This window comes from Ostrinia furnacalis, unplaced genomic scaffold (assembly GCF_004193835.3).
Source record: "Ostrinia furnacalis isolate ACB-3 unplaced genomic scaffold, ASM419383v2 OfSCF5051, whole genome shotgun sequence".
In the NCBI taxonomy this organism is placed as follows: Eukaryota; Metazoa; Arthropoda; class Insecta; order Lepidoptera; family Crambidae; genus Ostrinia; species Ostrinia furnacalis.
In genome coordinates this window covers 14,059-86,147 of record NW_021135290.1, presented here as the reverse complement: position 1 = coordinate 86,147, position 72,089 = coordinate 14,059, and the positions used below count along the sequence as shown (strand labels likewise).

Below are 72,089 nucleotides of genomic sequence, written 5' to 3'. Positions count from 1 at the left end.
TGAACAGATTGTCCTTACTACGGCCGACCTGCGTCTGAAGTCTATTTAAAGATTTCCATGTAGGCCAGGGGAGCTCATGTCCAGGTGGAGGATTCTCAGACATAGGGACAAAATATCAACGCTTTTATTTATTTTTTAAGTGTTAAGGTAAGTCCGTTTTAAGTCTCAATTAAACCAATCACAATATAACTGCGTACTTTTAAATGACAAAGGCATTTTATTGGCTGACCAAGTCGAGTCGCTCTCGCACACAGCACAGTGTTCAACACCATCATACAATATTGTACGTGAGAACACCTAATATTGCTAGCGAATACGTCAAAAAAATCTATGAAGATTTTATTTCTTGAAAGTAGCCGCTAGGGCGCTGCATAATATTATTATGTCATTTATTTAATGTCATTTTATTACGCAGTCGTTAGCGAGCACACCTAACGTAAACTCATGGTAAACACACGGTTTTTATTCTCTTTTAAGTTATTTTCCTTTGAAATAAAATTATTTAAACTTGAGTAAACTAAAAATAAAAAATTAAATAGGTAGGTATTTAATCATAAATTATTACTCAGGTCAAGAACCTATTTCTCGGAGCTACCTATAAATAACCAAAGTGACTATTAAACTTTATCATTCAGTTCCCGAAATTCAAGTTAATTTAGTAAAGTTGCGAACTATTATTAATTTCGCAGTTAAATCCTGGAATCGATGTCGGACGCTCGCCGCTGGTCAAACTTTGACCGGAGATAACTACAGACCAGGGCCGGTGCCACCGACGGTAGAGTAGTGGCGATTAATTAACCAAAGTTTAACTGTCACCCAAGTCTGTGGCTATAACGATATTTCAGGCGTTAGAGGTAAAATAGCTAGTTCCTCTGTGGTTGAGGATTCCGGGTTAAGATCACTTTCACCATCAGCATGATCACCAAATCCATCAGACATAGGCCATAAGAGCTTCCCCGTTATTACGAAATATTATTATATTTATTTATTTATTTATTTACTACCGGGTGCCCGCGATTTCGTAGGTTTATTTTACCCCCTTAGGGGTTGAATTTTGCAAAATCCCACCTTAGTGAGCACCTAAGTTCTAAAAGGAACCTCTGTGCAACATTTGAGACTTCTAACACTTGTAGTTTCTGAGTTTCGTAATGAATGAGTGAATGAGTGAGTGAATGAGTCATTGAACTTTCGCTTTTTTAGATATATATTAGGAAATACTAGTAAAGTCACATGATACTGCAAATTATTCTTCGAGAGCTTTCCACAATGATTACATTACAAAAGTCAAAGTCATAAGTCACCCTGATTCCTCATATTATTATGTATCATTAATTCTGCCATTTTATATTACGCCAGTAAAAATATAATCACCGATATTTAAATAAAGTTTAACATTGTTCAACCGGCCCTAGAGCTAACAAAGAGGCGAGTGCGGGTAGACTGCAAAACAAACAACTGGTAGTCACAACTTCTCCTAGATGTCTAAATTGGGATTCAAACCTGCGTCTTCAGACTTGCAGTGCTTCGACCGTGCAACTTTACACTTGGGAATGATTAGTAACCTGAGTACATTATGTTCAAGTGAATAGCTTTGTGTTAATTTAAGTGGTTAAATAAAAGTCCACTCTAAGCAAAGGACTCTATATTTTAACCAAATTATAAAAATAAGTCCAAACCTTGGTCACTTTGTATCAATAACATTTTTTAATTATTTCCTTTTAAATTGTATGCAAGTGAGCTTACAGATCGATCCAAAGCAGTCGCATTGTCAATTTGAAATTACATTTAATTTAGGCTAATTACTTAAACTTAACGTGTGGTGACGGCAGAGTAGAATACATTTGTCACCAACCCCTACTCTTCCCGCGGGTGTCGTAAGAGGCGACTTAGGGACTACACATCAAACAGAGAATGGGCAGCAGCGCTCTCTGAAAAACATCAATCTTTTAAACTGCGATCTCCAACCCGCCTGCCTAGCGTGGAGATTATGGCAAAACCCTCCACTATAGTGGAGGAGGCTCATAGTCCAGCAGTGGACTGTAAAGGGCTGTTGATGATGATGACTTAAACTTAAAAAATAGTCAAATATCTGTCAATATCCATACAAAAACACCGGTTATCGTTATAGTTATAGTTACGGTTAAAGTTAGGTGGTGCAACTCAGCATTAACTTGGCATTAATAACAAAATAACGGTGATTTTTTTACCACATGAGAAACGATTAAAACCATAGAAACCGCTTACACAGCCTCTTTCGAGATTTCCCAACAGTTTTTAATTTAATTTAGTGGCGGCAGGTAATATTTTAAGTAGGGAACTTCCCTCAAACTCCGATCCAATTACGGAAAGTTTTCAACTTACGTGATTTTTCATAGCGGTTGCGTTGGAAAATAATGCTGGTGCAGTTTAGTTACTAGTATAGAATACTTCAGTACAAAAATAAATTCAAAGAAAGGTAGATAAGTCCAAACATATACAAAATCAAATAATCTTCTTCACGTGGATCCTTAGCTATTCTCTGAAATATGTCTTAAATAACTCTTATAGGTACATACCAAGTATGAAAATTTCTAAGTTAGTCCAGCATTATTTAATAAGTACTAGCTTTCCGCCCGCGGCTTCGCGCGCGTGGACTACATTATCTACATATTTTACGGAACCCTATTTTTTTCCAAAATACAATTTAGCCTATGTTACTCGTGTATAATGTAGCTTTTGAATGGTGAAAGAATTTTTTAAAACGGTCCAGTAGTTTTTGAGCCTATTCATTACAACCAAACAAACAAAGTTTTCCTCTTTATAATATTAAGTGTAGATGAGGGAGCTTTAATCGAAAGCTAGTTAGTAACTTGCTTTTTAGTACTTTTAATCTTTCTTTACTGTGTACAAAATTATTTAGATTCCGCGTTAACGGGCAAGATACCATTTCACCCTCATTTGCAGTTGTCCAATTCCCATCCAGATACCCTGACAAGAAAAAGCTTATCTTACTAATGTCCTACCAACAGACAAGATATAAAATTTCTGAATTTCAACCCAATATCATATGCATCAGAGTCTAAACTTAAGTGAAGCCGTAGTTAGTAACAAATTCGCGACCAAATGGTTGGCTGGGTAATTCCTCATTTCGTTCGCACCTCGTCTTGGGTTATGAAAGAAGGCCTCCCTCTGCATTTGAATGCAAATGAGGGGTCGCTAGTGTTGTGAAGTCTTTCAGCAATGTAATAAATTTTATATTTTATTAATTACTAGCTTTCCGCCCGCGGCTTCGCCCGCGTGGAATTTTGTCTGTCACAGGAAAACAATATCGCGCGCTTATTTGCTCACCGTTTAGACCTACCCTGGACTACGACAAACATTTTAAAACCAAAACGAACATCAATTCATTTTTATTTATATAGACAGATTTACAATTATTTTACTTAGTAGGACATAATTTACTATAGAGAATACTTCCATAAGTACATAATTTAATTATTATGAACAAACATTAACTAGGTATAACGGGACTGTTCCCACCGCCGCAACTCCTGTATAGCCAGGATCTACAGCTTGACCGCCAATAAAAACTCAACCAGTGAAGGTCAAGTTTGTCCCAGGGGAAAGTTAAACTAGTTATACCTAACAAAACGAAATTGTTTTAATTTTTCGCTTGAGAAGATAGACTGCTTTGATTGAAGAGAACCCTTGACTTTGTGCTTGCCGGTACTTACTTGAGTTAATTATTACTGAGCATTAGATAAATTAAAACCCAATAACTAAAAATGGAGATTGTCAATGAGAGAAATAGAAAACCTATCGACGCCTCACATCGACATTTTAACATCACTAGAACTCCAAGCTATACCTCTCAGATAAAAACTGCTTTAGATTTTACCGCTAACAGGCCTTATAGTCATGTAGAGTCACGGAAACCCTATCGACATCCCACATCGACATTTTAACATCACTAGAGCTCCGAGCTCCACCTCTCGGATAAAAGCGGGATTAGATTTTTTCACTCAAGAACTTTGCCAATCCACGTAAACCAGCTTAAGTGTTAAGCAGCTTGGTATAAATAAGTTATTGTGCTGCGGATTATTTTGGAACATTATAATCAAAGCTTATTACATTTATAAATGGGAGAAAGTTGTTAAGGTTCTCTCGGATTATCTAACCCAAGCTTTTTTGTTTTATGAATATTTGGAAGTCTCCTTTTCGTTCAACGTTGAAAGTTTTTCACGAACCTATCTCTAATCTGGGAGCTCTATGTTCGATTTCCTTAGCTATGAGATGTACGTCTCTAGATTTTGTCCTATGATCGGATCCTACAACTCAACTGCAGGCGTCATACGGCATGCGATGTGAAAAATGTCTATTACGGAATCTTGTGACAGCTCAATATGCGTCAGGGTTAGTAGCAAATCATGCCATATTTTTTTTATGCAAGACAAGGCAGGTATTTGACCGCAATCGCACTTGATATTAAGTGAGATGCAGTCTAGGATGGTACATATCTGCCCTGTAAGTGCCTATTCACTCTTGCCTTGAAAAGGCCCGGATTATAGTGTTTAGGAAAGACAGTAGCAGGCAGCGAGTTCCAGTCCCTAGCTGTTGGCAATATAAAAGAGTCATTGAAGCGCTAAGTCATTTAAACGCTATTGCTTTGGAATATCTGTTTATTATATGTTTCAATCAAGAAACCAAAGCTAAAAGCTCGTGTTAGTTCTATAGATAAGCCCTAATTAAAGCCGTTTGGTGTAGTGGTTCAGAACGGACTACTATCCCAAGAGGTCCCGGGTTCGATTCCCGGCCGGGCAGAAATTGAAATGATGACTTTTAATTTCTGTGACGGGTCTGGGTGTGACTATGTATAATATGTATGTATTAAAAAAAAAGTATATAAGTAGTATATCCGTTAAGCTAGCACCCATAACACAAGCATTAAGTTGCTTACTTTGGGGCTAGTTAGCGCTGTGTGAAATTGTCCAAAGATTTATTTATTTATTATTTATTTAAAGCCTATTACAGCCCTTAAACACCATTTCATTCAGTCAATTCCAGCCCCTACAATCAACATTCAATTCAATAAGCATAAACTGTATAAGATCGCTATCCTAGATTTATAACTCACCTGCCACGCGATATAAATCGCTGCCCCAAATATAATTCTGATCACGGCCCGACAGGGCAATAATGCAGTAAGTATTTTAGCAGACAGACCACTTTGACCAATAGACTCCATAAAGAGCCTACCACTTTTAACAAAATAAAAAATCTAAATCAAAAATATTTTATTCAGTTTTGACCTGTGTTGTGGCACTTGAGACTTGTAAATAGCCACGTGAAATATGAACTCATCACCCACAAGGTGGACCGACGATGTCCTAATGGTAGCAGGAAGGTCCTGGACGCAGGCCGATACATACCGGGAAACATGGAAAACATTAGGGGAGGCCTATGTTCAGCAGTGGATATCCTGTAGCTGACATGATGATTGATGACCTATCGAAACTGAGTATGTCGAGTTAGTGTAGTTTTGTTCAGTAACTTAGTAGTATGGATCAATAATGCTAGGTAAAAACCAAGCAATCTAAGGTTCCGTAGTTGCCGATCAAAAATACGCACTAAGCGGAATTTTTATTTTATTTCAGCACATAAATTGTCTCTAGCAATTTGAGAGCGACAACATAAATAAATCTCTGTCAAACTGGATGTCTGTAAATAAAGGGTTCTCAGTTTCAAAGGTTCCAAAAGTAAAATCTTAGAAAATAATTTTTTATTTTATGTTTTAGTAATGTACGCAGGAAGTTGTACAACTGGCCAATCTGGAAGTATTTAAAGTACTCCCGTTTTTGCTCAGCAGTGGATGTTCTGTGGTTGAAATGATGATGATGAATACGAAATTGCACTATAGCTCTATGCGTCACCGAATATTGGATCTCCATAGAGCAGGGGTCTCCAAACTTCGAAGCCTTGGGGCCATAATATTTTTTTCGGTATGTTGCAAAGGCCATGACAATTTTAATTTTTCTGCCCACCTATGCAAACATAGGCTTAGACTTAAGCTGTCGTGGGCCGGATATGACCCGCGGGCCGTAGTTTGTGACCCCTGCCATAGAGCATAGAGTTTTGTGGTGGGAGTCTATGGTCAAAGTGGTCTCAATTAACGGCCACATTCGCAAGACGCGTCCGGTCTCGATAAAATTGGATGTGTCCATCCAAATATTTATGGTAGCGCGATCTGTTAAACCGGATTGGGTGGAGTGGACAGACGCAGAGGTTTAGTCTTCCTAGAAAGGCCTTAGAAACCTTACTGTCAGATATATTGGCCAAAAATTGTATAAGTAAGTAATACACTAAGGTAGTATGACAATGAAAACGAGTTAAGTAGAAACCGGGTTTTGATATAAAAAGGTTAGCAACAGCTGAAGAATAATACCCAACGAAGATGCTGGATATTGCCTCCTTACGTACCTGCCACTAGGCATTTTCAATGACAAACGTGACCTTATAAGCATTAATCCTACAAAAAGTAAATTAAATATCAAATGCCTATTTCGCTCTAACCTTGAAGGGCTAAGGCTTGAAGAACTCTTTGTGCTTTTAGAAGTCATTTTGTTTCGACTAAGAGCAATGCATAAGGTACCTATAGAAGTCTGTAAGTCACAAGCAAGTCATGAAATGATAGGGTGAAAAAAACATCTAAAAACTAGCATTTGAGACGTCTTAAGACCTGCCGGTATTTTTTATTACTAACAAAGCACTTACTTTTTTAAATTAAAAACTTAATTAAGTGTACATCAACAAGAACAGTTTGAACAGAAATACGACATCTAGCTACAGCTTCCAATCAAGTCTATTGTCTTTCCAATTTTACAAAGATGTCGCTTCCAGGCTCATTTCAATAAATCCTTCAGGACAGGGCAAAGGGAGTTAATTACATTCCTATAGCGACGCCCGAACTGAACAATGTCTTATTAACTGCTACTGGGCTACAAGGGATGGTATAGATTGTCCTATAGAACATGCGTGTTTTGTGAAGATCAAAATGGCGTTTGACTTGATATTTTCATAATATACCCTTATAGGATATCAGAAAACACCTACGAGTAAACTCCGAAATATTTCAATTTTTCTGATTTGCGAAAGTTAAACGCCCGTTGAACACTTGTTTAAACTGACGTTTAGTATGGAAATGTCAATTCAAACCAACGTTCTTGTAAACTTTTTTTGTAAATAACACCCGTATTTACAAACGATGCTTGCTAAAGTGAAGCAGCAAATCGAACGCACAGCGTTGAATAGAGCTCTTTTATTCTTAATCTAATACCTAAACTTCATTGACACGAAAGTCCTGTTTTCGATTCCCATTAGGAAATCACAAATTGAAAATCGCTTCGCGTAGGTACTAACATTTTCCCAGCATAAATGAATCTATATTGTCCAATAACTCATTATCATCATCATCATCATCATCTCAGCCATAGGACGTCCACTGCTGAACATAGGCCTCCCCCAATACTTTCCATGTTACCCGGTTGGAGCGCTTTCCTGATACCTTTAGGCCTCAGCCTCGAATTTAGCGGGTAGCGGGGCGGCGGCGGTAGCGGCACGGGAGCGGCAGGATCTTATGTGTAAAATCAAATAGACCGGTTCTCGAAAACAGCGGCGCGGGAGCGGGCAACGAGCGGGCAGCGCACTCCTTCTTTTGCCTACAAAAAATCGAGCGTTAGGAATAAATTTGAATGGTAATAAAATTGTCGCCGTGGTTCAGACATTTCGTTTGCGAATAAAAACAAATATCTCGACAACACAACCCCGAACACAACAATTCGCCGCTAAAGCGCCGCGCGAGCTGCCCGCTTGTTTCGAGAACGGGTTTGCGTTGCCCGCCCCGCTCCCGCGCCGCCGCCGCTCCCGCCCCGCTGCCCGCTAAACTCGAGGCTGAGGCCTTATGATGTCGTCGGTCCACCTTGTGGGTGGACGTCCCACGCTGTCCAATAACTCATTCTAAACCAAAAATAAATAACCACGAACCATTTTACAACGTTCTATCAACTCGATTAAAATCCAACTAAACCGCAGATAGCTGAAACTCATTTTAACATCTATCAAACCTTTTTCCGTAGCTAGAGCGGTTATGGTATAGCACTCAATTGAGTTAATGCCCGAGATATTTGAAGACCACACGGGAAAAACAAAGAATGTCAAAAAACTACAATTAAGAGAAAAACAGTTTTTAAAGATAGTTTGAAAATCTATATTTCTTTCATTTTAGACTCTTTTATGTGAGATATTGAAACAACTTATTACTGTGTTAACATATGCTTTGCCTGTACTTCTAAAACTCGATTTGTTTAAATAAGTTTTAAGTTATGGTCCATAATATAACCGTTTCTTACCATGGACAAACAAACACAAATTAAACTATTACAGTTGACCATGACTATTTTACCCAATTCTGATTTTTGAAATAGAATGTTTCCCTAAAAAGCTAACAAATGACATTAAAAAGTAAGTTTCACAAAAAAGGTGACATTCATTGTTTTTCCCGTGTGGTCTCCATTTGAGCGCCACGGGAGGAGAGACTTTGACATAATTATGACTCAGTACTCAATAAGTTGGATGGGGCAGTAAGGTTCTGAAATGGAGGCCACGTATCGGAAAACGCAGCGTGGGACGTCCACCTACAAGGTGGACCGACGACATCGTTGAGGTAGCAGGGAAGCGCTGGATGCGGGCCGCTACCAATCGATCAACATGGAAAGCATTAGGGGAGGCCTATGTTCAGCAGTGGACGTCCTATGGCTGAAATGATGATGATGATGATGATGAAGGAGCCTGTTGGGCGCCGCAAACTAAAAATCTATAGGAGAGGAGGCTTCTTTTTATAGATCGTGACAGAGGATACAAATCTGAAGGAGATCTAAAGTCTCGCTGACATTTGACTGTCACAAAAACACCATCCCGTTCCGCTGCCATATTTCAGGCACATCTGATTCAATGCCTGGTGTAAGTGAACAGCACGGGAGCGGTGACATTGACATATTATGACGTGACAGGGCATACGTAAATCCGAAGGAGATCAGCCCCCCTAGACAAAATGCACTTTTCAATCAAAATCAAAATCAAAATCCCACCGCGCTCGACTATTGTGGTGAGCCCACTCGTAACACAAGCTTATTTAGCTTAACACGAGGGGCTAATGGGACTATTAGTAATTTGGGCAATACAAATTGCTAATAATCTTTTTAAAAAAAAAAAAAAAATAAAAAAAAAACTCCATACAAAAAAGGGGCTTTTCGACCACTTTTCGACTGGTTTGCGATTATAATTTGCACTTTGTCTAGACCCACTGAAGTCTCGCTGACATTTTAACTGTCACAAAAACACTCTCCCGTGTTCTCACATACCTCTGGCATTGACACAGTTAAGCTGTAAACTTAAAGACCCAAAGGTATTGACTTTACAGCACAATATCCGTTGTGGGGCAATTAGAACGAAGGCCGCCGGCCGCGGATATGAAGCGACTTTGACAAAGTCTATGGATGAGTTTCGGTTCCAGTTTCACTATTCTGAACAAGTCTCTGATAGCCTATCAGGAACTTATCTGTCAGATAAACTATAACTTTTTGTTTCACAGATCTCATTAGAAATATCTGGCCGATAAAGGGTTGAGGACAAAAGCCCACTACATTTTCGTACTAAACTCGATGAGCATTGTCGATTTATTCATTGTGATTTATAGTATAAGCGCTATGAATTTGTTAGCGCTACTACTTAATTCAATAAGTCTATCACATCCTCTAACTGATCTGGAGTTATTTTAATGCCTAAAGAATATTGCACTCATTTGTAATTATATTCAAAACCATTAATGAAAAGCGATCATACGAAAACTAGGTACCTATTTCACCTTTTATTTAAAAGCGACTACACATTGGCCGCACAATGGTCCAATCCAGCCCATTATATGCGCCCAATTAGACCCGTTATAACTGATGGCCATGCAATAAACAGCAAATTGAAACGCATACATTACAAGCCAGACTTGCTAAGCCTAGAGCTTCCTATAAACTATAGAATATTAAAGTTATAATCAATTTTTAGCCACGAGGCTGTTAAGGCCTTCCAGGAAAGGCCTTCGGCACTCGCCATAGAGCAATGAGAAAAAACCTTAATGCCTGAATGCTAACGAAACGATGAAAAAATAATTAATTTATTCTACCTCTCTATGCTTGCGTGTATTGTAAGTGCAAATATTCACTCTTAGGCCCAGAACAGACGGTGAAACGCAACTGCAACGAATCTGCAACTTTCTGATGATTCTGATGAATGAAACTGAAACTGAAAGTTTCAAACTGGTCGCGTCATGTGTGGTCTCTCAACGGACGCTATGGCAGAAACTTAGATGCAACTCAAAAGTAAACTAGCAGTTGCAGTTTCGTTGCAGTTGCGTTTCACCGTCTGTTCTGGGCCTAACATGTCTTACTTATTTGTGTAAAATTCATTTTGAAACTAAGCAGGTATAAAACACTCTTAAATTCTCTGTTTTGTTTAATTTTCTGGTTAGCTGGAAGAGAATGCCACATGGCATTAAGCTCGCCTGTTGTACCACTGTATTTTTATGTGTGCAATAAAGATTTTAAATAAATAAATAAATAAATAAAACACATCTATTTTGTGTTTTTAACCAAAATGGGGAAGGTCTTGACCTACATCACAAAGTGATGATCAATTTGAGATTCACCCGAAAGCCTCAACCAAATAGTAGCTATCTTTCCCCCAATTATTGAAGCCATAATAAAGCTTCCAATCGGCCAATATGGAAAACATTGGGGAAAGCCTATGTTCAACAATGGAAGTCCTGTGGCTAAAATGATGGTAAATATAGTTATGATCTCAAATCCCATCTTTTGCCTTCGTATAAGTAAATCTCAAACCATTATTACTTTCTACTATCAATGTGCCCACAGCTCCAGTAAAATGAATCCTTTTCGGCGAGCGCTATAAAATAGCAAGCAAGCCGCCAGAGGACAGTGGGTCCAATATAAATTTTCACAGAACATTACCGTGGGTGATAAACCTCTGAAGACCGGAGAGCTCAGAGCAATGAAAATGTTTAGAACTTGCAAAAATTGCAGATAACTTTATAAAAAAAACATAACCCTCCTACTGGCGCAGTCAGGTAATTAAGCGTATTTGACAATTTTTAGGTCGTTTTTGACTGTACACTCTTTTTCTATCTGGATTAGCAACCAATCGATCAACATGGAAAGCATTGGGGGAGGCCTATGTTCAGCAGTGGACGTTCTATGGCTGAAATGATGATAATGATGATTAGCAACCAATGGCACTCCACTGATAGACATAAGAGTCCACCAAGAATCGCTATGAAATACAACCTAATATGCAACCATTGCCAAGTGAGGTCGTCGGTCTATCGAGTAGGAGACCATACGCTGTACCTTTGGTTCAATTCTGGACTTCTATTACCTATGACTCCAAAGCACTGTTACAGGCTGTCTAAACAAATTTCTCCAATTTCTTAATGCTGGTTAGATTTTGAATAGTTTGCGTTCTCTACAATTTTCCACCTACACCGAATAGTCAATCCAATATAAATATTTACGAGTCCCAAAACCGTTTTATAGGTGTAATAAAATCAGTTCAAACCCCTGTAAATTGCTGAAAAATTGACACTCGGTGAATACGGGCCACTAATGCGCTAGTAGCACTTAGCCGCGTTTATGTGGGACTAGCGATTTATTTAAACGTTCTAAAACGGTCGTATGTTTATTATACTATAACTTTGTACATTTGAAAGCCTGCAAACCTTTGAAAAAGAGGCTGACAATAGTGACTAAGTTTCTTGCGCTGCTTCTTCTCAGCACTGGCCCATTTATTGTCCTGAAGCAGTGGTAGGGTTAATACTAGGACGTGTAAAAGTGCTCTTTTTAAGCCTATTTAATTTACAGAAATAAAATAAAAAACAAAAAAAATACAGCCAACTGGCGTAGAGGTCCGCGTACATTACAACCAGTAGCGAGTTTAAAAGTTAATAATGCAAGTACCTAATATTGGATGTTTGAGGCGACAATAGCCCAAAGGTATCCAAACATTTTATTTATTAAAAAATACTAGTGTCCGACCGAATATGGATTTTCAGCCGAAAACGGAAACGAAAACGAAGCTTCGGCTGCGGTCTCATTTTCGGCCGAAAACGAAAACGAAAACGAATATGACCTTCAACTCTCAAATTTCAATCTGAAATTATGTAAAAACTTTGAAAACCGTTAATGTTTTGACCAAAAAAACATAATGAAGTTTGACAGTTGATTTTGATAAGGATTGACTAAAACACAAAAAAAAAATATGAATTCTTAAACTGAAACCGGCATTAAAACACAAAAAAAATAATTATGAATTCTTAGTAGAATATTATTTCCGGTGTATAATGAAATATTGGGAAGTGAAGAAGAAATAAAGGGTGTCCAGTGGGAATTTTTCAACTTCAAAAATGAATACAAATAAATTAATGATTTTTTATTATTTATTACTAATGCAAACTGGAGTTTAACAATGCGGATTTAATTTTTATAGGCAATTTCTTTTAAATGATGCCCGTTTTACTATAGACACTCTCACAGCCGGACCCTTACATTCGCAACTATGCGAGAGCAAATCGCGCTAATAATTTTCCTGCAACTTCACGGCGGATATTTTCTTACAGAACCTGAATTATTTAAGGATTGTTTGCTGTAAACTTTTGACTTGAGATATCCCCACAAGAAAAAGTCGCATGGTGTGAGATCTGGTGACCGAGGCAGCTAGGGTATGTCCCTGTATTTGCTGATCATTTATTAAAAAAAAATAGTCCTCAGTGTCTCCATCGAGGTACTCTCCGTGTGTGGTGAGACACCTTCTTGCTGAAATAGAGTTACGTAGTTGACCGGGATGCAGTTGCAGTGGTATCAGACATTCATCGATCATTCGACAATACATTTCAAATACTGCGAACGCTCTGTAGGCTCCCGACCAGTGACTCATGGCGTATTTCAAATCCGCATTAGACTCTATTTTGAAACAATTAAACTTAATGATAACTCTTTGGTTTTATTTGTATTCAATTTTAAACTTGGAAAACTCTCGCTGGACACCCTTTACAACGTAACCTCACTTCACAACTTCAAAAGAGTGTGACAATACCGCGTCCATTTAAGTCTGATTGGAATCATGAGTGCACCAGATTCACTCCCGAAGATATCGGAACGATAAACGTCACCATCTTATACGTATTTCTGATATTCGGTTTGGCCGAAGCTTCGGCTGGTTTTTGGCCGAAAACGAAAATATGGCCGAATGTCCATTTTTTGGCCGAAAATGGCCGAAAACGAAAACGAAAACGAATATGGTCGGTCACTAAAAAATACATATCAAAGGTTTTGATATGTATTTTTTAATAAATAAAATATTTTTTAAAAATATTTTTTTTTTAAAACATACTTTGAGGGGTTAGCGAAAATATTAGTCATTTGCAAAAAATACTAGATGCCTAAATGCGGATAGCGTAGTGGAAAATGGAAATCCTTATGGTAGGCCTTTGTCTAGCAGTGAACATCAGCGCTAGTAGGACCCAAAAAATAAGGAGACATGTAAATTGCAACTTAATGACTTTTTTTGATATTCATAAGTTCCAAAATACTGGTTTAAATTGAACAAAATAATTTTTATTTTGATAATTGCTGAATTAATTTATCCAAGCTTTGCGTAACGCGCAATAAAGAGTCCTACCTACCAATCAAACCTCTTAAACAATCAGCCTGCTTCCTGCATGTCTCACTAACCTTCTAATACAACCCTGGAATTCTTTTCCAGCGTATCCGGGACAAAGTTCACAAGTTCCGAATTAACCCCAAAGAGCGGGGCGTGCTGACAGCGCACGGGACGGGACACTCCCATCCCTTGTACCCACCTCATTTACATTCCCTTTCGTTCCTTTTGGGGACTTTTTCAATAAACATTTACAAATGATAAGATGGTGGTTTATTTGACAATAATAGAGGAAAGATAGGATCTGTGACAAATAGGCGTAACTGAGTTCATATTCTCAGCTGACAGAATGTAAACTAAATAAAAAATCTCTAATCAACTCCACCTAAAGATGACATGCACTGTGCATGACAAAATTTCTACAAACTACACGTTTGTAATATTATGAAACTGACACTTTTTTGTAACCAAAAAGCATTTACTTTCAGGAGTATTATTTAAGACATATTCTAACACCGAATAGGCATCTCATATATTGATTATTTATGTTGAAAACAAAGTAAAACAATATCCCTAAAATACTTATATCCCCTATAAAAAACCGTTTTAAACTTCTTTTATTTGTCACACATGGTAGGATGTAGGTACGCTCAATGCCTTAAAAATCTTTTAAAAATAAAACAACGGGAATATTTCTAATATTTCTAGCCAGAACGTTTGGGATTGCACTAGGAATGCTGAAATGAACGAATTCCTGCCTGAAGTTGACCTACGTCTATGAACGCTGGACGTTGAAGTATTTTTTACCTGAAATTTCATTTGAGAATAAAAATCCAAGGTTTACTTAACATTAATAAACATATAGTAATTTAATAAAACTTACCGTTTTGTAGAATCAAATAAAATCAAATAAAAAAATACCCTGAAGGGTACTCAAAGACAATACAAATTAGGCCAATGATTTCTAACCTAAAGTCTGAGGGACTGGTAAATGAAATAGATTTCAAAAGGAAACCTGTAGGAAGGATACAGAACATATACATAAATCTTTATGTTTACAAATTGAAATCTAGAACATCTTATTATGAAGCAAAATTAATAGTCATAATTGTGTCCATAGTTTTTTTATGAAAACTAATTAAAAATCCAACCGATTTCGTTGATAATCAAGATTTAGCCGATAACATAAACATAAAATCTAGTTGAATTACGAATATGCAGTACCTCTAGTACGAAAAACTTTCGAGTTCGTTTCGTTGCGTATTCAAAGTGTCATCGAAAAATTTTGTATGAAAAATTAAACAGCGCCCCCTAGATTATAGCCGCCCTAGGGGGCGCTGTTTAATTTTTCATACAAAATTTTTCGATGACACTTTGAATACGCAACGAATCGAACTCGAAAGTTTTTCGTACTAGAGGTACAGATCAAATCTAAATTACGAGTATATTTTCAATCATTTTAGTAATCTTGTTCCGGTAGCATTCAAGATAAAATCTTGCGGTATGCATGGTGCAGTGTGTGATGGATCATTGTTTAAATTACATAATGTTTTAGCTTTCCTTCAGTAGGATATTTAAATTCATAATGGTTGTCACTCGAGAAGTTATGTAGAAATGTTTAATGTTGGATAGTCATAATTGGCCTACAAAATCTACTAAAAAACATTGTTATTACAGATTGATATTGTGCTGTGTACTATCCATAAATGAATAAATAAATAAATAAGAATTATGTAATTACAATGATTTCAGTCTAACAGTCATAATAGGTAATTTTTTTGATAAGCCACTAAATTACAGGCGTAAAGTTATGCAAATTATCTAGAATGTATTATAAAGAAAGAAACAGTGGAGGGTTGAAGAGGAGGCCTATGTTCGAAGGCGAACCCAAAGGCTGACATAGATAGATAGATAGTATTATAAAGAGGAAAGATTTTGTTTGTTTACATTGAAGTTGTTCATACAGTCAGCGTCAAATCGTTCGTGACACCCATAGTGTCCAAAAAGTTGTCAACGCAACCTTAATCCAATTGTAACAAAGACGTGTTGCGGACTTTTTGGCTACTTTGGGTGTCACAAACTATTTGACGCTGACTGTTATTTATGATGCTGCGTTCACTTTATCCTAGCCACATACCGCAGAAGCAGAACGCACCCAGTGTGGCATAATATATCTTTAACTCTTGAGGGATGTGTCACAGTATTTTTAGACCAAGAAAGCACTACATTTAGATAAATAACTATGTATTTTATTCCGTGCCGCCTACGCTGCAAAGGCTTGTAACTCACAAAAGACATTTTCTCCAAACACGTAGGCTTAAGGAGTTGGTCTTAAGCCTCACGCACACTGGGTGTGCCGGTGTGAGAGCATGATATTGCATCAGTGTGTTTCTTGTGTTGGATCACTTCTTAAAATCGAGAGAATTTGAAAATAATGTGATATGATGTCATTTGGGGTATGCAAGAATCTTAGAGCTATGATGCATGATATTTTTAACTGCGAATTTCAACCCTAATAATGAAATAATGTATGTACTCTTTCATTTTCTACTTTACCTAGACTAACCGGTTTTTTATTAAACACAGAAGCCACTGAGTCACGTCAACAAGCGACTGAGTTGGCAATTCTGAATATTTTCATGAATGAAAAGAAGAGTTGGTAAAAAGTCACACTACTGCGTCCCACTTTTATTTATGTGTAGCGCAATTTTTATTCACACTATAAGTCGACGCCAGAGTTACTAAGTTCTCGCTCAAAATTTAGCTGATTTACTCGTATCTCTAAACACACGCACATTTAATTTGTGACCATTGAATCACAACACGGACATGTCACGTTGCGTTCATGTCGCGTCACGTCACGCGGTGTGTCGGGGGCTTTAGTGACACTAAATGCGCGCCGCTCTCGTTATTCGGAGCCAGCGGAGCGTGGATCGCGCCATAAAAGCAGGGGTTGTAAATCTGGATTCCGTTTTTCATTAAAAAAAGGCGTTCAAAATCCAGTATCCTTCTCATTATACTACCCCATCTGACAGTATTTGTTACATAATTATGGTTACATATAAAAATACTGAGTAATAAAACAATAAAAATCTTTCCACGAAAAAAGCTCGGGCACGACTACGAGTATACGACATGTCTTCACGCATTGACACCTGTCATTCTTAATTTGACAGCCTTAAACCAGAGCTTTTCTTCGGAGCGGTCACTTCCAGAGTACCTATCATTAAAGCTCATATTATTATGTATCATGCAAGAGCAATGAATAAACTCATCAGTAGTTGCTATCAGCTCTAAGGGCTGATTTTTCCAACGTTATAATATCTTTTAACTGAAAAATAAACTTGTCAATCTGACATTATTTCCCATGCTGAAACTGTGTCAAACATGTTCTTCAGCTAAGTTATCCGACGATTGAAAAATCCAGAAAATCAGCCGTTAAGGTTCAGTCAAACTGACACCATCTGGTCGCCATCGCCATCGCCCATCGAGCACGCGTTGGTTTGGCCGAACCTTTAATATGTGTGCGCTAGTTTTCGTCCAATTATCGGAGTTGCCAACTTTGTGATGCGAAATGAATATCTTAAAATACCCTTACTCATATGTATCATATGTCATTTTAATCCTTATATAGTCTACTTTACGTTAATATTATATGACAATAAGTAAATATCACGGGTTTTATTATAAAAAATATTTTATGCAAGAGGCGATTTCACTAGTTTTCGTCCAAAAAAATCAGTTTTCGTCCTAGTGTACGCTAGTTTTCGACCACTGTGTAGAAAAAAGGGTGCAGTTGAATTATTAACTTAAAACCAATTCTACAATACAGTAACTATGGATTGTGGTATATCATTTGAAAGGTAATTTTTTTAGCTTTCAAATGATATCAAAAAAATTTAAATAAGTTTCTTACCTAAATTTAGGAAAATATTGCAATAGGTCGAAGGACAAATGGACGAAAACTAATCTACAGGAATAGCTAATTTTGGTTTTCGTCCACCCCAGTGCTTGCTCATGACGTCATGGACGAAAACACAACAACGTTTAAAGCTGTTTTTTGTTTTCGTCCACATCTTTTTAACGGTTTTTATGGGTTTATCACTGTTAAAAAGTGGACGTAAACTAAAATGTTTAATGTAATAGCAATAAAGATCATATTGGAAGAAAAAACATTGTATTTTGTAGGTCCATTGAAGTAAAATGATTATTAAAAATATTAACTAGGTGTCAGGGTTTCCGTCCACGTGGACGAAAACCAAAATCTTGCAAAATTGTTATGCTAGTATTAGTCCACTTAATTATCTAAGATTTCTATACAAAAACTTTAATAAACCCTTAAAATAGTGTTTATTATGCTAATAATTATACATACGTGCCAAAAACATTACGTAAAGTTGCTAAAACAGTAATTAAACATACCATGAAAGTTCCCTACCGGCACGTTTTTTTCTAACTTGACGACGTTTTCAATTCACCTGTGTGCAGCAGCAACTTCCGTAGATTTTTTTGGAGTTATTACTTGTCAAATTACATTTTAATGCAGGCAGAACTTTTACTTAGATATTATAGATTGTAACAAGTCCAAACTTGCACGGAAAGTTAGGTTTGTATTCTAATTTTCCGTATTTGTTTGTGGCAAGTCGGTCAAATGGACGAAAACAGGAGCTGGACGGAAAACCGGCGCAATTACCCTACTTACTCGCATAGTAGTTGAAAAAATATAGTATTTCCCGAAAAAACGTGAAATGTTTCCAAGTCCTGCACTGAAGCAGATTGCGACTGTGCCTATCCCATATCCTGGTATGGTGTCAACATGACGGATAAAGAATCGTAGGGCACCTATTTTAGTAAAATGGGAACCATTTTGAAAACCTTTGTAAAGGACTCAATACACAATAAATAAATATAGGTACATGTAGGTATGACAGGTAATCCCGATGTTCTGGTAAGTTTAAGAAGTTAAAGGTACGCCGACTTACTTATAAAGAACTTCTGTGTTTCTATAAAATTATGCAATGGTGCAATATAGGTACTTCAAAGAAATTAAGCATTTTTAAACGACTTCAACAAAACGAGGAGGTTCTCAATTCTTGCTAAAGATAGTTATAGTTTTAATTTAAGTAATTCAACATTAAAAAAACATTTATGTTCTAGAAGCGATAGGCCCTATTTCATCACAAGTTCTTACAAATAACAATTAATCATAGAACAAAAACATTCTAAGATATGAAACTATGGAACGGCAAGAAAGGTCCTATGGGACAGTAAGCGGTGAATTCGAAAACCATCTTAAAACAGCCACTAAGAAATAGTCATTCACCTCTATTGCTTATGAAATAAGGCGGAGATTACTAAAACCGTAACGCAATACGCAATGTGGTTTTTAGATACCAAAGAAATTGCAACAACTTATCATTTCTGCCGTAGTTCAGTAAGAACAGTCAACTCATTATCTACTACGTGCTACGAAATGCGTAGGCAATGGCTCGTAGCAAGCTCGTAGCGATACAGGATATCGTAGAAATCCGTAGCAAGTGCGTTGTAGCTGTCTGTGGTCGTAGTCACATAAAACTGGTGACATAAATAGAGATTTTTTTCATTGTGCGTCGTAGTTTCATAAAATTAGTGACATAAATAGCGAAACAGATTTTTTAATTGAGTTGCTGGCTGTGAAAGAGGACTTACCTATGTTAGTACTTTCCGACTCCCTTACGAATTTAAAGGCCCTGTAGAGTAGCTAGTATGCGACTGATAACTAACTTAAGAAGATAACCGTCTGATTAACTAAAAAAATATTGAATAAAATAGAATGGTTTATTGTGGTGTGGTAAAAAAGTATTTAAGTATGTTTAATCCGTAGTCTAGTATCCATAGTACAAGCTTTGCTTAGTTTGGGACTAAAGACGCAGTGTAAAATGTCCAAGGACATTTATTTCTTATTTATTGATCTTAAACCGGAATTCATATCACAATAATTACAAAATAGTATTTTATTAGTAAAATACCTTTTATATTTCCGTTCGAAATGATCCGGCTGTACTTAACATGCTTCGGCTAGTCGGCACAATAAATCCGTTGCTGTCGCATGGCGCCATCTGTCTTGCTAAGTCGTTGTTTTGCGATATTTGTTTATGGGCCATCGATAAATAATGGGGCCCCATGGGCTGGGGCTTAGTTTGATAGATACAGGAGTAAGAATACGTAAAACATCTTCCGAACTTAAAACGGCAATTTTGGAATTACTGGATAGTAAGACATTGACATAAGTTAGCCAGTTCAAAACCAAAATCAAGTGTGTAATGAACAAACTAATGTGGTCACCATCGTAATATGTATAAGAAAGAAGTAACAATATTAGGTACAGTCAGCGTCAAATCGTCACCAAAAATAGCCAAAAAATTCGCAACACGTCTTTGTTTCAATTGGAATAAGGTTGTGTTGTCAACTTTTTGACCACTTTGGGTGTCACGAACTATTTGACGCTGACTATACGTATTTACTTTATTGATTCAGTAATCTTTTAATTAACCACGCATTCTTATTATAAGTAAAATAGACCAAGGTACCTCGCAAGTATTTTACAACAACTGACCTATGATGGAAATCCTCGGCCTTTGTCCAGTAGTGGACGTTATTTCGCTGAAACGAACTAAAGACCTATGAACTTTCTAAAATACAATGACTTACCTACGTCAACCAAATACCTTCTACCCAGTTGAAGGATGCATTAGTTACCCCACTATTTGAAGGTAAGCGATCCTGTTGTCGCCGAGAGCAGCGCAAACCTCCCGATTGACACCTCATTTCGCATTCATGAATACAAATAATATTTGTGAGCACTCCTAGACGTTCTACAAATTCAGTTTGCATCGAGGAAAATAGCGGAATAATGCACGTTGTATGGCGCAAGGCAGGTATAATGTGAATGATGGCAAACTACGTCTAGTCCAAATGCCTTTCGAAGGAGTATCGCTACCATTTTTTAATTAACAATCTTATCTTATTTTCCTCTTCCACTATTCTCACTCTCACACACATAATATTAAGTATATTAATTAACATCTTAATTTTCTGTAAAACGTAAAATGTAAACTGAGTTTTTGATGTAACATTCATCATTAACTTATACTTTATAGGATGCATGTTGTTAGGTTACAATTTAGTCCATAAGCTTACGTGCTATACAATTTGTGAAACCTTAATTGTAATCTGTTTTGCGTCTTTAATAAATAAACAAATAAATAAACTGACTGACAAACTGACTGAATCGGAGTCAGAAAGAAATTACATCTTACGTTTAGTTAGATCATTATAGCAATCGCAGAGTATTAGGTACAAATACATATATTAATTTATTCCTGGGAAGGTGTCGGGATGCGGGCGGCGCAGGATCGGTCTTTGTGGAAATCCTTGGAGGAGGCCTTTGTCCAGCAGTGGACGTCGTTCGGCTGATACGAACGATGTTTTATTATCTGACTGATTGCCTGACTGGCGAAATTAACTAATGCACTCGCTTTTCTGCAAATAAATATTTTTTACTTTCGACATCATTGTAAAAAAAATTAGAACACGTGAAATCAACCCTAATGTTAAGTTGTATGTTTGTAAATTATTATAGTGATAAAGCAGTACAGGTAAACGTGAAACTACATTTGGTTTTAAGTTCAAAATTAGTATCCTAACTAAAGCAATTAAGCGAGACGGTCTTTGACTGAGTTCCAGTAGAGTGTATCTAATATAGCAGTATGGGTAAGATCCATTGAAACAGTACTCTCTCGTTTGCAACTAGATTGCTATGGATGATTTTGCTATATGATTTTAGTTAGCGATAAGTAACAGTAAACTAACAAACTCAATCATTCAATTTATTTCTGCCTCCTTCCAAAAGTAGCTGTAACCTAACATGGTTCACATTGTATACTTAACTGCTTAAATTGTTAGACCTAATGTGAATGTGGTAAAGCAATAAAGTATTCAGTATTGAACTAGTTACCATAGACCAGACATACTTAACGAATTACCCTTAATTTTCACTAGTTCTTTAAGCTGTTCTACGGTGGAACTAATGAGATATTTTCCTGCTCTTTTATGTGTGAAGATGTGCTAGGAACTGTTATTTCTATAAAAATATGTCCTTTGTAAAAGGCACTCATAAACATAATTTCTTAAATGAATCTACATATAAAACTGGCCTTATTCTATTGGAAGACTTCCGAAGTCCCGAATCAGATTCTTATCAAGTTAAACAAATTCCGAGCCCAGTATCTCCAAACAAGGCTCGGTTCATTCCATTAATACCCCTTAACATTCCTGTGTCTAATCGGGCAATTTATCGTGTAACCACACAGTGGAAACTGACCTAGAAGTACTACTTTTACTAAAAGAACATTACATTTGTATGGGTTTTCTACAGAACTCAGCACGCCAAACTAAACTGGGTTCTTATGTAATGGTAATATGTGCTATTTTTCAATAATAATGTATAGTCTGATGTGCTGTCGTCCGTACATAGTAAGATATTAGAAAATAAAAAAAGTAAAAAGTATTTATTACTAAAAGATGTCACATTGTACAAATTATTCTGGCGGTCTCTGCACTAAGCAGGAAAGCTTGTATCGCAGCGGCCAATACGAACAATTACCTTAAAAATAATGACATCGGTCTTGATAGGACGGACATGTTTAAAAACTAGTTAGGCTTAACATTTATTTTCAGAACGAGTTTCAGTCTCTAAATGTTAGCGGCAGAACTCAAAACGTGTGATCCGATTATGGAAAAAAAAAGATAAGAAACAAGGTTTCAAGTGTAGTTTCTTTTTTCGGTACAGTTTGAGGACACCCATGCCGCATGTCCCTAAAATTAGGTAAGAGATACTACTCCTAATCTCTACGCAGGAAATAGCGACGTGCGCCAAACCCATGCATCATCTTTCTTTTATAGATTTGAGGAATTAAAAAAACTCTTTGTGATCATGTTTCAATACTTAATACTTCATTTATTGCTCCATTATGCACTTTATAGAGCATTATGCCCCTGTAGCGTTGTTTTATTAGGCCTATTGTACCCCTTTACATTATGACAACCTGTCCCTCAGGGCGCCATCTATCCACGCCCGAACTTGTGGCGAACAATAAAAGTTCGAGGCCTCATGTGGCTCGAAGGAGGATACCCAACTTTGCGCACGAGTCATTATTTGTTAAACCCGAGAAATCTAATACAGGGGACAACTAGTAGGTAGGTATAGAAATTGTCCGCTCGTTCTTAATTTCTTGGTCAAAATAAAAGAACCGTAAAAGGTAATTTAAAAAATTATAAAATGCTTTCTGCATGTAAGCAGGCTTTTATAGAGCAATTTTACACGTCCCAATAAGCTTATTTTTTGCCTTAACCCTACCACTACTTCGGGACAATAATGTAGGCCAGTGCTGAGAATAAGTAGCGTAAAAAAGAAAGAAACTCAGTCACTATTGTCAGTAAATTAAATCGAAAAAGCTTCCAGTTTTTCATGTAACAAGTAAATTGAAAGGCCCGGTTTTTGAATTGAGATTACCAGCATGAGCAATGAGCATCTTCAACTCAAAGATGAAATTGAATTAAAAAGTTCATACTTACTTGATTAGGATAAGCACGTTCAAGCCAAAAATCTTAATTCAGAAACCGAGCCAAAATCGATTAGTGAAAATATCGAGATAGTGGAATTTATTTTTTTCCAGTTATAAACTGCACGTAAAACTTGAGTACAAAATAGCACACAAAATACGTCCTCAATTTGTCCTGTTGTCACGTTCGAACTACCAAACGCCAGGGTTGTGGCAAATCAAAGAGTGAGAGCCGGTCACCTCAATCAAGCTTTGACGGTAGCCTGCCTCGCAAAGGCACACGCACTTGACATAAGCGATCAGCTGACGGCGTTGATTGCTTTGACAGATGAAACATGTGATATGGGCTGTGAAATAGGCCCGTTTCTGTGTATCGATGTAATTCAAGCTATGCATGTCCATAAATGTTTTAGTAGTCTGAACTCTGAATATTATACGTTGTCTTGAACCCGCAACAAGTTAATTTAGGTAATATGAATTCAAAACTATGGATTAATTGTTAAATATATTGTGAGGGTAAAATGAAAATTGAGAAAAGACATGTCAGTTAGCTCTTTGTTCGGAACACAGTTGAATGTAAGACCAAGACTATGAAACATAACAACTGTCTACAGCATTTTTGCGCAAGGGTTATGCATAGCTTATTTTTATTGCTTTAATACCTAGAAATAAGAATAACAACAAAAAATTGTTCTGAATTTGCTTTTATGTGTAAAAAATAGAAAAAATCATATCAATGAATGTATGAAACATGAACATAGAGATGATTTCATTTGTTGCCAAATATTTTTTTTTCTTTCTTTCTTTCATTCTTTCTAATTATTAAAACATACCAAACATCCATTTAAGATTCATTCTCACAAGAGAAAATTTTAAATAGAGTCCGATTTTAAAATTTTCCGAGAGAGATTGATTAAAAATGAAAAATTCTAATTTGCTGTCATGTTCCATAGAAGATTTTTCTCATAAAAATCTAACCCTATCATGCTTTCAGTTTACTGGCGTTGGTAACTTCGTCTCTCAAATCCCACTATAATTTGATGAAAGCATGCCCCTTGTTCTTGCGAATAAGCCCCCATAATTATCTATAAATATATCCCAATGAGAATGTGACGTGCTTCTTTAGAGACATTCTACTATGAAGATGGAAAATTCAAATCGCTATAACTCTTTAAAAAGCAAATATTTTCGATTTGTTATCGCACTTTTTTATATAAATTTGCTTATATAATCAGAATCTAATAAGTAAAATCGATGCGCAAAAAAAATATTTTTTTTTGTTGACCGGTGTAATAAGCCACTTACCTACTTCACAGATTCAGCAGCCCTTCGGTCCAAGCCAAGAAGAGCCAAGAACGTGTACTAGACTCGAAGAAATACATTCACTATCGCCATACCTTCACTTTCACAACACTTTCTAAGAATATAAAACTGCATAATTTGAGTTTTTTATCATCATATCACAAAAATATTACACTTTTTACAAAATTTTATGCATTTTGAGCTCTCAACCGACTATAGGAGCTATGGTTGACGCGCGTCACTGACTCCGAATAGACACGGAATTCGAAATTCGAATTACCTGCATCTTTATTTTAACGTTCGATAAATGATCGTTTTGATTCTAGTAAGAACAAACAAAATGGCCAAATAAAATAAATATAAAAAAGTTGATTTGTTAAAAATAAAATAACTTTTGGACAAATTAATACTTACATGCAAACACCTGTAAACAGGCGTTTTCCTACATAAATCTATCATGGTTAGCTATTTAAGTACTCCTACCCCGTCAGTAAAATCTTTTAGTCTCAAAGGAGAAGAAGGTATTGTGCTATTGTCACCTAGACTATTATTATTACTTGATAAGACTTTCCAACATTACCGTGTTCTAACTTTCCTGCTCCAGCTCAAACCAAACACATTAATACCGAACTTGTTCCTTACCTTACAAAATCATGAACTCCTGAATGCTCGTTTCAAGACGCGAGCGTAATTTCCTTTTAATATGGGCTTTTCACGTGAGTTTTAAAACTACCGTCGTACGCCAAGTGTACAATGGTTAATTTTAGAACATAATAACGCGGGTTCAAAGGCGAGCTTGACTGTACCGCCGAGTTGGTGGAAAGGAGTTAGAGAATGTGGAAGTAACAGTCGCTTTATAAAGTTCCTAGTCCTGTTCGCCCAAACAAAGTAATATTCATTGAGTACAGCGAATCGATTAGAATTCAAACTATAAAAAATCAAAACTCATAAAACCCATTTCTGCAAATAGGCTTTAAAAAGCACTTTTATACGTCCCAGTATTAACCCTACCACTGCTCCAGGACAATAAATGGGCCAGTGCTGAGAAGAAGCAGCGCAAGAAACTCAGTCACTATTGTCAGCCTCTTTTTAAAAGGTTTACAGACTTTAAAATATGCATAGTTATAAATATTTATGCGAGCTAGGCAGTACCTACGCATCCCAAACATTTTTATCTTTTCATTAAGGTACTTTTAATATGTAGGCTTTGAATTTATAAACAAATTGTCACAAACATTTGCAGGTTCTTCAAAAATATTGTGGTGCGAACGAAGTCAGTTTTCTGTTTTACGGAACTTACTTGTTATCATCATTATCATGATTTCAGCCACAAAACGTCGTGTTGAAAATAAGCGTCCCCAAATGAATTCCACGTCGCGCGTCGCACGGTTTGTAGCGGCCTGCATCCAGCGCCTTTCTGCTACCTTTATGAGATCGTCGGTCTACATTGTGGGTGGAGGTGGTGAGCTCATCTGTAAGTATTCACTTTTTATTGTATTGCGTTCTTTCGTTTCAGCCGAAAGACGTCCACCGCTGGACAAAGGCCTCCCCCAAATTTCCCCTAAGACCTGTCCTGCGCCGGTATTGTATTTACCTATAATAAAACCATACTTAGGTAACAAGTGTCGCATCTAGTTATCTCTAAGGCTCCTCCCTGCCTTTTCCTAAGAAAGTTTTCTAATAATAATGTTCAGGAGTTAGCGGGCCGCTTAATCGGCGATTATCATAGTTCCAAGTTAATCTCCGGCCTGTTGGTGCAGCCCGCCCTAAACGCCTAAGCTTGTTTGCAATTTTGGAAATATTGTCGAGACATTTTGTACTTGAGAAGATTTCTACTAAACTTAGGCTGGGTTGCACCATTTTACTTAAACTTTACCAAACGTCTGAAGTCTATAAGCTCCACACAAAAAACAACGGTGTTGGTTATAGTCACGGTTAAAATTAGGTGGTGCAACTCAGTCTAAGATCCGTATTATGAATAATAATTCAAGCTCAAAAACTCAAAGTACAAGTTTTAGATAACAATAAAACTTGTATTAATTAGGTATTAAACTTTTATTAATTAGGTATTAAACTTGTAATTATTAGGTATTGAGCACAGCATCTGATGAGAGAGATGCGTCTATTTCCAGTCTAGCTTTTATACCGTGATTAACGTCATTTCCACAATAATCATACATAATAGGAATGGATTTGACTTACTTCCATTTCCAAAGGCCGCGGGAAGAACCTGGATGCGGGCAGCGCAGGACCAGTCGTTATGGACATCCTTGGGGGAGGCCTTTGTCTAGCAGTGGACGTCATTTGGCTGAAACGAACGAACGAACTTCTGTTTGCCGCCATTTTTAGTCTCCTGGGAGCGAGCTTGCTCGGAGTTCTATAGCGTCTTCAACTTTCAAACTAGCAATATAAACAGAAAGTCACCACTCACATTATTATAGAAAAATCTAATTAATTTATTTCCCAATTATTTCCACGGAAAAATAACAAAAAAAAACATACATAACATGCGAAGGAGTGCAACAGGCGTGTCAACCATTTTGTTTCGCCAGCTGAATAAAAATTACCGGTATTAACCCGCCAAAAAACCGCACGTGTACAAAAGATCCCGTTTATCTGTATTTATGTTAATCAGTAGTCAGCGCAGTGGCGGACTAACGGGGGCGGAAGGGGCCCCCGGTCTTTGGGGGCCCCCAAATAAATATAAAAATAAATAATAAATATCCTTGGACATTTTACACTACGCTTCTAGTCCCAAACTAAGCAAAGCTTGTACTATGGGTACTAGACAACGGATATAAACATACTTAAATACTTTTTTTTGTAAATACATACATATTATACATAGTAACACCCAGACCCATCACCAAATAAAAATTCATCAAATGGAGGCATTATCCTGATCAAATTCTAAACAAGACTTTAAAAATGTCAAGGGCCCCCGACCGAGAAGGACCCGCCTCATGTCCCTAATCGCCACTGCTTGTAAAACTATTTTTTGTAAAGCTGGGGGGCCTCATTAAACTTTGTCACCCCAGGCCTATGGCGGGCTTAGTCCGCCACTGAGTCGCAGTTAAAATTCACGGTGCGCCATAACAAGGCCCCATCGAGCCGTTCGGGCCGTTTTAAATTTTCATTGTTATGGCCCACCTCACGTCTAATGACCTGCGAATACAATCTTCACTTGAAGTTGGGTTTCAAATGGGATGTTTTATTGTGAGGGTCTAAGATTGTTGTTGTGTAATCTGGTTATATTTTCAACGAGATGTCTGGGAGTTCAATGGTTGAAGGGATTTGTATGAGATTAGCGTTCTGTATGCAAAATCTGACTCTACAGGCAGCCTTAGCCTAAGGCCTCAGCCTCGAATTTAGCGGGCAGCGGGGCGGCGGCGGCGGCGGCGCGGGAGCGGGGCGGGCAACGCAGACCCGTTCTCGAAACAAGCGGGCAGCTCGCGCGGCGCTTTAGCGGCGAAGTGTTGTGTTCGCGGTTGTGTTGTCGAGATATTTGTTTTTATTCGCGAACGAAATGTCTGAACAACGGCGACAATTTTATTTCGATTCAAATTTATTCCGTACGCTCGATTTATTGTGGGCAAAAGAAGGAGTGCGCTGCCCGCTCGTTGCCCGCTCCGGCGCCGCTGCCACGCCGCTGTTTTCGAGAACCGGTCTATTTGATTTCACGCATAAGATCCTGCCGCTGCCGCGCCGCCGCCGCTCCCGCCCCGCTGCCCGCTAAACTCGAGGCTGAGGCCTAATAAATAAATACTAAAACACTATTATGAATGATGCTGTAAGGGTTATTGTATGAAAAAGGTGTATCATATTATAGGATCAGAAGTTGAAAAGAGAAACTATAAGAGTGAAAATAATCGTTTCAGAACCAAAGAGGACCAGAAGATAAATATGCTATCTATAAAATAAAACGCATTTTAAAAACAATTTACCCACTAACTTCCTCAAAAACATAAACCACTTCTGCGAGTCCATTCAATAGCGTACCCGTCACCCATTTCCACAGAATATACGGTGAGTTAGTTTAGGACACCATCTATGTGACCGTCACCGTGACGTAGCTACAGCACATTAAACTGTACATCGTTGTTGCAAAATAGCCCCTATTTCAACGAAATAAGATGCCACAGTTCTTACCTCGATGTGCCGTGACGTACACGGCGCGGAAAATGCGGAAATATCCGGTTTTATCCAGTTCAATCCGCAACAATAGGAATAAATTGTCGAGCAATGTCCGCGTACGCGCAAATTACGATGCGACTGCCAGTTACTTTGCAGTTACACGATTGTGTATCGAATAGTAGGATTTGTCTAAGTTTATACTTGAAAGCCTTATTTAGTACCTAACTTATACCGCAGAATTTTCAAACTTAAGTGGCAGGCGGGTCACTTCAATTAACTATGAGTAGACTTGTAACGGATTGTAGTACCTACAACCAACTAAATGTAATTATGCCTAGGGAAAACTTTAACTTAAAAAAACACTTTTATATAACTATTTTCTATTATATATTTTTATTCTAAACTCTTATGCAATATTTTCGTATAGTCCCTTCAGTTCACGTTTCAGCCTAATGCCGACCCGACCTCTGCTGGACAATGGCTTCCCTACGGATTTTCATATTAATTTATAATCAGGTTTCATACTATTTTCAGTGCCTTGAGGCGTGCTACCCTTACGAGGTGGGTAGATCGACCTCGAAGACATTGAAAATAGTAAGCTTACCTGATATCCTCACACTGCGTGCTTAGTAGTTCTATAATATCGGAAAAAACAAAACACACTGCGATGTAAGGAAGCACAGCGCCATCTATCCATCTAACTTATGACTTTTTACAATTCGCATGTGGGTTTGGTCGTGAGACTAGACGTTGTTGGAGTTGCTACAGCCCGGATAGAATGGATAATATGTAGATGGATGTCATTTTGTCTGCGGGGCAACTCTACAACGTTATTCGAAGTTTCGAATGTATTCCTCTTAGCGAGATGCTAGCACGAGCGACAGTGACAGACAGATAGGTGTAGACGTCGTTAGAGAGTAGCCCTGCAGTTTAATGGCGAATGTACACTATACGGAAAATTGACCAAGTTGAAGCGCTAGTCCGCACACCGAAGTAACATGGGTGACGCACGCTAGAAGAAAGTAATCGAGATGGGTGTTCACACTATTACGTCTTGGTCAATTTCCTAATTAGTGTACATAATCTGCCATAACTATTACAATTATTTTGTAGTAATGGCGGGACCGAGTGCATTTGGATAGCCGTTCAAACTCATATAACTAATGCCAGATTTCATAAAGTTTTGTGCTTCACGTTAGTTCTGTATTTATTTTGACGTGTCAGTGGTGAAGTAGACGGCGGCAAGCTTTATAAGCCACTCTAGGAGTCTGATCAAAGTATGAGCTAAGCTAAAAACCTTGCCACCACCCATGCCGATCTTCGCTACACTTGCGAAGAAAATAGAGGACATTAAATATGATAAAAAATACGCAATGAAGCTTGCCACAAAAGCCAACATTAAAATAATATAGGCAAGCTAACGCCTCACGTAGTAAAGTAAACAAGGCTTAGAAGGATTACGGCGGACCTGCCTGGCGCAGGTGGCGGTGGGCAACTGCTCGAAGGACGTTCCTACTTCAATCGGAATGGGACGCTAAAACAAGATACCTACTTGTGTCCCTTTTTAACCGACTTCAAAAAGGAGGAGGTTCTATTTGTAACCACCATCATTAACCCATCATGCCATCACCACTACCACTTGCGGTAAACGCAGCGTTACATTTTCCTTGGTATCTTAAAACTAAGGCTAACTAAGTAATCGAGAGATCCGAACACTTGTTTTGTTTCCGCCCAGTGAATTTCTAGGCAAAGAGAGGTTTTTCCTATTATCATAGGTAATTTGAGACGTCTCCGAAAACTAGCCCTAGCTAGAGCTTTACCTGATTTGCTTCACAGTTCACTGTTGCATAGTTCCTTATCATTATAGTAAATATTTTATCTGCGTCCTTAAAACTTCAAAGGATGAACAGCACTATCGCGGTCATTTTATTTACCATTCCTTCCACCTCTATTTGATCAAGCGGAAAGTTTTTGACTCCCCACTCAGACTATTAAAAACTTGTTAATCCTAGCCTAGTTTTGTTTAACTTGTTCTGTTGTGCGATGTTACTATTTTTACGACTTTATATTTATTTAGAAATGTATTAATTCATATATCAAAATGTTCATTATTGATGCACGATAAAAGAACTTAAACAGTATTATATTATTGTAAAATATTTAAAATTTACTAGACTTGCTCTTAGGTAGTATAATTAAATTAAATCTACACTCCAAGAAACTCAAGACAATAAAAACCACTTGAAAGGGACTGTTCTGTTGCCCTATCTGCCTACCCTACCTACCCAGTACCTGCTAGTCCAGTCATTTAAGCTTAAATTAGGTAAGAATCTCGGAATTAGAGATACCCAGCTGTAAGTCTGTAAATACTTGTATATTGACACCCTAAAAGTTGTCTCAAAACCTACATATGGTAGGGTGTAAGCAACTATTAAATTTTAAGGTCAAAGGTCACAAAAATCGGTTTTTTGCGCTTTTTTTGGAAATATCTCATTTCCTATGGGTTTTTTATTTATTATCAATATTGTAGAATACTAAATTCTCTACAAATTTTGTTTAGTAAACTCAAAGCTTAGTTACAACAAGGAATTCCCGAAATTCCCACAGGAATTAGCGGGAAAATCCTTTTGTATGAAAAATCTAAACCGCTTAAGTAGACCTGAAGTGATGCAGTGACCGCGCGCTCTCCGCCCTCTATCTCGAAAACGGTTCACCGTATAAAAAAAGTTTTTAAACAAAATTTGTAGAGAATTTAGTATTCTACAATATTGATAATAAATACAAATAGCAAAAAATCCACAGGAAATGAGATATTTCTAAAAAAGCGCAAAAAACCGATTTTTGTGACCGTTGACCTTGAAATTTAATAGTTGCTTACACCCTACCATATGTAGGTTTTGAGACAACTTTTAGGGTGTCAATATACACGTATTTACAGACTTACAGCTGGGTATCTCGAATTCCGAGGTGAACTTACTATAATGACTGGAGTATGCGGCCAAATTAGATTTATTATAGTTCCAAAATACTGGACTGTCCTGTTGGTCCTGTCGATGACATTGACAGTGGGGCGCCACCGTCAATAACGGATCGCTGGTTCCGGTTCCGATTTTTGCCATGTTGGAAACCATATAGTTGAACGATGGTAGCGCCCCCCTGTCATTGAGTTTGGTGGGACAGTTCAACGTGGGTCATCTATAGCAAGATTCCCACAAAATATCGTCATAAACGATATGCCATCCTATTGCGCAATTTCCCGAGTAAAGGAAAATCTCTCGCAACGAATAACGTTACGCGTTACAAATAAAGTAGCACTAACGTACAGGAACACGCCGCTGTCACTATGACAGCTACTATGACCTTGATGGGCCTTGAAAAAAAAAATTGTCTGACATTTTCACGTGCGCCGTATTTTGTATTGCATCATAATTTCAGTGAATTTTTATAACTAAAAATGGGAAACGCAAGTGCTAAAGCTGCTGATGTGAAGGTTTTGGAGGCTCCGGCTCCTGCCACTGCAGAAAAGCCGAAGTTAAAGCCATGCTGCGCGTGCCCGGAGACCAAAAGAGTGCGAGATGCTTGGTAAGGTTAAAGTGATTTTTCCGAAAGATTCTAGTAATTACGTAACCATTTGCCCAAATATTATGAAATACTTATTGAATATTACATTACTCTTGTGGTCATGAAAGGATTCACCCTCATTTTTGTTAACAATAATTACTTTTGACTGGCTATTTGAAGAAAATGTAAACAAAGTTTGATAATGTCCTGGCAATTGAAGCTACAGACCGTTTAACTGTCTCTGACACTTTTATCAACATTAAGAGAACACAAAAAATGTCACACACAAACTTGATACATTGTGGAGATATTTTTCATCTTGGATAATAAAAAAGTCCACCTGAAATTCTCAAATAATTGTCCCTATTATTATTGTAGTAAAAAAAAAACACAATATTGCAGCAAAGAGACAATATTCTTTAAAGTTAAGTGCGAACAAAGTCGTTAAACAAACTTTTTTATTATTTTCAGCATCATCGAAAAAGGTGAAGAAAACTGCGGTGACCTGATTGAAGAACACAAGGCTTGCATGAGAAAAATGGGCTTTAACATCTAATATCTCTACCATACACAGTACCTAGTATTGTACGAGACATGCTAGTCATATCACTAATGTTACATTGATGACATCATCGACACTCCCCATCATCAATGTTCATAACAATTTTTAACTTGATATGACATTCTTTTATAATTATTTTAAAGAAGCATGATCTGTGTTAAACCAGCGTTATAATTCACAAAAAGACAACTTCCTACCAAAACAAGAATTGTAATAATTTGGCATTTACTGAACAGCTACGGCATTGCATCTACATTAAATACATTGTAGAAAATATAATGTATCTAAATCTTTCAAAAACATTTTAAAATTTATAATGATGATGCATTTCTACTATTCCATTGCTTTTCATATAAAAATCAATTTTCATGAATAATGATGATTTTATTTCAATTCTTTAGATAAGACCTTTGATTAAATTGTGATGTATAGTTTTAGTAATATAACTTTAGTTAAATATTAGCAATGGATGAATAGTAGAAGTTTAGGTTATAGGTTTTCATAATTGTTTGCCCTTTTCATTCATAATAAATTTTCAATATGGGCCTCTTTTTGTCATTCATATTTATTGTTCATGTCTACATTGGAATAATCGCATAAAATTAAGATCATGTAATTTGTAGAAACATTTCACAACATATTTCCAAATCTTGTTACTTTTCTGTTCATTGAATATTCAATATTGTAGTTGGTGTTACTTAAAATATGACTTAAATCACCAAAGTATTAATAACTTTTTGTCAGTCTTTATTTAGGTATAAGGTTGTAGGTTAATTATCAAGATCTGCGTTCCGCCGCTTCTGTAACCTAACTTATTCTAGTGTTAATTTAATTGTAAATAAATATTTGTTACATAATAATCATCTTTGATTGTATTTCCTCGCTTCACAACTGAAACTAAACAGCTGTGGAGCTGATTCAGCAGTGGCAACAGGCAACACTACAATAGTAAAATAACAACACTGAGTTTGAAATGATGGATATAAAACTTGTTAAATACAATGCTAGGATAGTAAGTCCATACTTCAATTCCTATTAAAGTATGGACATAACAGTTATTTGTATCACACTATTTTGTGCAACAGGATGAGCCTTTACACAAAAAGCATGCTTATGTCCCGTGAAGCGCTCTAAGAAGTGACTAAAAATTCATAAAATTTATCAGTTTCTCATCATCTACGCTTCCCTATCGAATTTCGAGAAATCAAGCATTATTTTTAAACATTTTTGAGCCCCCTGTATTTTTACCCGACTACGCCATAAGGAGGGTTATGTTTTTGAAAAATAAAAAGCCCATTCATCGTACGAACTAGGAAGAGTTCTTCACGCGTTTGATAACATCTGATAAGGTGTAATTTTAACGTTTTATCATCTCAAATTCTACCAAACCCTTATCATAAGCCTACGTGTACATTGTTGTAGATAAGTAAAATTACTTTTTTATCAGACAGCGAGTAGCAACGTGTATTTATACCTACTCGGCTATCTTACCAGCATTAACCCTTACTACAAGCTGACCTAAGGCTCGACGAACACTTACGAGGCACCGCCAAATTATTTAGACTTTTTAGACCATGCCATGATGAAAATAATGGGACTAATCTTTTTTTAAATTAATATTTGTAAAATAGGTCGATCTATCCAACAGAGAATACATTTTGTAGGTATTAAAAGGCTGCATTTCCCTTATTAAACCGGAAATCGAATCTAGGACCGCGATCGAGGGAGCTGCCACTGGCACTGGACTACAGACCGTAGTTCCGTAGTTTATTGTCACATTCAGAATTCAGAAACCAGAATGAGAAAGTCTCCTTTTAAAAGTATTTTTATTAAGTTTTCTTAAGGTTAATCGTTCAGTGTACTGGAGATTCGTCGTTTTTCTGTTAAAACATTCTAATATTCCTTAAATAAAACCCACCTTAGTGATTTTAACTATCTAACTAAAATACAATAGCTCGAACATTTTTGGTAGGGCAATAACCGCTCACTCGGCCACGAACTCGTTGCTATCAGTGGAAAAATTAAATAATATTAATAGAAATTAATACCTATGTCCCTGCTTAAGTCTAAGGAAAAATTCTAGGAGAACTCATGGAGGCGTTGAAAGAAAGAAAAAATCTTGATCACCTGGAGTTACGCTTACTAGTGATTTTCTACAAAAAACTCATGCTAGCTTCTTCTTAAAGAGAGTCATGAACATGATGCTGCAAGCTTACCTACTTCACAAAATGAGAACCAGATTTCATATAAAAAAGAACTAACCAACCCAGAAAAGGTTGTGCAAATGAAGAAAGCCTTTTACTATAAAGTTAATTACTTAATGTTTCAATTAACATTATCATAGTTAACCTTTGCCCCAAACTAAGCAGAGCTGCTACTATGACAACTAAGTAAGTAAGTTATAAAACGAATACTTAACTTAGGTAAGCAAATCTAACTAAAGACACTAAACGTGTAGAAATGATTAAGTATGTCGGCATTTATCCCCGGCGGGATTCAAACCACTGACCGTAGTAGACATAGCCTGATTAAAAAGCCGCCAGATCATGCATCCGTCAATGGTATGTACCTATATTCTGAGACACTAAAATTACTAAAGTCGGCTTCCACCAAAGCACAAAGCGAAGAGGAGAGATATGTGTTTGAATGACCAGTTAGATTTCCGAAATCAAGCGGAGCATAGAAGTGATGCAGAAATAACGAATTCTGATTGTCAAACACATCTCCAGTCCTCTCTTCTCTGTTTGGTAGGCCTTACTTAGCCACTTCTCTAGTAAAATAGAAAAGAATTTGTCGCACAGTGCGTCTGCCCTTAATAATACTTAGTAAGAGGCCAGTAAAAATTATAGATCTCCGAATCCCATTCAAGAATTCACGTTATCTCCCAAACTGAGTGCGCGAAGACACCGGGACAGACGTTCCTGATAGTGCAGTGTTAACCCTTAAATGGTTTCTGTCCGTTATAAAGGACATGTCAAACAATTGCCTACAGAATCTAAATTAAAGCAATTTATCGACTTTCAAGGGATATTTTATAAAAAGCATGATATTTTATGTGAAACACGGGGCTGTAGTTCCATAAAAAACTGCGAATTTTAAAAATTAAGACAGTTGAATAACTGCAACAGCAAGGTCAAGTTTTCGCTGTTGATAAATATGGCAACACTGTGGGTATTACACTTGTTCTTGTGCTTTATTGACTGATTTTAGAATATTAACGAATAAAACTGACGATTATTGCCAAAACAGTAAAAAAATATCGATTTTTTTTCGTTCATTTCAAGGTTACAAATGTTATGTCACTTAAAACGGACAACGCCATGTATCAGTAATAAATACTCATGTTGATTTTTAGACGTTTTTACCCCATTTCCCCCTTTTAGGGGTTGAATTCTGAAATAACCTGAAACACGTGTTTATTAATTTATCCATAGGAGTACTCCTGTGAAGTTTCGAATTAAATAGTGCAAGTAATTTTGTTTCGCCCTACAAACTTTGGACCCCCATTTCACCCCCTTAGGGGGTAATTTTGGAAAATCCTTTCTGATAACACCCTTAGACCCGAATAAGGAACCTACATGGCAAAATTTGTGTCTTTATACCCACCGGTTTGGGATTTATGTTGATATATCAGGCAGTCAGTTTCTCTTTTTATATGTCTGGGTATTTTTTGATAAATTTATGTAAAATCATCAGTAAATAGTGCGGATGGATTGCAAAAGGCGCTGGATTAGCCAGAGGCTGATTATCAGGGATTCCTGTATTGTTATTAATAAAAGTTGTTTTACGTTTGTTTTCCTAAACTGGCAATGTCCGCCCTAAGTGACATGGATGTAATCCTAAATAATTGGCAATGTCCGTTTTAAGTGACATGTCATAACTTCTATACTAATTGAATTTTTTTCAAAAAGAAAATATTTTTTTCTTAATCTATCAAAACAATACCTAAATCCCAAATTTGACCATTATTGAAGCAAGGGTTCAATGAGTGCCAATTTAAGGGTTAATATGAGGTTTGTCAAAAATTCGGCGAGACATTGGTGCGAAGAAGACCTGTCTGCTCCCAGCTCAGTTCAGACTGTGGACAGTTACGGGTAAGTACCTAAGTACTTAATAGAAACTTTTAAGGATTTGTTGACCCTAGTAAAACAGCTTTTTATATGTGTTACGGTTAATGTGATAAATTGAAAATTATTAATAATAATAGCCGGTTATTATGAATAATTACCGACAGTCGCGGTAAAAGTGATAAATTAATCACATTTAACAGTGATTTTAATAATTCAACCTTAGTACTAACAAATTTCTTAAAGAGAACAACATCTTGTGTACGTGCTCGTGTACAGCCAAACTTTTAAACGTTTTGATATCATATATTAATATAATTTGGCATAATGAGTTTGGAATGTTTCTTGCATAATATTACTTTTCCATGATGCCTATATCATAATATTTTGATTTAAAGTGAAAAATAGGTTAAGGTGCGGCGGGGGTGGCCCAAAAGCCGCCTATTTAGTTTTATACACACATAAATGACCTCATATTAATCACATTTACCAAATCATGCGGTAATTATTCATAATAACCGGCGATTATTCATAATTTTCACATTTATCACTTTGACCGTAACATATGCCTAGTTACAAGCTTTTGCCCGCGGCTTCACCCGCGTGAAATTTAGTGTCACAGATCGACATAAAGTATAGGTACTAGGTAGCCTATAATGTTAATCTGGGTTACAAACAATAATAGTGTAAAGTTTCAACAAAATCCGTTCAGTAGTTTTTGCGTCAAAGACATGCATGACATCCTAACATCCATACAAACTTTCGCATTATTTTCTAATATTAGTCGAATAGGATTTGCAAAATATTTACTAAAATTCAACTTGGCTATTTAGAGATGTATACTTATCTACATCTACTTAACTAAAATTGTATAATATTTGCCAATCTAGCATTAGGTATAAGACGCAAAATGAAATTGATTTAGTTAAATATTATTACGCACTCGTACTTATTTATCAAATTAATGTTAAAAATATGTGTGCCAGACGGAAATAATTATGATTATTTCTGATGAAATAAAAATACGAAGTTGCTACACATTAATGCACAATTTTACGACAGATAACCTACTTACTTAGTGCCAGTTTCATGCATTTTTCAGTTCTTGTCTTAAACTTTCTGAACTTGACTTCACAGTTGCAACAGTAATTATTTAAGTAGCTGTTGTTCAAATCAATAAAACAAAACTACTTACAGTAAGTATAAATGGATAATCCTCTTATATGATTATCCAACATCGAAACGTAGTAACTACGTTTCGATGTTGGATAATCTATTTATATTTAACTACGTCGTAGTTAAATATAAATAGTAAAACTGAAACATATAATACAGTTTGCGTAGGTATAGTCAGCGTCAAATAGTTCATGACACCCAAAGTGACCAAAAAGTTCATAACAATACCTTATTCTAATTTTATTGTAACAAAAACATTTGTTGCGAACCTTTTGGCTACTCTGGGTGTCACGAACGAACTATTTGACGCTGACTAAGTATTTTAAGTCCTAAGTAACTGCTAAGTTTCCCGCCTATTATTGGCGTAGTTAATTACGCAAATAAATCGATAACCACAGGGTAGATATTAATTACTAGGATGACGAAACAGCGATCCTAGTTTCATCATGCATGACCCAAGATAACGAGCTGGTTTAAAGGGGTGTGTCGACATGTTTTAAAATGTACTAAGAAGCAAAATTCCAATCTCTAACAAGCCAGTAGCCAAAAGTAGACCCATTAAGCACAACATGACGTATTTCTTTCGTGTTCGCTTCGCAAAGGTATATTTTTTGTAAGCTATCACTTCCCTAAAGTCCTTCGCAAAAGTGATCACGTTCATCTTCTTTTCTTTTCGTGTCCACAATAAACCTACACAGTGTCAGCCCAAAACTCCGCCACAAAAGTGACTTTGTCAGCAGCACTCATCAAATCCTCCTGAGTGCAATTGCTTGCTAAAAAACGTTAATCTGTCATTAATATTATTTTGCCTGCAGTCATATCGCTAACGCCATTTCGTGTATCACCGATGCTTTTTTCATAGCACAAAAAGCTATTTAAAATAAAAGTTGTTGAGATGCAACGTAGAGCGTTTTAGACTGGTAAAGAATGCTACGTGACATTAAGTCCGCCATTGTAGGAATTATGTTAATAAAATATGTAAATTAAAAATATGGCATTGTAAAAATCTGGCCACCATTGTGAAAATCATTTTCAGGCGTATTTTCAGCAGTGGACGTCCTGACTCCCGACTGAAATGATGATGATGATGATGATGATGATGATGATGATGATGATGACGGCATCGGAAAAGCGCGTAATTTTTTTATGGAGTGCTGAAAAACAAAGATCCTCCATTTACATAGATAGAAAAGGCTTGAGATATTGATAATGAACTTAGTAATTTCCCTAGTAGGCAAGCATACTAATGATAAATTAATCAAATGTCAATGAGTAAGTAAGTCATAATGAATACAATGTTAATAGCAAGATCGAAATGTCAAATAAATCTCGCAGTATCTCTTCCAATCCTTGTTTTCAATCCAGGGAGATTGAACTGGGCGCCTTGAAAATTGGCTTATTTATGAACATTATCGGTGAAGTATGAAAACGAAAATTTATAGTCGCATCGATTGTAACAATGTAGTTTGCTGTCAACAGTTTGAACGCCCGTGACTTTTTCATACAAGTTTGATGACACAAAAGTCTGTACAGTCAGCGTCAAATACTTAGTTCGTGACACGCAAAGTGGCCAAAAGGTTGACAATACACAACCTTATTTCAACTGTAACAAAGAAGTGTTGCGAACTTTTTGGCTACTGTAGGTGTCACGAGACGCTGCTGTACCTAAAGTTCAGGGCTTACCTTTTCGTGTAACATTAAAAATGCGCAACCAAGCTGTCACTCAATGCCTAAAAAACGTGTATGTGATGGACAACAAAAAGTTAGACAGAAAATTAAACCTGTCGTAAATGGTTTCGGAATTTCACCAGGTTTTAAATTCCAAAACTCCAAAACTAGTTATTACTTACATGGGAAGATTAACCCGTAAACATTTTACCCTCGTATTAATAAAAAGTTGCACCCTGTTTTAAAGTGACGTTTAAGTAAGTAGTTAGTATGGAAATGTTTAATAACTTAAAAGATATTTTAAAACAGTAAGTAACCTGTGAATACTAAAATTGTTGAAAAGTCCATTTACTTACTTATTTCCAGATCAAATTTCCTTTTCAGAAAACCGCCCCCAGCAGTTTAAAAACTGATTATGTTGCGTTATTGATTGATTTTCCTCAAATATTAATTTTTGCCGCTATTTTCACGTTCGCACTAAAATTATCGTAAAGAACTACGGAATATCTATCTAAAAATCATACTCGTATGACGCATACCTTCTCATTAACTGACCTTATCTGCCGATGTAAACATTACCAAGATACAAGTTACAGCTCATTTAGCTTTATTGAATCAGATGGTTCGGTTCGCGACAACATTCAGTTTCAATTTTAATTAATAAAAACAATTTATTAAAAAATAATAACATTTTAAGTTAAATAAGGACTGGAGGATCAGTGATTGTTTAGGTAAACAGAGTTTTCTTTTGTTTTTGTTGACAAACACAATTTCGCTCGTGTCACGTTAATGCACGGTAGTTTGATAACAATTAAATGTAGGTGTAGCAATATTATCCAAAAGTAAACTTGTCAACAAATTAACCAAACGTTTTGTGGAAATGATCCTCGATAAGTTATTTTTTATAAAAGTTTTAGGTGATAATGTGAGTTTTTCAATAATTTCGATATTTTCTCGGTTCGTAGGATATTCGGGAGCACGTGTTCCGACTTCTCGGACTGCGAACGAGAAGAAAAAAGAAAGAGGAGTAGTAAAAGAACGTAAGTACCATTTACAGACATTAAAACACTATTAATATTATTTATAGCAATGTAATCACTATATTATTGCTTTATTTTGTAAACACTAGGTAAGAGACCATAATATTATTTGCGTGATTTGGTTGGTGGGATGTATTCTGAGATGATAATAGCTAGGAATATGTATTTTCAATGTCCTAATGACACAACTGTAAGTTAAGTAACCTACCAAGTTAGGCCTACATATTTTTGCCAAAGTAAGTCTGCTATTAAATTATTTGGAAATAATTAAGGAATCTTCCTACATTCAGCAATAGACGTCCTGTGGCTGAGATGATGATTATGAAAACCTATTAAATTAATAATTCGTAATTAAGCAGATGGGCACCTAAAATTCCTCCGCAAATTATAAAAACTTTTCAACTCTTTAAAATTAAATACATCATGATTCTAAGTACATACCTTGCTTTATAACCGTCTTCTGACTCCAGCCCCGCCGTCCACCGGTCATCCTGCAGCAGCAACCAAAGCTACTACAGCGCTATGGAGCGGATGGAGGCGTCACCACTGCTGGGCAGACCAGCTCCCTGCTACAAGAGCCTGCCTGACGGACACCTGGTGAGTGGGATAGATGCTGGTGACTGGTGGAGATCTCTGCCAGATAATACCTGTGTGTCCACCCACAAGGTGGACCGACGACATGATAAAGGTAGCAGGGAAGCGCTGGATGCAGACCGCTACGAACCGAGCGATGTGGAAGTCATTGGGGAGGCCTATGTTCAGCAGTGGACTGGACATCCTGTGGCTGAAATGATGATGATGGTGGTCTGTATGAGACCTATGAAAGAAATAACTAAGATTTTCTGGAAGACAGGTTCCTAGTAGTTTGTAAAGATGTTTATCATCAAGTGGAGAAACATATTTTATCTAGCATCACACCCTGACGTGTGATAGCGGTCAAATATTATAAAAAAATATAATTTTCAAGTCATGGAAAAAGAACCCACCAGCAAAGCCAAAAGCTCTAGCGTACCTATCTGCCGGATTGCGGATAATGTATTTAATTACTTCTTTAATTTTAATATGGCAAATCACTATAAATATGTATTAGAATGATAACTGAAACTATGTAATATATCGCCAAGCTTTTTATCATTGGGGTCATCATATTGCGTGGCAAAGCATGTGACAATTTGGGCAAATCAATGTGTTTATTAGATTCTTTATGATCTTAACATAAATACGGAATAGTTACATAATCCTACGAATGTATTTTATGTAACGCAGTAGTTCCTTCGATTTTACGAAGTTATGTAATTGGATTAGCTTTTTACATTACCCTACTGGTAAAGTTCACTGACACACAAGGTGGACCGACGACATCATAAAGGTGCAATATTCAGTAAGGTGCATAAAGGTGCATCATATACCTAGCAGGAAAGCGTTGGACGCAGGCCGCTACTAGCCGGGCAGCATGGAAAGCATTGGGGGAGGCCTATGTTCAGCAGTGGACGTCCTATGGCTGAGATGATGATGATGATGATGATGATGAAAGTCCACTGAAGTATCATTAATTTATCATACTTGCAAATTGCAAGTTATTTTCGAAACATTCTTACCTACGAAACAGGCAATCAGATTTTCTGAGCATGACCTTTACCTATCAAGAACACCTAGCCCCGCTGTGTTTACGAAGATATCGTCGAACTTATTATCACAGCCATGACCAATGCAGTGTTAGTAGCATTCAGATATCCAAGACTGCGTTATCATACGATATGAATTCGCAAGACAATGACCTGCTAAGTGGGGCAATTATGCCTGGACTTGAGTTTGAACTAATCGTTCGAGATAAACAGTTAGGGTAGCTCCATTAGCAGATATTTTCAGGAACTTTCCAATGCATTAACTTTGACTCCTCATAATTTCTTCTTCATTCCTTTGCTGGTCTAAAGACAGTTTAACTTTATGACAACATTGACGATCTGGTGAAGGTCGCGGGAAGCACCTCGCACCTGGATTGCGAGTGGGCAATGCAAGACCGGTTGTTATGGAAATCCTTTGTCCAGCAATGGACGTCACTTAACTGAAACGGACAAACAAAACGTTGTAAAAATTGCTGAACTATGTTATAACTAGAACAACATAAGCATTGCTGAACATTCTCCCATTCTTCTGCCCTGCCCAGCTTTTGACAGAATCTGCCAAATCACCACTCTACCTATAGTCTATCCAATATAGCTTGATTAGAATGACGACTGTCAAACGAATGTGACAATAAGACCCGTTAGGACTTCTTTAAATCCTGAGTCGAAAAATCAATACGAATCGAGATCGGCCATTTGCTAGCAAATCCAAACACAGATCTTAAGCAGTCGTTAAAGTCCGAAAGTTTTTCTATCATGGCCCCTCTACCGATCTAAACCGCGTTATCAAAAATGGCCGACTGACGGTTGCTATTTTGACTTGCGAAGATGGTCACATTGGTCACACAGGCCTTGACGACTCGTATCAGCCACGCAATTAATGTTCTTGATACTGGAACTGCAGCGTCACGATCGGTATTGCGATGAAGGCTTCGTATTGCGTCAATATGCTAAAATTAGTCTTTGTAAGTATACCCAATAACTCTCTGTACTAACTACTAAGCTAGGTAGTAATGATATATCTAGTCAAAGATATTACCTAGAAAACCATAAAGAACTGTATGATTAGTGGAAAGACCATTACATCATCTTTATTAACTTGATGTAAGTAAGTACATGTACTTAGGTAGTCCTATAGAAGTTCCCCAAAAATAAAACAAACAGCTTTTAAAAAAATCCGGATTTGTGCTACCTAGTAAAATTATTGTTTTCCTGTTTCCAGAATCCAGACCATACAGCGAGTAAAATACTTTCGTATGCGATCTATGACAAGCCAAAGCCGGAGAGAAAAAAGCAGAGCTCGTTAGTGACGATGTAAGTGAGTTAATTCCTAAGCATTTACTAGAAAGGTTCAGTCAGCGACAAATAACTTAGTTCGTAAGGGCTATATTACCAGTCGCCGGCTACAAACAAACTGGTGTACGTTTGGTTGCGCAAAGTTGCATACATTTTGTTGGTAGCCGGCGACTGGTTGCGCCGCCATGGTGTCCCGGTGAAATATAGCCCTTACACCCAAAGTGGCCAAAAAGTTGACACCACAACCTGAAACCTCCAAAATTGGAATAATACCAATCACTTACCATCAGGTGAGATACAAGCCAAGAGCTTCCTCGTTGTGGATAAAAAAAATATACAATTATTGGTACAAAGACGTGTTGCGAACTTGGGTGCCATCAGCCATGATCTATTTGATGCTGACTGTATTACCGCCCAAAAATGAATCTACACTACAATCGCTAGGAAGCGTTCTCCTTCAGCTCATATTTACGTTCGAACTGAACTTTTGCGTAAAACCCACCTTTTATAATCCGAAGAACCCTTCAGACTAGCAGACGACCATTTCGATGATAAAGACTTTAATAAAGAAAGAAAGTATTTATTTGATGCGAGTATTAAAAGCGTTACAAATAAATAACAACTTAAACACTAAAAACAGAGTACACGCACCAAAATGGCATCTGCTCAGTATAAGCCGTGACGGCAGAGAGCACGTCACGACCACTGGTATTCTGCGGATGCCAGTTCAGCAGAAGGGCGCAGCCCGCCCAGAAACATCAATCAACATTATTTACCTACGTGAAACTTGAACATATTTTTATACAGTTTATAAACTCTATATCTAAGCTCTATATTAATATTCTTTCTTTGTCCAGATTCTCAGTATGGAACACAATCATGGGGTCCTCTCTGCTGACTATGGCGTGGGGAGTGGAGAGAGCTGGTCTTCCCGTTGCTTTGGTGCTGGTAGCCCTGATGGCAGGGCTATGTCTCTACACTGCCTATGTACTGCTGAGGGTGAACTACCATCATGGTAAGGGAAAATTGCTAACAATATTCAATCGACAAGTCGTCTACTAAGTTTACTAAGACACTGACGAACCCTGAAGTTAATTAATATGAAACCGTGACTACTATACTCTTTCAGGCTGGTTTAAGTGCCATGCGGACTGTCAGTGCGGATCTCTCTGCACAGCCGATCTGTTAACTGCTAGGGAGCGAGCGGTTCCTCCGGACAGCATTACTCTAAAACGCTTCCTAGAAGTTCATACAGATTGCCGTGCGGAGTGGGTCCGCACTGACAGTCCGCGTGACACTAAAACCAGCCTCACTAACTGAGAACCATCATTGTTTTGCAATTACCTATTGCTACTCTGTGGGTAACAAAAGCTTTACCTTAGTACTTATTATCTTTAACAATAGCTTGGCTTGGTTGACGCGAGAAGTCAGTAATCTTATATGTTTATCGGAACACCAATGACGTCATAAAAGAACTGCTAATCATAAATCTGCAATATACCTAAGTCACAATGTTTGTTACCATTACAGGCAACGACACATGCGAAGTCCCCGCACTATGCAGGACGCTGCTGGGCCGCTGGGCGGAGCTGGTAGCGCACACCTTCAGCCTTCTAGTGTTGTTAGGGGCCAACGTCGTCTACTGGATCCTCATCACCAACTTCCTTTACTTCACCGTCAACTACTTCACAGGTAGGCACCCTAATCTGTTAGGTACCACAACTGTGATTGATTGTAAATACTTTCCACTTGTCATCTTCTTTCTAAAAGACGTCCTCTGCTGAACAAAAGCCTAATGCCCCAAGGATTTCCATTACGACTTATTCTACGCCGTCCGCATTGATGCACAAATTCACAAATTACTTATAGTCCCGTAACCCTTCATGGGAAGCTAAAAATACGCACGTATTTCTCTCGACTTTTACCAGGTCATTGGTCCACCGAGTAAAAAGTCTACGACTTCTGTAGTCTACCACAGGGGAACTTTCAGCTCCAACACCCATCTTTCTTTTTCTTTCCATCCATATCGCTTATCGAACTTCTCCTTCCATGACTTCAACAAGCATCTTTAAAGACACTTCGAAATCAGCAAAGCAAGCAGATAGTTATAATTTTGAACATAACTAGCTAAAATGAATTATTTCAGAATACTAATCTAACAAAATCTTCTCAGATCTCCACTCTTCAAACCAGACAGAATACAACTCGACGCTGCTCTGTCCCAAGCTCGACGGGGTCAACGGTTCCCTCCTCATCCCCGTGGAAGCCCCCGTCAGTCCTTACTGGGGACTTCACTCCACCGTGCCTGTCTACGTCGCCATTATCGTGTTCCCTCTCTTGAACTTTAAGAACGTGTCTTTTTTCACCAAGTTTAACTCTTTGGGTAAGTTTTGCTTTATCGAATGCTCTATAAAGAAGAAAAAAACAACCTTTTTATGTAACCAATGGTGTTAGAAATAATTTCATGAAAAAGGATCCTAATTACGTAATTACCTAAGCACACTACACGCAAAAAAGCGTGCCTATAACTGCAGTAGTCATGTCAAAAGCCTATGGTGTGCCAAATCCGACACCAACGACTGAAATCATAAGTGTAATGATAATTACTAACAGGATTACTCTTACCTCTTGTTCCCATCGCTGCAACTACTGTATATCCAGGATCTACATCATAAGCCTGTAAAAATCTATTCATTAACGGCCGTTGACCTCTTTAATCAAACTAGCTATTAATCCAACTCTTCCTTCCCTCTAGGTACGCTCTCAGTGATATACCTGCTCATCTTCGTCGTCGTAAAGGGCGTTACATGGGGTATCCACATCACGCAGCTGCCCGGCGAAACATACGTGGCCAAGAACGCAGCAGTTCTTAGTGGAATGTTGGCGCTTTCCTTCTATATCCACAACATCATCATCACTATTATGGGCAACAATGCTAGGCAGGAAAATAACGTGAGTAGGACTTTAGATAATTTATCTTTCTTATTAGGGTTTGTACAATTTGCACGGCTGTTTCTGTTTGGTATTATGATCCCTTGTAATTTTCAAAAAACTAAGTATCAATTGTTGTTCCAGTGTAGAGATTTGACGATAGCATTCGTGCTAGTGACTCTAACCTACACGTTAGTAGGAGCTGGATTCTACGTCTGCTTTCCACTAGCAAAATCGTGTATAGAAGACGTGAGTAAAACTATGTTACTCGTACAATAACTTTAACATTTTCTTACGAAACGATTCACGGAGTCGATTTTTGTAGAGAAAATGTTAGTAAGAATTTCTTCAAGTCACTATTATAATCATTTGTGTCTTTTCAGAATATTTTGAACAATTTTGAAATGCATGATGTCATGACTGCGGTAGCGAGAATTCTTCTATTGTTCCAAGTATGTATTTTTTTTTTATAAAACATTTATTAAATATTAATACTTTATCAAATTAAAATTATTTCAAATACTTTCCAATTCACTCCAATAATCTTATGATATAATAACACTTATATTTGACATTATAACTAGGTGGTGACAGTATACCCCCTTGTGGCATACATGCTCCGGACTGAAGCGATCCTCCTGTTGCCCTTCACGGAGAGCCGGTGGCTGACTGTTCTCATCAACATCACCATCGTCGTCATGTGCATCCTGGTCGCGTGCTTTTGTCCGAGCATCGGGACTATTATCAGGTATTGAAACGATATCAAACGCATGTTAGAAGTCTAAACTCAAAAACGGTTTCATTGCCTATTTTGCCAATTATCAGCCAATTTGCCTTGTTATTCATAAAAAAACAGGCTTTTAAGGCCAGGAGAGTTCTTGAGTGGCGACCACGAGCCGGAAGACGTAGCGTGGACACTTGGATAGGCCTCCCACTAGGTGGATCGACGATCTAGTGAAGGTAGCGGGAGGTGCCTGGATGCGAGTGGCGCAGTATCAGTCTTTGTGGAAATCCTTGTGGGGGAGGCCTTTGTCCAGCAGTGTCAGTCTTTCGGCTGAAACGAACGAAAGCTGATAGTATTTAGTTAATCGGGAACTGATTGAACAGCTAAGGAATTATACTGAATTCACAAATAAATTTCAACTCTATATTCATCAAAATACAATACTTATAATCACTATTTTCCCTATTTTCAGATACACAGGCGCAGTGAGTGGCTTAGTGCATATCTTCGCCCTGCCCTCCTTACTACACGTCCGCTCTCTCCAACTCCGAGGCAGATTAACCTGGTGGAAGGCAGCCTTCTACCTGGTTATCACTATCTTCGGGGCCGTCAACCTTCTGATGCAGTTTTTTATCAACGAGTGATTAGTTTCCAAACAAGTTTCTGGATTGAGCACTAATTTTGTAGCCGTCAATTTTGAGACGTGGTTGACTTGACTTGAACTCTGATTTGACTTGGTTGAATGTAATTCGGTGCTACCGAGATCTTTAAACCAGATTTTTGGATCTTAAATATTTGCCATACAATATGATGCCAGTGACTAAGAAGAAAGTGAAGTAGATATAACATGAGAACGGTACCAAAGAGTTAAGAGTAGAGAAGAATAAAAATCTTGGAAATAAAGACTTTTCACGTGAATCTCACTTGCTTACATCACAGCAAATATTTGGGAGGTAAATGATGTGGTAATAAATATTTTCTTCATACCAAACGATCAATGACTTGCAAAAACAGCAGGGTTCAACTGAACCCAGTAACCAACTGGTTACTCTCTAACGTCTTAAGCTTCAACCACACCGAAATGACAGGTCGCGTGAACTGTCATGTCGCGCCACCTGTCATTTACCTATGATCGCGCCGGCAATGGCGATCTCCACGCGTTGGTGTGGTTGAAGCTATAAGTAGTTTTGGACCTATCTGTCACTGTCGGTCATGTTGTCATCTCGCTTTGTATGAGAGATAAAAACATCCGAAACTTCGGATAACGAAGTTGGGGGTATCCTCAATATCTTTGTACGTTTATAAAACTTACTATGTTATAGAATAAGGATAAATATTTTGTCATTGTAAGTAAATAAAATAAAGACAAAAAGGTGTATGCATAAGAGTTAAACATAAAATCTAGTCATACTATTAGATATAAGTTTTAGATGATATTTGAAATAAAAATAAGGTTTAACTTTACTAAAATATATTTATAGAAACACATAACGATACATTCGGTTTATGCAATACATAATGTGATATTAAAATAATTATTAATATTTAATAACAAACTTTGGCCAAATAAATACTTTTTACAACCTGTGATGTTTAATTAGTATATTTACATAAAATAACATTCCGTAATAATATTAATATCATATTAAACCAGTTTTGTTAGAGATTGTTTGTTTTGTCATTCACTTATCGAAATATTTCACACAATTTGTACTTACATTAAAATTTAAAAGTTAAAATTAGATAACAAAAAATGTTACACTATTATTTTCAATTTCGGGTGAAAATACGTACGAGTATATGTTATTAGATAATTAAATGAAATAATATCTCACCCCGTAATTAATTTGATTAATATCAATGTGCAATAAAAACTACGCACTACGACCCGTAATGTGAAATGACATTCTATACTCAAAAAGATGTTAAATTGGTCCAAGTATGTATTAAAATTTCAACTAAGACTGAGACCTATAAAAACTAGCATAAAACTCGACACTCAAAGTCCTATAAGTTAAGTTGCAATGGTTTTTGGATCTGTTGAGTATAAACAAACTTGAGTCATTTCACAATACGACACTAAGGTCTGCATTACAAAACATAGCTGAAAACTCGATTCAATCTTAGTCATAGATTCTGTCGTGTGATTGGTCTATTTCTAAAAAGCCTCAATGTATGATACAATTGAATCCAGTTTTGCTTTCATGCTGTATAACGCACCGTCTCTTGTTAAAAATGTAAATAATTGACGGTCGTATAGCTGCGTTTTGTTATCTTAAGCAAATAAAAGTATACTGGCTCAAAAAACATAAGAGTATTTCATATAAATTCATTTCTGTTGCAAGTGCATTTTCCGCTAAAGTTTTCACAATCAAACAACATGTATATTACAACCTGATCGAGTTAACTGCGCACTAGGGTGGTCCTTATTTTTTGACTTTTGAATTATCCCCGGGGCACTTTCTCATTCGATTATATACCTCTAAATATGAAATTAGCTTTTTTTGTTTTTTTTTTGGTTGAGATTTAGAGCGTGGGACGTCCACCTACAAGGTGGACCGACGACATCGTAAAGGTGGCAGGGAGGCGCTGGATGCAGGCCGCTACCAATCGATCAATGTGGAAAGCATTAGGGGAGGCCTATGTTCAGCAGTGGACGTCCTATGGCTGACATGATGATGATGATGATGATGAGATTTAGAGGTCGCTGCCAGCTGTCAAAATATTTACAAAAGCTTTGAAGATCTTAAATCATGGTTTCATAAATGTTTTATTTAAGTGTTTATATCACATTTTACGTGCAAATGAACATCGCATAGATAGAATAGACAATCGCTTCTTGTCCCCTTCTCCCCTCAACCCCTCTTCTGTACCGACCATGGTACCGACGCGTCGAGATACTAACAAGTAAACTCTTATATCTTAAAAATAATTGATTCAAATATGTACGTACATTGTACATAATATCTTAGTTCATAGCAACAACAATAATTTTGTATAGCCCGACCAGGAACATAAAAACCCTCGCCATGTTGCGGAAAACTGATGGTACTAATTTCTTTTAATGGCAACAGTAACTGAAAACTTCATTGACATGTCACCTTGCATGTCAGTCTATTGCTGTCAAAGTGTAAACAAACTTTATTTTAAATGTGCGCAATTGATTTTGTGAATTAAATTGCTAAAATCTTTTTATAGTCGTGAAAGAAAAGTGGTTCACAATGTGTTAAAGTATTTGTCGAAGAGAAATACTAAGGGTTTGGACAATATTTTCATTGAATAATGTTTCCGACAAAGGTTGTCAAATTGACTGACATGTTTATCGCATAGTACAGTCCACTATGAAAATTAGCTGTGGTTTGTTTCAACTACCTATTTTAAGTGTTGAATTTTATGGAATTGGGAAAGAAGTACCGAGTTTGAAGCGTTCATGAGCAAACATTGCAGTTGAATGTTCAAACTCTGAATTTGATGAATAATAAATCCTACTAGCTCGATTGATGGTTTCATTTAATTTATTTAAACCAGGTTACCTATAATAATATTTTTTGGTTAATTTATGAAAATATCAAATTAGCCCGTAATCCTGAATTCTGATACATAAAGTTAGCTTATTAATTTAACACAGGTACGACTGTACTCAGTGTTGCACTATCAAATGCAATTGACGCGCCTCTATGCCAGGGTTTTTATGTTCCTGGTCAGGCTATAATATTTTTATTTGGCTTTGGCTTTAAAAATAAATGAATGTAACAAATACAGATTTTGTTTTTACTTAAAATTCAAACCTTGGTAGCGACCCCTAAATGTCTTTTAAAAATTTAAAAAAATAATGAAAGTCTTTCATATGGTATATATTCAAATTACGTGGTGCATTCCGCAAAATATAAGAACAATTTTTTTTTTCCTAGGAATAAGGACCACCCCCTACTGCGCACTTGTCAGCCATGACGTCACATCGACGCTCAGGTACGAACGGGACGAACGCGGGCAAGTGGGAGGGAGAGTCGCAATCAGTGAGGTACACAGTTAACTCGATTGGGTTGTACCTTGTTCTTATTTATGTAGTAAATGTAGGTAATTTACCTTAGTTTTGCTTATGTAATAACAGTGGGGGCGTCTCTGCCGGTGTACTTTTGAAGCTGCGATATTTGTAGCGCGACGTCTATGAGAGGCCGCAGCATTACTTGTGCATCGCCCAACACGTTCTTAGCCTCGTACGAGTCTATGTACAATCTGGGGAGAATATTTAATGTTAAAACGAGTCATTTGAATTTAAACACATTTTGTTGTAATATACTTAGCACTTATTGCTATATGTATATAAGACGCTAGTGCTTAGTTTGCTGTGACATCGTCCTTATAAAAAACCTTTAAGTAACTTATGTTTAGAACATATTCATAGCTTAAACAAATCTTTGAAGAATTCTATTCGACTTAGGTTTTATTTTCGCCATTTGGGGACACAGCGACGTAAAAATAATAATAATTGTCTAAAAACCGTGAAGAATTAAACCTATTCGATACAGCTGTCCCTTTTCATTATCTTAAGAGAAAAAGAGAGATAGTTATTTACCTGACGGTAGCACCAGAACTGCCGGTACCACTCAACCGCATCACGATGCGAGAGCCGTCTTCAAATATTATGCGAAGACCCTAGAAACAAAAAAAATGCAAATTAGAACAAAGCCAGGCTTGACAGCATTCTCTAAACTATGGCATTGGTTCCCAAAGTGGGGGGCGCAAAGACCTTTAAAGGGGGCGCGGGCTATCTTTTAAGTACACGTGCGACCGCTGAGAGAATGCATTCCAGACTGCTCGATACGACCAATAAATAATCTTGACTGGAGGAGGGGGGGCGCGGAATTTTTTGCATGGTCGAAGGGGGCGCGTCTCAAATAAGTTTGGGAACCAATGCCCTATGGTATCATCTGTACTAGCCTGTTTACTCTATGGCACATGTCTTGTCGCCGGTAGAGTGCGATGACGCAACGAATATTATTCCATTATCTTCTCTATGGTATCACCTACACTGTACACTACTATGTTTACTCTATGACACTAACCTGCTTCATAGACACGCTTTGGTCTATGGAGTCCATATACGAGAATTTGTCGAACTGTTTGACGACATAAAATATGTTTTGTTACCTCTAGAGTGCTATGACGCTACGAAATATCTCGTTGACCTCTATGGTATACATAGTCTGCTTACTCTATGATACTGACCTGCTTCATAGACACGCTCTGGTCTATGGGGTCCATATACGAGAAGTTGTCGGCCAGTTTGACGACGTATGTCTTGTCACCGCTAGAGTGAGACGACGCTACGAAGCCAAACTCGATGCCCTTTATAGTATCATCTACACTATGTTTACTCTATGGTACTGACCTGCTTCATAGACACGCTCTGGTCTATGGGATCCATATACGAGAAGTTGTCGGCCAGTTTGACGACGTATGTCTTGTCGCCGCTAGAGTGAGATGACGCTACGAAGCCGGGCTCGGTCATTTTCTTCTCAAGAGCTTGCATCATTTCGTTGCAAGGGTCGCTTGCGCATTCTTCGTAGTCGTATCTGGAATTGATTTATTTATTTTGTTACAAAATGTAATTATTAAAACGACTTAAGATGCTGCAGTATTTAGCTTTATGTATTCGCTGGGTGCGAAGTACTAGGTGGGGGGGACATAATCTATCGCAGCGCTCATGGTGGTCAAAAGTAGAAATAATGTAAGCTCTGTCATCAGATGTATCTGTCAATGGCAAAGCGATTCTACATAATACATTTTAATATCATTAATTAATCGCATGAAAAGGGTCCTACTGGGAACTTAAATAAAAGAGTGGACTGTATTTCGATAGGGCTGTTTTAATAGCCGTTTACAATTTGGAAATAACTAAACTATACAACGTGGTAGTACAAAAATGAGTCACAGTAGTTGTTGTGCACAGATGTTTGCCTTATGATGAGAGCGTGAATTATTGAACTCTGCCCTTGTTTTGTTCTTAATTCTTCTACATCTCGGACTTGTCCAGCCAATACCAACAACTTTCCTTTAAATACGGTTTGTGGTTGGAATTTGATATTGTAACTCTCACAAACCCGGTCTTCAAAACGATACTCATTTCGATCTGAAAACGATATTTAATTTATTACTAGCGATACAGAAACATTTAAATATATTTACTGTTATATAATGAAACCGTTAAAGTAGCTTTTTCTTTTTGTTTTACTGTAAAACTACAACTATAAATGAAGTAAACAAACCCTGACACAATCAAAATTAAACACACTTTTATGGTTTAAGACATTTATTTCTCTAAAAGAATTACATTCACTTACAAGAGAAATACAAAATTAACCTTAAAACTATAGATTATTTAAAGTTTATACAATTTTAATTGTTTACATTTTAATATTTTTTGCACGAAGCAGACGCGTACAATAGCAGTCACTCGAGTATTAATATATTGGTCATTCGTGGGTACACTAAGAAAACAGTAGTTATAATTCGTAACGACAGGTCCAATTACGTATCGTATTCTAGTTTCTATGAGAATGTTGTACTTAAGTCACTTTTTTTTTTTTTTTTTTTAATTTAGTTTAAAATTAGCCCGTCCTTCTCTCTCGTGGCCAGAACCATTGCCAAAGCTCTTCCCGCTCTCTCCGTGCCTTTCACCTGCCCTTTCACCAATCTCACAAGACACGCATATAGCTGAAGCAGCCCCACAGTTGGCGTGAGACCTATGCCCTACAGTGGGACGTGTATAGGCATGCTTTGCTTACCATATCGGTGCGAATACAAATGTAAATCAGACTCATTTTTTTTCTCAAGTAAGTGACGATATGTTTTTATTGAGAAATAAAGAATCTTTAAACCTTACCAGTAGGCACTTCAAACATCTCCTGTCCCTTAACAGCCGCGACCCTATCCACGGCTGCCGCAGTGGGCATACTCCTGGCGAAGCCCCGGACTCCAGTCCGCTGGAAGTACTATGAGCTTATTCCGCGCACATACAACATCTAGACGTGCAGTTAAAAAACCTATTTGAAACTTTAACAACAGGTGACATAAAGTCCTATGTTCCCTAGATGGGGCAGAGGGCGTCCACAGCATTCCTCCATCGCGTTCGGTCTTGAGCTTCGCGTTTGATCTCGCTCCAAGCCTTGCCGATTTTCAACCGGTCTTAATTTTAAAAAACGTCTCAGCTTACCAGTAGGCACTTCGAACATCTCCTGTCCCTTAGCGGCCGCTACCCTGTCCACAGCGGCTGCAGTGAGCATACTCCTCGCGAACACACATGAATAAAGCGTCAAAAATCCTATTATAAACCTTAACATCAAGCCCTAAGTTCTAAAAACAAACGCAGCTTACCAGTAGGCACTTCGAACATCTCCTGCCTCTTAGCAGCCGCCACTCTATCCACGGCTGCCGCGGTGGGCATACTCCTGGCGAAGCTTCATACTCCAATCAGCTGGAAATACTGAGCTTATTCCGCGCGATTACACATACAACATGAGGAGATCCGCAGGATAACCAAAGTGACCGACATAGCTCGCAGAATTGCTAAAATCATGCGTAGAGACGATGGCCGTTGGGGCAGAAAAGTTCTCGAATGACGACCACGGGCTGGAAGACGTAGCGTGGGCAGGCCTCCTACTAGGTGGACCGACGATCTGGTAAAGGTCGCTGGAAGAGCCTGGATGCGGGCAGCGCAGGACCGTGCATTGTGGAAAACCTTGGAGGAGGCCTTTTTCCAGCAGTGGACGTCATTTGGCTGAAACTGAACTGAAAACACATACAACATCTCAGACGTGTCCTAGGGTCTAAAAACAAACGCAGCTTACCAGTAGGCACTTCGAACATCTCCTGCCTCTTAGCGGCCGCCACCCTACCCACGGCTGCTGCAGTGGGCATACTCCTGGCGAAGCCTCGGACTCCAGTCCGCTGGAAGTAAGGTATGTGCTGCAGGTTGTTCGCAAGGACTGCCAGCGAGTCGGATGGAGTCACGAAGAACGCGCCGCGGCCGATTATCATGTTGTTCATCAAATATTGCTATGTCTAATCAGAGGCCTGTTTGATAATATTTGAGAATAAGGTTGACTTGACTACAGTGCCTTTCACCAATTCTCACTGGACCCGCATATAGCTGGATCAGCGCCCCAACTGGGATGAGATCTATTTCCTGCAATGGGACGTGTATAGGCATGCTTTTCTTACCAGTACGCTTCAAACATCTCCTGACCTTTAATAGCCACCACCTTATCCACAGCAGCCGCTTTGGGCATACTCGGCGAGAAGCCTCATAAATGCAACATCAAGAGTGTGCCTTGAACAATCCTATTTTAGAAGTCCTAAGGTCGAGAAATTGTCAATATTACTTTAAGCCTTAGTGGCACATTTTAAGGTTGAAAAACGTAGTCTTATGCCCGTTTTCACCACCAATCCCTAAGATTTAAGTGACCCCTATGAATACAAATTTCCTGTTATTTGTTACTATAGGGGTCACTTTAAAGATAGGGATTGATGGTGAAAACGGGCATTAGCTTACCAGTAGGCACTTCGAACATCTCCTGCCCCTTAGCAACCGCCACCCTGTCCACGGCTGCCGCGGTAGGCATACTCCTGGCGAAGCCTCGGACTCCAGTCCGCTGGAAGTACGGGATATGCTGCAGGTTGTTCGCAAGGACTGCCAGCGAGTCGGATGGAGTCACGAAGAACGCGCCGCGGCCGATTATCATGTTGCGGTCGCCTGGTAGGAAGAATAGAATAACGTTGGTTTATAATTTCCAGTAATTGTCAAGTTTATGTGCTCTGTTTTATCAGCTAACGTTTCAAATAACCCGAGTTGGGATATTAGATTTTTACAGTTGTAGCCAGAAGACGTAGTGAGCAGGGCCACTTAGGACCGACGATCTGGTGAAGGTCGCGGGAGCACCGATCGTTATGGAAATCCTTGGGGGAGGCCTTTGTCCAGCAGTGGACATCAATTGACTGAAACCAAACGAACGAAACGAAACGAAAGTTGTTAATTTTTAACTAATAATACAAACAAGGGGTTCAAATGTACCCCAACCTATTTTTGGTGACCATACTAAATGAGTACTACACTAATAGTGTCATAATAAATTACTTTTAGTATTTAACTATTAATAATTGTACTACATAAATTAGTGGGGTACACAATGTACACATGCACCCTACAAAAATTCAACTAACCATCGCCATCGAAAGCAGCTCCGAAATCGTAGTCGCCATTCTTGACAGCTGTCACCAGATCAGCCGCATACGTCAGATTGGGATCCGGGTGCGCCCCTCCAAAGTCTTCTAACGGCACCACGCGGCGAACATTCTTCTCTGACGCTCCTAGCTCTTCGACGAATATTCGCTGAACGTACGGCCCGGTTACTGTGTTTAAATAAATGATAGAATTATATGGTTAAGATTGCATGAAAATATGTTAGTGTTGATGAATAAATATGCTAATCTCAATCGTGATAATTAATAACACAAGATGCTTTTGTAGTGTTTACCTATAATTAAATAAGGAGATGTAGAGAATAAAGTGAAAATAGTAATTACTTATAATATTGTTTAAAACTACAATTTGTGATAAAACATTATCACAACTAATCCAACTATTGTACCTTTTTTATTACTATTTTGATATTGGGCTTGATATCTGGGGCTACTTTTAATCAAAGCATTATTTTTATTTTCTTGTCTTGTATGGTGTAGAATAAAGAGTGTTCTATCTATCTAGATACACGTACTCGTCGTAACCGCCTCTGTGGTCCAGTGGTAAGACCACCTGCTTCAGATGCAGAGGTCCCGGGTTCGATTCCCAGTAGGGGCAGATTTTTCTGTTCGGTTTGGTTGGTGGTAACGCTTGTTTTAAGTCCGCCTGGCTCTAGCTACCACCATCTTACCAAAGTCTGTCGCCATAACAACAATGTTAACAGCATTATTGTGTTCCGGCAATTAGAGGTAAGATAGCCAGTTCCTCCGTGGTTGAGGATTCCGGGTGAAGCTTGCTTCTACCTTCGGCCTGATCGTCACTTACCATAAGGTGAGATACAGGCCAAGAGCTTCCTCGTTGTGGATAAAAAAATATACAGGGTGTTAGGTAAATGGGTATATGAGCCGACACTAGCCCATGTTAACATGGTCATATAAATGGTATGGTGAAGTCAGAAAATTGATATCTTCATTTTAATTATTTTATTTTTCATACAAATCGGATTTTATAAAATTTATTTTGTATGAAAATTAAAAAATATTACTCATATACCCATTTACCTAACACCCTGTATATCTTCGAGAATTTTCCTCCTCACCTCCATTCATAGAGTCGATCAGCACATTGAAAGGCTTCCTCTGCTCCGAGCCTTGGATGAGGGTCTTGATCTTGGGGAAGTCAAAGATCTCCTTCATGTAGTCTACGTAGTCCCTCACAGAGTCGACCACTTCGACCACGAAGGGGCGGTCTCCTACCTGGGAATACATTACAGTAATGAATAACTTCAAAAGTTGTTTAGTTCACTATATTTTAAGTAATAAATGGATTGTCTCAAAAGTTGCTCAGTTGACTATATTTTTGGTCATAGAAGATGGGGCATGTAGGTGAGACTAATCCCACCTCTCTTGTCCACCACTGTTTCTACTGTATATCAAGGACTGGTCTGTCGGCCGTTTGGTTTAGTGATTCGAAACGGACTACTATTCCGGAGGTAGCGGGTTTGATTCCCACACAGTACAAACATTTGTGTGCATGAACATATTTGTTTGTATTGGACCGGGCGTTTTGTATGTATAATAAGTATGTATTTACAAAAAAAAGTATTTAAGTATGTTAATATCCGTTGTCTAGTACCCATAGTACAAGCTTTGCTTAATTTGGGACTAGAAGCGCAGAGTAAAATTATGTCCAAGGATATGTATTTATTTATACAGGGTGTTTGGCGCATCGTGTGCCAAAATGATTTGGCGGATAGAATGGGTCATTTCCTATATTTTCAGCCCCCATAACACGTTCCATGTCAGGCGGCTACTTTTATATTAAGTTTTTTAGTAATTTCACCAAAATACCCAAATCGCATCATTTAATTTCGATTTAAAAAAAAACTACTAAGCGTAGCCTCAAAGTAAATATTTTGTTTTGACGTGCATTGATATAGGGTTGCATCAAATCTAAATTTACTGGCAAATATCATCTAGTTTTTTTTTAATTCAGCTTTGAACTTTTCCGAAAAGTTAAAAATGGACTGAACATTTAAGTTTACATGGCTATAAATTTTTTTTTAAAAGAGATAGCGATCTTCGGATTTTATCAAAACTTCTCTAGTCTATCCCCATTCAAACGGTATACTAATCTTGTTTAAATAATAACAACAACTTCACAAATTCCCTAAATTAGTGCATTGACTCTATTCGGACTGATTTGCGAAATTTGTGTTTATAGCCCCTTTTTGTGTGAATAACACGTTAAATACCTACAGGTAAAAAATATTTATCTTATGCAATGTAAAAAACCTTTTCTCTATCGTTTTTCAATGTGGATTTCTTGAAATTAAAGACGAAAATAATTATTTTGATCGTTTATTAATTATTACAAATTTTGTTCAAAATGTCCGCCTCGGCAACGTATACACTCACGACATCTTCGACTGTTGTCGTATGCAGCCTCATTTCTCTTTTTATTACTATAAAGGCGTTTTCTATTCGTTGTTGTAGTTCTTCTAATGTTTGAACTTCCGTTACGTACACCAGTTCATTACCTCGTCCCCAGACGTAAAAATCTAACGGAGTTAGGTCTGGGGAACGTGCAGGCCACTGTATAGGGCCAGTCTAAATTAGAAGAAGATGTCGTTACTTAGTGTATACGTTGCCGAGGCGGACATTTTGAACAAAATTTGTAATAATTAATAAACGATCAAAATAATTATTTTCGTCTTTAATTTCAAGAAATCCACATTGAAAAACGATAGAGAAAAGGTTTTTTACATTGCATAAGATAAATATTTTTTACCTGTAGGTATTTAACGTGTTATTCACACAAAAAGGGGCTATAAACACAAATTTCGCAAATCAGTCCGAATAGAGTCAATGCACTAATTTAGGGAATTTGTGAAGTTGTTGTTATTATTTAAACAAGATTAGTATACCGTTTGAATGGGGATAGACTAGAGAAGTTTTGATAAAATCCGAAGATCGCTATCTCTTTTAAAAAAAAATTTATAGCCATGTAAACTTAAATGTTCAGTCCATTTTTAACTTTTCGGAAAAGTTCAAAGCTGAATTAAAAAAAAACTAGATGATATTTGCCAGTAAATTTAGATTTGATGCAACCCTATATCAATGCACGTCAAAACAAAATATTTACTTTGAGGCTACGCTTAGTAGTTTTTTTTTAAATCGAAATTAAATGATGCGATTTGGGTATTTTGGTGAAATTACTAAAAAACTTAATATAAAAGTAGCCGCCTGACATGGAACGTGTTATGGGGGCTGAAAATATAGGAAATGACCCATTCTATCCGCCAAATCATTTTGGCACACGATGCGCCAAACACCCTGTATATTTATTTATTGGTCTCCCACCTGGGAATACATAGCCATGTAATGAATAACTTCAAAAGTTGTTTAGTTTACTATGTTTTTGGACACTGTGTACAGACGTGAAGCTAAAGTTCTCGAGTGGCGACCACGGGCTGGAAGACGCGAAGCTTGGGCAGGCCTCCTACTAGGTGGACCAACGATATGGTAAAGGTCGCGGGAAGAGCCTGGATGCGGGCCTTTGTCAACGAACGTTGAACGATTTTTGGACATAGGAGATGGGACATGTTGGTGACTATTCCCACCTCTCTTGTCCACCACTGTTGCTACTGTATAGCAAGGATTAAGGCTGTGGTATCCTATAAACGCTACGTACAGCGTCACTCCGTAGGCTGCGGACTTCAATCTATAGAAATGTACTACTGTGGTCTCTTTCAAACGTTGACGTCGGGTATGGACACCATGTCGATAGGAACATTTGACACTGACGTCGTACGCCGCGTATGGCGTTTAATACTCGTAGGAACTTCAAATTCCACTGTCCACCGTGACACTAAACAATCGAAATTTACCAAAACCAGTGTGCTTCAAATTCGCACCATTGAAGCCATTGCACAGAATAATAATAATACTCGTAGGAGTCGTAGGAGACCGTAGCCTTAGAGTTTGGTCACCAATAAACCTCAACCTGTGAAGGTTGAATAGTCCCTGGGACCATGCATATTAGAGTCGAAGGGAGGACCTGCCTCAAACACTCCTCTGGATTAAGACTGAATGGGCTAGAAGCTGGATACTACTATGGCTTAAGACTAGAACTTACAGTGAAATTCTGCACCCCAATCATGTCAACAGCACAATTGATGTCCGGCACGATCTTGTACTCCTTGATGGTGGTGGTCAGTTTGTATATTAGGCCTCCCTTTCTGCAACTGAAGCGTACCGAACAGGGGACAGGGAAGGGTAGCTGCCTCACCAAACACTCCCCCTAGATCATTTGTTCCCAAAGTGGGGGGCGCGCCCCCCTGGGGGGGCGCAAAGATCTTTAAAGGGGAGCGCGGGCCATCTGTAAGAAACCTGAGACCGTTGAGAGAATGCATTCCAGACTGCTCGATACGACCAATAAATAATCTTGACTGGAGGAGGGGGGGGGGCGCGGAATTTTTTGTATGGTCGAAAGGGGGCGCGTCTCAAATAAGTTTGGGAACCAATGCCCTAGATCATACTACCTGGATCAGTAGCTTCTGCTGCCAAAAGTAAATTTACTTACAGTGAAGTTCTGCACTCCAATCTTGTCAACGGCACAGTTGATGTCCGGCACGATCTTATACTCCTTGATGGTGGTGGTCAGTTTGTAGATGTCATTGGTGGTGTGGTCGGGGGCAGGACCTCCGTTGCTGCAGTTGAACTTGATGCCGAAGTCGTTGTTGATGCCACCAGGGTTGTGGGAGGCGGTGAGGACGATGCCACCTTTGTAGAAATGGTTGAGGTAAGTTAATTGTTAGATCCAACGCACACGATGTGTTGCCGCGGCGGTGCGACGCCGAGCGGTGTCGCTGCGTCGTCTTACATAGAAATATCTGTGGCGGGCACACGAGCGGGATACGGCGAATTCTTTGCAGTGCGGCGCACAATGCATCGTGTGCGTGGCTCTTAATGTAATCAAGTAGATGGCAAAGGGAGCAGTACAGTTTTTAAGGAAAATTCCTAAAGAATAGCCATATAAAACAACATAAAATATGATACATAAATAACCAGTACCACAGGTAACAAAATAATAATACCAGGTTTGTTCTACCAATTTGAACCATGATAAATCAGTATCAATATTATGTATGATTATAGCAGTAGCGCGCGAGGTATCGCTGAGTAAACACGCGCAGTTCGCTTGAGACCGGACCACTTTTTTCGTACCAGCGTAAACCAGAGGTTGCAAACATGTTTACAAGTCAGTGTGCAACTTGCAAAGATACAGTTGGCCATGGACCTCAGTGTTCGGTATGTAAGGGAAACTATCATTTCAACTGCGCTGGCATATCGGAACGAGGTTTTAGCAGGCTGGGAAGCGGAAGAGATTCGTGGATTTGTCCAGCATGTCGGGATACCAACGGCTCACAGTTACAGGACATTAGTCCTTCTCCGTCTGCAAGTAGCACCCCATTGGCTTCACAAAGGCTATCATCTGGGCTTCCAATCGACCGGGCAAGTTCTCCGCGTCCGGTGAGCCCAGGCCAACAATCTCAGGACTCAATACTACAAGACATCTTGGCTAAGGTCACCAGCCTGGAAAAGCGGTTCATCGCATTCCAAACAATGGAGTCCGACGTCAAACAACTTAAGGAGGACATTTCTNCCCATTGGCTTCACAAAGGCTATCATCTGGGCTTCCAATCGACCGAGCAAGTTCTCCGCGTCCGGTGAGCCCAGGCCAACAATCTCAGGACTCAATACTACAAGACATCTTGGCTAAGGTCACCAGCCTGGAAAAGCGGTTCATCGCATTCCAAACAATGGAGTCCGACGTCAAACAACTTAAGGAGGACATTTCTGATCTCAAATCAAGTATAAACACTAATATTGACGGCATGTCTCAACGAGTATCGCAAATTGAGGACCGCTTGGTACCCCTCGAAAAGGTAAAGTCGGAGATGGAGGAACTTGAGACCGTGATAAGAGACCTAGTTGAGAGTAATAGCAGAAATGATCAATGGGTGAGACGTTCAAATATTCAGCTGAATGGAATTCCATACAAAAATGGTGAGAATTTAATATCAACAGTGAAGCGTCTCGCTCAGCTATGCGATTTCCCCTTAAACGTCGACACCGATATTGACTTTGTTACTCGAGTTGCGTTGAAGAACGATGTTGATAACAAAAGCAAAACTAAACCCGTCATTTTGAAACTGCAATCGCGATACAAAAAAGACGACTTTTTAGCGGCTCTTCGGAAGCTCAAGAGTATCAGGGCGAGTGATTTGGGCTTTAGCGGATCGGAAAGTCGGGTCTTCGCTAATGATCATCTCTCCGCAAAGAATAAGTACTTACTTCAACAAGCAAAAATGAAGGCGAAAGAAAAGAACTACTTGTACTGCTGGGTTCGCAACTGCACAGTCATGGTGCGACGAAATGAAAAGTCTCCTGTCATACACATCACGTCGGACAATGATTTAAAAAAGATAACATAAGGGAAATTTGTATGTATAGTACGTGTCTTATTGTAACATGTATGTTATTCTTGAATTTTCTGTGTGTCTGGTTTGCGGCGAATATTCATAGTGACAGTATTTTTATTTTTATAAATCGCTATTATTACCAAAGGTTGGCATCCCCTTGCCTTCCGGGCGCGCTATTGTATAGTTGCCACTACCGCAAAAATGTTCGATCGGACATCGTATCGCTGGTAAAAATATACATTGAGCGTTTTGTGGGTGAGCGCTGCTTGCCGAGTTTGCCACAAGAGGAAATGGACGTCTTGCATTATAATATAATAATTTTATGGCTTAATGTGGAGTTGGCTGCTTGTGTTTGTTCTCGTCTCTTGAGTAAAAATTTTGCGGTTTACCTTCTTAAATTCAATAATATTTTAGAGTACGGAATTATTATGGCTTATCATGAGAAATCGGTAGCATCTTTTGCTTATTTTTCTTGTGCATTTAAACAATATTGCATCGGCGTGTATAGTGATTTGGGTTTCATAATTCATTACGTCAGTTATTTAGTTGTAGTTGGTAATTGTTGTCACTGCAAAATAAAAATTAGTAACATTTTATATTTACACGTACGATTCATAAATACTATATTTTTATTANCAAAGTGGTCAGGCGGAAGAGTCCCCGATAGTACCTATGTCTAATGGTTGGAAGGCAATAAATACATTTTTTTTTTATATATTAATTTCAACTGACATAGCTCGCAGAATTGCTAAAATCAAGTGGCAGTGGGCGGGGCACATAGCTCGTAGAGACAATGACCGTTGGGGCAGGAAAGTTCTCGAGTGGCGACCACGGGCTGGAAGACGAAGCGTGGGCAAGCCTCCTACTAGGTGGACCGACGATCTGGTAAAGGTCGCGGGAAGAGCCTGGATGCGGGCAGCGTAGGACCGTTCATTGTGGAAAACCTTGGGGGAGGCCTTTGTCCAGCAGTGGACGTCATTTGGCTGAAACGAATTAATTGCAACAAGATATTTCGCTATCGGGCTTTTCTGGACCTCAGAAATGTTCCCTATCACTCTTTTTATCAATTCATTTGCGGTTTTAAATAATATTATTTACTCTTCACGTCTCTACAGTGACACTCAAAGTAGCCAAAAAGTTGTCAGACAACATCCTTATTCCAATTGTAACGAAGACGTGTTGCTAACTTTTTGGCTATTGGGTGTGACAAACTATTTGACTCCGACTGTACCATGCCATCGCATGCCGTCATCAGCCTCCAGAAATGAGTCACGGGGCCAGCAATCAATCGCGCGCCAATCGCTCTGCAAAAAGTAAAGGAGGACCGGCTAATAAGTTTGCTCGCTCTTGCGTGCCCGGACGCGGACCAATTCGCTTTTTAAACGGACCAATCGGAGTCGCGATGCTCTGTTTGGGAACCGGTTTAACGGCAGTTGGCGTTTTTAAATTTGGATGTGAGGTAATTAGTTGCGATGGGGTTTTAAATGTCCCAACTATTTCGGGGCTTGGTTCACTCTTAGGTTAGTTTTTGTCATGCTACGTGTCTCCGGTTAAGTCTGATTTAAAGTAGAGAAATTAAACATCAGTAAACTGTGATGGCAAACTACCTACTATGTGCCAAAATAGTAGTCAAAATAAAATAAAATATTTTTGTGAATATGACGCCTAAAGTTCACTTTGACACACTTAACTATTTTCATCAAAAGCGTAAGTCTGAATTTCTTAAGAAACAGTGCTTTTCAACACAAAATTGCATCCCTTACCTATTTGGCTGACTTTAAGTTTTTTTCAACACCCTTTCCCAGAAGGATTTAAATTTTTCTATAGACTTGCAGCCATCCACCCAATCTAAACCTGCAGTATGTTCATTTATGATCTAGAATGTCCAATAAGTTTAAGTATTCAGCACAGCAAGACAGGTAAGCGGCTTATCTCAGTAATGCTCATTGATATACCGCGCGGCGCTATCGTCGTTCGGCCAGATTTGAATTTGAATGCGCAGGCGTTCGCAGTTTCGGACAGTTGATCTTGTGACGGATTTGCGTAATAATTTATAGTATTATACATGGGGGAGTAAGTGTCTGACTGTTAATTGCACTTTCACGCATAGCTAAATTAATGGTGATAGAGTTGCACAATCTATGAGGTACTGAAGGGGACAGAAGTATAATACCTGTAGAAATAATTACAGCGATTAAAATTATGATCCAAGTTGCGGAGAAATTATGTTTATGTTTTTTTCTCTTTACGTATTTATGACTAAACTGCAAGAAAATCGAGTATTTGTTTAATAGTTAATGCAAATGCTGGCACAGTCATCGGCATCGGCATATAACATGTAGGGTGGAGATGCAGAGGCTCTACAAAGATTTAATTCTTTCCCTAAGGCTTTTTACATCCGTGCATTTACTTACCTTGTTGGCCGAATTTGTTACCAATGAAGCCATAACGCTGGGGCAGGAAAGTTCTTGAGTGACGACCATGAGCCGGAAGACGAAGCGTGGGCAGGCCTCCCACTAGGTGGACAGACGATCTGGTGAAGGTCGCGGGAGGTGCCTGGATGCGAGCGGCGCAGGATCGGTCTTCGTGGAAATCCTTGGGGGAGGCCTTTGTCCAGCAGTGGACGTCTTTCGGCTAAAACGATGAAGCCATAACCATCAAATTCCTCAACATTTAAGTAAACTAGAATATTTTGGTATACATGGCGATCTCCTGAGATGGCTGAAATCCTATCTCATGAACAGAACCCAAGCTGTCACACTGAAGGGTTACATGTCTAGTTTTATACCAGCTCCTTCTGGGGTGCCTCAGGGCTCTCACCTCGGACCGTTATTGTTTAACATTTTTATAAATGACGTGGTAGATTGCTTTCGACATTCCAATTGTCTCCTATTCGCAGATGATACAAAAATTTATACAGTAGTAAAATCTTTGGGGGACTGTTTCGCCTTGCAAGAAGATATAAAGCGATTGTGTGACTATTGTGTTAAAAATAGGTTATTTCTCAATATTGATAAATGCTGTGTAATCACTTATAGTAGAAAAAAACGTCCATTACAATTTAATTATACAATTTTTGGCCAAAATCTTAAGCGATCGACCGAGGTGAGAGACCTAGGCATAATACTGGACAGTGAATTGTTGTTTTCTTCGCACATAAACAAAATCACTTCTAAGGCATATCAGTTGTTGGGGTTTATTTTTAGACAAGGTCGGGAATTTACTAANATACTGCTATATAATGTCCTGGTCAGATCACAGCTCGAATATGCGTCGACTGTCTGGAATCCCCAGTATCTTATATATATAAACTCAATTGAAAAGATTCAAAACAAATTTATACGGAGAATGAGATATAGATTTCGAGGAGACTTTGACGCTGACAGAGTTGTGTCTCTTGCTTTGCGAAGAGAACACTGCGATCAACTTTTATTGTACAAAGTTGTTAATGGCTATATTGACTCGCCCTACCTTTTGAGTAAGGTTTTGTTGCGATGTCCGAGAGCGAACATGAGGTCATGTGATTCATTTGCCATTTCTTCTTGCCGTACTAATTATGCGATGAACCGATTTATTCTAAGATCAATGAAATTGTATAACTCCAAATACTGTCACTTAGATATTTTCAGCCTAAAACCAAACAAATTTAGGTCGTTGTTAAAACAGTAATTACCTAACTATTTATTGTTTTAACAACGATGCGATATTTCGAGTTTAAATTAATTGCCAAGTCATAGTATATTTAACATAGAATCTAAAAATTTATTTACTTTTTCTGTTTCTGTTTACTCAATTTTTAAAAACGATACCTATGTATAAACTATTTGTGAAAACTATTTTGGCAAATGTGAAGTTTAATTGGTAACTCTATATGTGTTATAGAATGCTGTTTGTTTTCCTAACAATAAAATAAAATAAAATAAAAATAAAAACCAGCGAATTAATTTTAACAAAAATACGCGAGAAATAAAGGAAGCTGGAATTAAAATGAAAACGAAAATCCATGCTTATTGCGGATTATGCTGTGATTAAAAAGAAATTAGTAATTAATTATGTTAAAGTAAATAAATATATACGAAAACTACTGTCGAGTTTTAAGCCTCTAGCCTTTGTTTTATGGCTGTTATCAGCTGCATAACAGTAATGACGGAGGCTAATGTTTTCCCAAATTATCTCTGCGTTTATTTTAAAGAAAAGGGGCTCTTAGAATGTTTCTAAATTAAAAATTATACATGTCCCTAAAATATTTCCAAAAGAATCCTGACTCGACAAAAGTTTTTGAATTATAGCCTGACCAGGAACATAAAAACCCTGGCATAGAGGCGCGTCAATTGCATTTGATAGTGCAACACTGAGTACAGTCGTACCTGTGTTAAATTAATAGCCTAACTTTATGTATCAGGATTCAGGATTACNATGCATCCAACTGTACTATTTTACATAAAGTAAGCGTGGCAGAGTTTAATTCGTTTATTTTTAAATGACCGGTGAATCTATTTCTTGGGTTTTGGCAATTATTTATGAATCGTAATAAGTATGCAGTGATTCGATTCAATTTAGCAAAATTTGAGTAATTTTGAGTGTAGTTATTTTGTTCGGTGGCAACTTTGCATTCGACTTTTATCTCTGGCAAAGAGCTGGGCATGTAGTTGGGTTGAATAGGCCATTGAGATTCCGACTGTATTAAAAATGACGGGCCACTAAACCATATCTGAGAACCACTCAATTGATTTGCATTACATCCCCTAGATCCTATGTCGGCCGGGTTTAAATTGGTTGGCACGTACCTCCAGGCGTGGGAATCGCTATGTTCAGTGATTTCGTTTATTCTATTCAGTACAAACGTTTTAAGAGAGGATTTGGGAGTCCGAATCCAACCCAATACAATTGTGGAATCACTCCACAGAACACAACGCTTGACCTTTAACCTTAAAGCTGTTCGAACCTTTTCAGTTAGTCTGACTGCTAACAGTGCACCGCAAAGTTCTAATCGCGGTATCGTCATGCCCTTTAAAGGTGCTACTTTGCTCTTAGCCATGACTAATTGGACAGTGATGGTACCGTCTGCTGATATAGACCGTAAGTATACGCAAGCACTGTAAGCGTGTAAAGATGCATCGCTGAAGGAATGTATTTCTATAAGTATAGGTGAATTGCACAATGTGCGTCGTGGAATAATGATTTTATTTAATTGTGGAAGGGTCCTCAAGAATGTTAACCATTCCTCTTCGATTTCAGAAGGTAAGGGGTCATCCCATGAAATTTTAGAGAGAAGCGTGTCTGATTTAGCAGACCACCTCAAGCCTAAAGTCTTTGCATCATCATCATTTACTATCTTAAGCAAACCATCGTGATTATCCTCTTCTTGAATGCTATTTAATATTTCAGGGCAATTAGAACGCCACTTTCGTAAATGAAATTGACCTTTCTTGAGCTGAGAAATAACACCTTGTATTATGTGTATAATTGTCGACTTTGAATCATGACCGCTTATGTAGTCGTCTACGTAGCAGTCGTGTATTATAGTTTCACGGACTAAAGGATCAGTACATTCTTTCCCTAACTGTACAAGACAGCGAGTAGCCAAATACGGAGCGGAGGCTGTGCCGTACGTTACGGTGTTTAATTTGTACATTTTTAGTTCTTCTTTGGGGTCAAAACGCCATAGAATCTGTTGCAGACATCTTTGATGTTCTGCGACAAGTACACATCGGTACATTTTCTCACAATCGGATGTGACTACGTATTTGTGCTGTCTGAAACGGATTAAAATGCTAATGAGATCGTCTTGTACGGTCGGCCCTATATATTGAAGATTGTTAAATGATAAACCCGATGTTGTCTTGGCGGATGCGTCAAAAACAACCCTCAATTTCGTTGTGAGGCTAGATTCCTTTAATATGCCGTGATGAGGAAGTACGTATGTATATTTATCATTTTTGCTATCTGTATTTAATGACATGTGACCTAAGTCAATATATTCCTGAATAAAATCAGAATACTTTTGTTTAAGTAATGGATAACGAGCTAGTTTTCGTTCTAAAGACTGAAATCTATTGAAAGCTTGTTCATATGATTCACCTAACAATTCAGGTGAATGTTGCATTGGAACTTCTACAACAAATCGACCGTCAGTTTGTCGAGTTATTGTTTGATTGAAATGAATCTCGCAATGATTTTCTTGATTAGTAGTTTTACGGGGTGATGGAACTGATTCTAATTCAAAAAACCTATCTAATTTATGTTGTAGCTCAACCTCGTTTATGAAATGGCAATGGACTGTAGACATGTGCGTAGATTGAATATTATTATTCAACTGTTGCGACTGCATCGCACCTGACACCAGCCAACCAAGCTTAGTGTTGTTGAGAATCGGTTTATTTTTNTTTTATTTGTTTATTTAAGTTTGACAAATAATTCTCTATTTTATTTAATGTTATTTTTAAGTTTTTGCAACGCCTTCACTGGGCGTCACATGTTCAATATTATGTTCCTGTCAACCCTTACCCATGTGACATGCAATAAATAATTTGAATTTGAATTTGAATTTGAGTAATGCGAGGAATAACGAAACAATTAATTTTTGTACTATATTTTTCAGTTCGTGAAAACAATGTTACATTGGAACGGGAGTGAATGCGAATTGAGTCGCGACTTAATCCTTCAACGGCTGTCGAAGTTGAATAATGGGGAATATTTAATTTATTAAGTAACTTCTTAGTTATAAAATTGGACGTGCTACCGTTATCCAGTAAAGCACGGACAGTGTGACGGATGCCATTGCCGTCGACCACGTCAACGAGGACTGTAGACAACAGGACACAGCAGTTGTGAGTGGAAGACAATACAACTTCAGTTTGTTCCGCCGTATCGTCATAATCATGATCAGAACTCGAGTCATTATCATAGCACTCGGGTTCAATGACCTCTTGCGTAGCTAACGTGACACCTTTGTCGCTGTGGGACGAAATGTTAGAGGGTGCGGAACCCTTAGGCTCAATCTATGACTGTTCCTCTGTATGTAACATCGTGTTATGTCGCTTAGAACAAATCCTACATGAACCGAACCTACATTTGCTAACGTCATGCCCGTGACGCAAGCAGTTGAGACAAAGTTTTAATTGTTTTACTTTATTGATTTTAGCGTGAACAGATAAAGATTTGAATTTTGTGCATTGGTAAACAGCGTGATTCTGTTTACATAAAGGACACGAGTAATTTGTTGTTTGTGCGTTTGTGTTAGCAACAAATGCGCGTGACCTTGAAGTGATTGGTTCACTATGTCTACGTTTAACTTGGCTCAAATTGATAGTTTCAAGCAAACTGGCGCGATTTTTAATAAAATTAATGAACTTCTCTAAATCTGGAATTTTATCAAAGTTATTAGTGTATTCTTTCCATTTTTTTTANGTATTACAATGTCTCGTTTGCCAGTATGACAGAAAATTTGCACTTCATAAGCGCTAAATTGGTCATTAGGCGTTCGTCGTCAAATAAGCGGGGCAATAAACTGTGAAATATTTATTATAACACGCCTGAGAACTGTGGCACCTTACCGTATATTTCATCTGAGAGTGACGTAGGCAGTAGGAGGAAGAATATAAAGGCTTGTCTTGATAGGCAAACGTTTTAGGAATGAATAACGAAAGCTAATGTAAAACGGGCTTCTAGGATTGTAAATACATGCGCTGTGCAATAAAAAAGTTCAATGGCACTCATTAAAATTATATAAAAGTTAGTAAAAAGGTAATGTTTACTGAAAAGTTAGTAAAAATCTTAGTTTTTTTTTTACCTATTAAACATTTTTCATTCTAAATTATCCAAACTTCCATATTTGGAAGCAATCGTTTTCAATCCAAACGATGAAAATAAGAAGTAAGAATGTAAGAGCCAAAGCACACGATAATATTATTGCGGTGGCGATGCGACGCCGGAGCGGTGTCACTGCGTCGAATTACATAGAAATATCTGTGGCGGTGCGGCAGTGCGGTGGTGCGGTGACGCGACGCGCGATACAGGGAAATCTTTGCGGTGCGGCGCCGCTACGCATCGTGTGCTTTGGCTCTGAGTATTTCATAATTTAAGCCATTTAATTTGTTAAACTTAAGTTTTTAATTAACACTTAAGGACTCGCTAATGGGTCTAACAGACCCAGTTCTTCAAATTTTGTGTAATAACTTTTAAGTTTTGACGTTTGCGATGATGTCGCTCTTAGTACCTTTCCACGACAGTGTAGCACGGCCAAATACGGTCCTACTCGTCAAATAGCCCACTGCGTGTGAGTGCTATAGACGAAAAAGGCGTTTTTGAGTCCACTGGACCCGGTAAATAAAGTTATTTTTTTAATGTTCTATACTAATTTCTCATTAATTGTTAATTGGTATAAGCAGGCAAAGCATAGTAGTTTACGAAAATATTGAAGATATTTTTTAAAATAATTAATTACAGAAATTTTCAAAAATATCCTTAATTTTGCCAAAAAACCCTCAATTTTTTTAAATAAGTTGTTATTTTAGAAAAAGGCAATAAATATTAGTATTTGTTTGATTTACTATTGTCTCTGTTAATATCATATTACCCTTCTAATACAGTAGTTTTCACTTTTATTAAGTGTTTTTGAAAAATACATAGGATTTTATATACTGGGTCCAGTGCACCCGGTAGCGAGTATGAATGTTAAAAATTAAGGCGCGAGTCCTTAAGTGTTAACTTACTCATGATGTAAATTTAATTTAATGATAATTACAAACTAAGTTTAAAGTTTTCGATAATATTAATGAGTGCAAAATAAAGTGATGACAATGGAACGAATACTTAAAGCGTAATGTGCAGTGAAGAAGGCAATGAAACAGCGCAAGCTTGGCGGTGCAATCAGCTGACCGACCGTTAGGCGCAAGCGTAGGTACTTACGTAGGCAG

At 37.9% G+C, this 72,089-nt stretch overlaps 4 protein-coding genes across 6 annotated transcripts; 3 read left to right on the top strand and 1 right to left on the bottom strand.

Annotated features, from left to right (window-relative positions):
* Positions 1–32,147: 32,147 nt before the first annotated feature.
* LOC114360466 (Cytochrome c oxidase copper chaperone COX17) lies at positions 32,148–33,634 on the top strand. The gene is made up of 2 exons (XM_028315186.1): positions 32,148–32,375; positions 32,826–33,634. The coding sequence occupies exons 1-2, from the start codon at positions 32,248–32,250 to the stop codon at positions 32,908–32,910; spliced, it is 213 nt and encodes a 70-aa protein (XP_028170987.1). The 5' UTR covers positions 32,148–32,247; the 3' UTR covers positions 32,911–33,634.
* A 2,178-nt stretch (positions 33,635–35,812) lies between these two features.
* Positions 35,813–49,518, top strand: LOC114360459 (sodium-coupled neutral amino acid transporter 9). 3 transcript variants are annotated; one of them, XM_028315177.1, is made up of 13 exons: positions 35,813–35,850; positions 36,919–37,010; positions 40,793–40,867; positions 41,338–41,464; positions 43,715–43,806; positions 44,646–44,803; positions 45,319–45,480; positions 45,962–46,171; positions 46,544–46,740; positions 46,864–46,968; positions 47,103–47,171; positions 47,304–47,467; positions 47,916–49,518. In XM_028315177.1, the coding sequence occupies exons 2-13, from the start codon at positions 36,925–36,927 to the stop codon at positions 48,085–48,087; spliced, it is 1,617 nt and encodes a 538-aa protein (XP_028170978.1). In that variant the 5' UTR covers positions 35,813–35,850; positions 36,919–36,924; the 3' UTR covers positions 48,088–49,518. The 3 variants fall into 3 exon arrangements, with proteins under 3 accessions (XP_028170978.1, XP_028170977.1, XP_028170979.1); XM_028315176.1 differs by having other exon boundaries at positions 35,819–35,853; positions 36,920–37,010; XM_028315178.1 differs by lacking the exons at positions 35,813–35,850; positions 36,919–37,010 and adding an exon at positions 40,422–40,558.
* Positions 49,519–51,495: 1,977 nt separating this feature from the next.
* Pgm1 (phosphoglucose mutase 1) lies at positions 51,496–61,809 on the bottom strand. Its single transcript, XM_028315194.1, has 9 exons — positions 61,797–61,809; positions 61,269–61,468; positions 57,784–57,940; positions 56,666–56,854; positions 55,984–56,198; positions 55,294–55,501; positions 52,836–53,026; positions 52,020–52,099; positions 51,496–51,679 (listed from the first exon to the last, which is right to left on the bottom strand). Exons 1-9 carry the CDS (start codon positions 61,807–61,809, stop codon positions 51,541–51,543), a joined length of 1,392 nt encoding a protein of 463 aa, XP_028170995.1. The 3' UTR covers positions 51,496–51,540.
* Positions 61,810–61,858: 49 nt separating this feature from the next.
* Positions 61,859–63,765, top strand: LOC114360465 (uncharacterized). The gene is made up of 2 exons (XM_028315184.1): positions 61,859–62,172; positions 62,370–63,765. The coding sequence occupies exons 1-2, from the start codon at positions 61,937–61,939 to the stop codon at positions 63,181–63,183; spliced, it is 1,050 nt and encodes a 349-aa protein (XP_028170985.1). The 5' UTR covers positions 61,859–61,936; the 3' UTR covers positions 63,184–63,765.
* The last annotated feature ends 8,324 nt before the right edge of the window (positions 63,766–72,089 follow it).

Excerpts from the sequence above, each read along its gene's own strand:
- LOC114360466 (XM_028315186.1), top strand. The coding sequence starts at position 32,248 with ATGGGAAACGCAAGTGCTAAAGCTGCTGATGTGAAGGTTTTGGAGGCT. Across the intron at positions 32,376-32,825 it reads AAAAGAGTGCGAGATGCTTG|CATCATCGAAAAAGGTGAAG; the intron begins GTAAGGTTAAAG and ends TATTATTTTCAG.
- LOC114360459 (XM_028315177.1), top strand. The coding sequence starts at position 36,925 with ATGAGGTTTGTCAAAAATTCGGCGAGACATTGGTGCGAAGAAGACCTG. Across the intron at positions 45,481-45,961 it reads CACCGTCAACTACTTCACAG|ATCTCCACTCTTCAAACCAG; the intron begins GTAGGCACCCTA and ends AAATCTTCTCAG. Across the intron at positions 47,172-47,303 it reads GAATTCTTCTATTGTTCCAA|GTGGTGACAGTATACCCCCT; the intron begins GTATGTATTTTT and ends CATTATAACTAG.
- Pgm1 (XM_028315194.1), bottom strand. Across the intron at positions 53,027-55,293 it reads GATGTTCGAAGTGCCTACTG|ATTCCAGATACGACTACGAA; the intron begins GTAAGCTGCGTT and ends ATAAATAAATCA. Across the intron at positions 52,100-52,835 it reads AGAGCGTGTCTATGAAGCAG|GGTCTTCGCATAATATTTGA; the intron begins GTCAGTACCATA and ends TTTTGTTTCTAG.
- LOC114360465 (XM_028315184.1), top strand. The coding sequence starts at position 61,937 with ATGTTTACAAGTCAGTGTGCAACTTGCAAAGATACAGTTGGCCATGGA. Across the intron at positions 62,173-62,369 it reads ACCCCATTGGCTTCACAAAG|GCTATCATCTGGGCTTCCAA; the intron begins GCTATCATCTGG and ends GGCTTCACAAAG.